General features: G+C 34.4%; 2 protein-coding genes across 3 annotated transcripts; one reads left to right on the top strand and one right to left on the bottom strand.

Moving 5' to 3' along the window:
- Positions 1–30,808: 30,808 nt before the first annotated feature.
- On the bottom strand, positions 30,809–46,240 carry LOC139856938 (agamous-like MADS-box protein FUL-L). 2 transcript variants are annotated; one of them, XM_071845646.1, is made up of 9 exons: positions 46,040–46,240; positions 45,728–45,937; positions 43,869–43,947; positions 43,652–43,716; positions 31,951–32,050; positions 31,780–31,821; positions 31,531–31,572; positions 31,159–31,289; positions 30,809–31,035 (listed from the first exon to the last, which is right to left on the bottom strand). In XM_071845646.1, exons 2-9 carry the CDS (start codon positions 45,910–45,912, stop codon positions 30,930–30,932), a joined length of 750 nt encoding a protein of 249 aa, XP_071701747.1. In that variant the 5' UTR covers positions 45,913–45,937; positions 46,040–46,240; the 3' UTR covers positions 30,809–30,929. The 2 variants fall into 2 exon arrangements, with proteins under 2 accessions (XP_071701747.1, XP_071701746.1); XM_071845645.1 differs by having other exon boundaries at positions 30,809–31,041.
- Positions 46,241–53,212: 6,972 nt separating this feature from the next.
- On the top strand, positions 53,213–53,833 carry LOC139859130 (uncharacterized). Its single transcript, XM_071847935.1, has one exon. The coding sequence runs from the start codon at positions 53,213–53,215 to the stop codon at positions 53,831–53,833; it is 621 nt and encodes a 206-aa protein (XP_071704036.1).
- Positions 53,834–69,313: the final 15,480 nt, after the last annotated feature.

Raw genomic sequence — 69,313 nt, forward strand, 5'->3', positions numbered from 1 at the left:
AATAATGAAGCTCCACCAATTGCAGATGCCGACATACCTTCGTGAAATACAACATCTGCAAAGAGAATTTTATTTGACAAATCAGGTAAACATCATGCTTAAATAAAGTTTAAAAGAATTAAACAAAGACATACAACAATATATATAACAAGAACAATTGTGTGCAGAAAATGAAGATGGTGAAACGTTGAAGAAGGGAAGGCAGGATTAAGGAGAATGTTGTCCGCAAAAAGAAGTTAAGCCAATTTCTGGCATATCTTTTGAACAATTTGAAATATTTGTTTTAAGATCCTACTATGACTTTGTTTCCGGTATCAAACACATGTATTTATTTATCTTTTAACTATAAACTCCTAGGTTTATTATCTCTTGCATTTTTACCGTAGTTAGCAATTTCTGCTAAAATGTTTAACAAATACACCAAACTAACAACAGCAACTAAAACAATTTACAAAAACGATTTACAAATTCTGTCGCGAAGCGCGGACCATAAACATAGTTTACCATATATTTTTACTTTTTACGTATTATGATTACAAGTTAATAAATCATTACAAAATGCAAATACAGAAATAAAGATTATGAACTTTTAAAAAAAGGTTGTTGAGAATAAATGTATACAAAACAAACAATTAATGAAAATATCTTATAATATGAAGTGTCCGTAGCAACGCGCGACAAACCCCTCACCTTGTTGTAAGTTAGTTAGATCACTCGATCTAGTCTATTTAATTTATGTACTTTTTGGGAGAATGTTTTTCAATAGAGTAACATATAAAGTTTAAGGTCGGAAGTTACTCTGTTAGTGTCATAAACAAGAAAAAAAGTGGATGGATAATGGTGAAAATACACTACAAAATAAAATGATGTGTATTTTTAAAAAATTTAAGAGAGGCAAATTAAATTAAAAGTTCCTATCGGCATTATACTAGACAATCAAATATTAATGTGCTTAAAACAGTTAGTACAAAATTAATATAAAAACTAAGTTACCATTAAGTCAGTGATTTGGGTGAAAGATAAAATTTTATTAGAAAATTAAATATTTATATACTTCAAACAATTAATACATAACTAATAGATGAAACATATCAATAAATTGTTAGGATAAAAAAGTAGATAATCTATAGATTCTATTAAATTGCTATTTTGATGATGTCATAAAAGGCTCATTTCTCTTCCTTAGAAAAAAGCAAAAAGAAAAAGAAAAAAATTTTAAGCTATGTAGATGATGTCATCAAAAAATAATATTTTAATTAATAAATTAATATATATTATTTTAAATAATTTAGAAGAGGAAAAATACATAAAAAGAAACGAAGTAGGTTACTTCTTTTTAAGAGAAACACTTTAGTAGCCCTTTATTGAGATATACAAATTATTGAAATTATGCCTGACCGTAACCACGTTTGCCCTTATTTTTGAAACCACCGCCCAAATTAATCTGCTTATCCTCTTCTTTTTCTTCATCAAAAAGTCTGCTTATTCTGGCTTCATCAACAGCTTCATCTACAAGTTAAGAATCTTTTAACTTTCTTTTGATTACAACTTGATTTTTGGTGTTAGAATTTTAATTCCATCTTCTACATAGACAATAATAGGATTTCCTCATGCTTTTTCCGTTTTATGAAGTTTTGGACAGATTCTAAATAGGTTTCCATATAAAATCAGGTTTGTTGTAGCTTTCGAATACTATTTTTTTTTTGTATTATTAGTTTTTGTGCTTTGTTAGTTTGTTTTGATACTTTTATATTTTTATTTGTTAGGTTTAGATTTTTATTTAGTATGTTTACTTGATGTTTGTTGCAGATTATGATGGTAGTTTTGTTGGTGAAATTCAAAGATGGAAGATGAATGAAAATCCCAATAAAGATATGTATGTTCAATTTAATCTATTCAAAACGTTATATTGTTAATTTAACAAAAAAGGTATGTATTTCTTGCACACAAGGTGCTCGATGAAATGACACGAAAAAGTTTACCACTTCAGTTCTTATTAATTTTTTGTACCTGAATATTCACTGATATGTCTGTATGAATGTTCTTTAATTATCAAAAAAGTTTCATGTCATTTTGGTAGTGTGAGTTCTGGAGCTTCTAAAGGCAAAGTATATGCATGCTTCTCAGTGAGGTAACTCTGTGTATTCGATATTTAATCACGATTTCTGGTGTTCTTATACATTTAAATTGGAGCTGTAGTTGTTTCAGTCGGTTCTTCGTGATGGATTGTTGGATTCAATTGTAGAACCGTTTAATGGATTTTCGGTCAGACATGCTCTTTTTTATCTCTATAATTAAAGTGTTCAACTTTTTTTTCTTTGATACTTTTAAGTTTATGGTTTAAATTTTAAGATATATAATTTGGTTTGGTTCTTATGTGGTGGACTTTTATTCATTGAATATAAGGAATTGAATATAGAAGATAAGCATAAAGAAGACTTGAAGGTTGATAATGTGGATCATTAGATTGAAGAACACTCCAAATGCCTCACTTTAATCTTAATTTTTCTGTGCCAAGAATCTTGATGAAAAGTTGATGTTTTAGAGATGATGATGATGAAAGGTTGATGTTTTAGAATGGGATATTAGATGGCAGTCAGAACTATAGGCCATTGTGTACCTCATTTCATTGAAGCAGATTCAACAAAATACAACGTTTTAGATGCGACAAGACAAACTGTCTACACAAACAACCAAGTAAGTTTCTATTTTATCATCATTTGTAACAAGGAAAATCAAATTATAGACTAATATATAAGCTATATTATATGCTAGGTTTATGTACCAGAGATACAATAATGTTTGTTCACTATCGATGAATGGTTTTCGATCGTGAGATCCTAGAAATACTGTCGTGTTGACCATAACTACTGTCGATGGCAATGGAGCGTTTGAATTCTGCAGTTAATGAGTTGGGGTTCGACCCCCTTGAGTTCGGGTCAAGAAATGGTCATAGTTTTTTTTTATTTTTATTTTTTTTATCATTTACTCTTTATTTGAACAGTTTCAGTTACTCCATAACAACAAAACATCTAAATACATATAAAAAGCTAGCAACTAACACCTAACATCTACAAGCTACCAACTACAAGCTACTAACTAGCTAACAGCTACCAGGTACCCCCTTCATCCCTAGACATAAAAATACACAGTTTAAGAAAAAAACACCTGTCACGTTGATATGACCGAAATGAACGATTTTATTTATGCGGCGTCGTGAGGCCGCAATGCGTTAGAATCAGCTATCGAGATAGGGAGCAATAGTTTTAAATTTATATTTAGCGAGGCCTAAATCGTACTAAGCCTTATTATGGTGAGTAAGGGAAGTATGACCTAGGGTCAAAATTTTAAGATATCAGTAGAATTGAACCTATAATTAAAGCTTAAGATAATCCTAAAGTGAAGGAGTAGTGGTTTATTACGTAAATTTGGGTTATCTAGTTTATAAGGTAAAATAAAGTAAATGCGATAAAATTTGTAATTCAGATAAGGTTAAAGCAAGTGCATACTATGATTTCGTCAGTTACTTTGTCGAGATTATGGAATGTTGGCTCATGAATAGGTAGTGATCTTGTATTCATTACACTAGTTCTAAACGCCCCTGTCATAAGACATGTCACTGGGTAATGCGTTAGGCTTGAAGATTTTGAATAGACAGCAACGTCCCTTACCCCCCGTACAGTCTGACTACAGGCATACACGTTCAGACGGCTCATCCAATTGAGCGACTCGGTTGGGTGACGTATTAACATTCCACAAAGGTCTAAACTTTCTTAAGCATAATAGAATACAGGGTATGCTGTATTCGAGAGACGTGATATGTTTCGATGCTTTCGTTAATGATTGGGTTTAAAAGATAGGTAGGCCCTTGAAAAGAGTTCAACCATAAAGAACACCATGACGAAGTCAGGTTTGACTTCCATGAACACGTTCGGTTATCCTAATGGTCCAATCCTTTATGTGTTTAAACAAACAGTTCTTTAATTAACTAAGAATCCCTCAAGCGGGGTGCAATGCTTGAGACCGCGTTATGGTGAAGTGTACTAATCAACACTGATCGGGTTCCATGGTCTTATTTAGCAGAGGTACATCTTACAACAACCATTGTGCTTCAGAGTGCACGTGCGAAGTTTATATGTTTGGTGACTACACTAGCATATTCTAGGACCGACAATGTACTATGGGTCTAGTTAGATGTTTCACTACAAAAGAGTCCCCAGTCAGAATCCAAGGCTCGGTAGACTTACTACAATCGGTGTACCTCAGTCAAACTTACGTTGTATCCGATAGACTTCTCTTACCAAGGGGTGACACATATAGTGTACTCTGAATCGGGGTTCTCGACTTCCCAATAACAGATCCGATAACTACGTTCTATTAGTTGGAAAAGCGATTGAGTTTAAAGCATAATCGGAAAGCATCTTGACAACATACACAAACAATAATATTATTTCAGAATTATAACTGATTACATCATAGCATACACTAAAGATAACTACTCGTTAATCATGGTAACAATATCACAAAGTATAATAATGAAAGACATTATATAAAGACAAAGGATAGTGTTAGGACCCCGAAGTTGTATAGTGTTAATGTGAAATAAGCTTAATTGATGGTTCCTTAGAAGAGGGCTATATAAGGAACCTAAGTAGTTGATAATGCTAAAAACGAACATATATTTCATAGCATTATTCCTCAAGAAAGACAAGCTTTTAGTTGCAATTGTTCTATTTACAAGTGATATTCGTTTAAATAATAAAAGGTGAAGACAAAAGACAGATTCGACGAATTGAAGACGCAAACGACCAAAAAGCTCAAAAGTACAAAAGACAATCAAAAAGGTTCCAATTATTGATAAGAAACGTCTCGAAATTACAAGAGTACAAGATTCAAAACGCAAAGTACAAGATATTAAATTGTACGCAAGGACGTTCAAAAATCCGGAACCGGGACCAGAGTCAACTCTTAACGCTCGACGCAACGGACTAAAAATTACAAGTTAACTATGTATATAAATATAATATAATATATAATTAATTATATTAATTATATATATATTATATATATATTATAAACCGTCGGTAAACAAAGAGCCAAACTCCTCTGAGCTGTGAAAGTAACCTCCGCGACTCGCGGAGTTTGAAGGCAAAATTCACCGCGAGTCGCGGAGCCCCAAATTTCGACTTTTCCTATAAAAGCAACCGAATTCTGATCACAATACATAATCTTTTTCTCTCTTCTCTCATATATACGTAAAATATATATATATATAATTTATATTTTAATTTTAATTTTAATTTTAATCCTAATAATAAGGGTATGTTAGCGAATGTTGTAAGGGTGTAAGTCGAAATTCTGTCCGTGTAACGCTACGCTATTTTTAATCATTGTAAGTTATGTTCAACCTTTTTACATTAATGTCTCGTAGCTAAGTTATTATTATGCTTATTTAAAACGAAGTAATCATGATGTTGGGCTAATTACTAAAATTGGGTAATTGGGCTTTGTACCATAATTGGGGTTTGGACAAAAGAACGACACTTGTGGAAATTAGACTATGGGCTATTAATGGGCTTTATATTTGTTTAACTAAATGAAAGTTTGTTAATGTTAATATAAAGATTTACAATTGGGCGTCCCTATAAATTACCATATACACTCAATCGGACACGATGGGCGGGGTATTTATATGTACGAATAATCGTTCATTTAACCGGACACGGGAATGGATTAATAGCCACTAGAATAATTAAAACAGGAGTGAAATTACATTCAAGGGTAATTGGTGTAATTGTTAACAAAGTAGTAAAACCTTGGTTTACACGCAGTCGATAACCTGGTGTATTCATTAAACAAAGTATTAAAACCTTGTTACAATTCGAATCCCCAATTAGTTGGAATATTTAACTTCGGGTATAAGGATAATTTGACGAGGACACTTGCACTTTATATTTATGACTGATGGACTGTTATGGACAAAAACCAGACGGACATATTAAATAATCCAGGACAAAGGACAATTAACCCATGGGCATAAAACTAAAATCAACACGTCAAACATCATGATTACGGAAGTTTAAATAAGCATAATTCTTTTATTTCATATTTAATTTCTTTTATTTTATATTTAATTGCACTTCTAATTATCGCATTTTTATTGTTATTTTATTGCACTTTTAATTATCGTACTCTTTAATTATCGCAAGTTTATTTTATCGCACTTTTATTATTCGCAATTTCATTATCGTTATTTACTTTACGCTTTAAATTAAGTCTTTTATTTATTTAATATTTTACATTAGGTTTTAACTGCGACTAAAGTTTTAAAATCGACAAACCGGTCATTAAACGGTAAAAACCCCCCTTTATAATAATAATATTACTTATATATATGTTTGTATTTTTATAAAAGTAAACTAATATAGCGTTGAGCTTTGTTTAAAAAAAAGATTCCCTGTGGAACGAACCGGACTTACTAAAAACTACACTACTGTACGATTAGGTACACTGCCTATAAGTGTTGTAGCAAGGTTTAAGTATATCCATTCTATAAATAAATAAATATCTTGTGTAAAATTGTATCGTATTTAATAGTTTTTCCTAGTAAAATATAAGCTATTTTATATACACCTCGCATAACATCAGTAGTCCTAATTAGATAGCCATTGTATTGTAACTGAGTTCTAGAAGCTGTGGAATGTAAATCTTGTTAATTCTCTCTAATACCGAATCTCCTTCACACTTACCGAATCTCATTCTAACTTGTCTTTTCTTCTAATCTCAACATGATCTGACCTATCATTTGGTATCAGAGCTTCCGGGGATTGATATTACATCACTAGATCGATCCAGAGATTGAAAATTACAGATTCTGAACACTCTCGGTATTTTAAATCAGATTCAGTATAATCGAATATGATAATTTGACGTTCAGATTCCTGTGATAAGTTCAGCGAAGGTGTATTAGGTTAATTAGAAAGAGTTTTAATCATCATTACAACTTTTTAACATCAATTCTGGAGAATCAAGTTGATTTTTAGAGTTCGTGGCTAAAACTCCCGGTATTCATCAATTACAGCTTGATTCTGTAGTTAAGTAAAGATTTGAGGTTTCAGTTGTGATCGTGAGGTGTTTAATCACATTTTTGATGGTTTAATTTTCATCAATTCTTAAAGTTTTGAAGATTTGATACACATTCGGTATCGTAACTGCCATACCGAATCTTCTTCAAAGCTATTAATTCTCATTCAGTGTTGCAGATTGTGGTGTGTTTGTGATTCTATCACATTCGGTTTGATCATACGTAGCTAATTGGTGTGATTTGAGAAAGGATTCGTTTGAATTCTAAGTTTTCATACTTAGATTCGGTATTGTCAACTGCTACAGTTGACATTCGGTATCCTATACATTCGGTATCTTTGATATTTTGTGTGATACTAACTTGTTTCCTTGTGCAACAAGGTTACAGAATCTAATTCAAAGGAATTGAATTGTGTTTGAATTCAAATTCATACAGAATCTGACTACCGAGTCAGATATCGAATCAGGATCTCGGTATCACTTAATTCATTGGTTTTAAGTGTTCTCAGGTTACAAATCTTGTGGTTACCGAATCTATACCGAATCTGGGTGTGTTACTTGTATTTCTGATCAGTTTCTGATACAGAATCTGGTTTACCGAATCTGCTACAGTACAGAATCTGTACCGAATCTGCTACAGTACCGAATCAGTTACCGAATCTGACATTTGTGTTAGATTGTTGTGATTTTTCATCTTAGATTTGAGTAGTACCGAATCTTTACCGAATCTACCTCATTTTCAAGATGTCTACTCAAGATACTTTGATCATTGGATTAGATTTCCGTCCTCCAATGTTGTTTGATGGCAAGTACACTCAGTGGCTTCACCGTATCACTCAGTACATAGACTACAAGGGTGAGAAAGCAAAGTACATATGGGCTTCTCTGAGAGATGGTCCAGTTATAGATTATCATCCGGATACTGGTATGCCAATTCCAGTTGTAGATTATCATGAATATGAAACTTTCAAAACAAACAATTTTCATGAATAGACCAAAAACAATTCAAGGTGATAAGTGGGGGTTGGGTTATGAAGATCCTAAGATCTTAGAAAATGCTTCCAAAAAGATTCCATGATTATATCATTCTGATTACTTTCAAGCTGGTTTACCATATCATTTTATGCATGCTTCTGATGCTGATTTTGATGATATTATTGTTAATCGCAAATCTAGGAAATACCATCAAATTAGCTTAATGTATGAGAAAATCAATGCTAAAATGGGTAAATCAAATCCTGATTTTTTGAAGGAACTTGTTGAAACTGAAAAGAATATGCAACATGAAAATTATGTGCCTAAGCATAGACTGGTTTATATCCCAACACTCATGCTAGAGAAATACATTTTAATGCTTGAGAATGAAGTGTTATCAAACCTAGTTCTAGCATTATTGCCATAGATGAGGTGTTTGATGAACTAACTTTTGATGTGAAACCAATTCTACCAGCTTTGCATGCATGTTCTGATAATGTTTTTCGTGAAGACCTAGCACATGAACTAACTGTCTTCTTTGAGACAGAATCCCTAGGTCAACCAGATTTAGATGTAAAGGTAGAACCTCAAGATGAACCAAATAATGAAAACTGATAGACTTTGACACAACAATTAATGAATTTTATGAAAATATACCTGTTGTACGAAACTTGAAATGTATATTAGGTATAGTTGAAAAGGAAAATGTTGATTTGCAACTTAAGTGTCAATCATTAGAACAAATGTTTGCTTTGTGTGATAAATTGCCTCCACTTCCTAAGAAGAAATGTACTTATGATTTTACGGAAGGTGAAGTGCTTGTTTCTGCAGAGGAATTATGTCTTGAAATTAAGAGCTTAAAACAAAAAATAATTCAACTGAAACAGGCTAACACACTTAAGCAATCATCTTCTATTGAAACCAATGTGTCTGAATGTGTTGGTGGGATTTATAAGAAGGGGAAGGGACCAAAAAAATCTACAGATGCAAAACCCATTACTATTCTTAAAAACCCATTGCGTTCTCAATTTGGTAAACGTGTTTCAAAAGTTGCACCTTCAACACAATTTGTTATCAAGAAAGTTCATTCTCAAAATGGTTCTGTGTTAACTGAAAAGATTCCTATGATTCCAATGTCAAATCAATCAAAGGAAAGTCTTTTACCAAAATCAGTCAAGTCAACACAACACAAGAGTCCAAAATCTGATTTGAGTGAGTATGATGCAAATGAACGTAAAATCAAATTGGAAATTTTTCAAAATCAATCATCTCATGTGTCAACTGAAAAGTTTGGACGTCTAACTAACAGAGGTGTTTTTCGTGTCACAGGTTATAATCCAAATTTGACTTACAAGTCTGTATGGGTTCCTAAGTCCACGACTAAGAAAGTAGCAACTAAAACCAAAGAAATCTGCTAGTCGACCTAGGAAATCATCTCATGTTTTTTGATTTTTGTCTGTGAACAAAACATCTATTTGGAATAAGTTGTGTGTTAAGACTTCTGATAACGATGTAAAACTTGATATTGCGTATGATGCTTCATGTAATGTGGTTTTAAATGATGCTTTATTGTCTAAATTGCATGATGCTTTACGTGATTATCTCATTGTTGATCCAAAGTTTATTGTTGGTACTAACTGTAAAGGACCCAAGAAACTTTGGGTACCTAAACTCTAGGACATTAACGTTTACAGGGTTTCAACGTCTATGTTTTGTATATTGATTCCAGTTGCTCTCGACACATGACGGGCGATAAATCCTTGTTTTTCAATTTCGTTGACAAATTCCCAGGAACGGTTACTTTTGGAAACGATGAGATTGCAGCAATAACGGGTTATGGAGATTTTGTGAAAAATGGCATAACGATCAAACGTGTCTCATATGTTGAGGGTTTGGGGTGCAGTTTATTTAGTGTCAGCCAATTTTGTGACGGCGATCTCAAAGTTTTGTTTGAACGTCGTCAATGCTCGGTGCAATCCACCGATGGAAACGATCTCCTTGTTGGTAAACGTCGTGCTTCACTTTATACTATTGACCTCAATGATGCACCATCACATGGAACCATGCGTTTAGTCACTCGTTCAACAAAGGAAAATTCATGGTTATTGCATCACCGGATGTCTCACCTGAATTACAAGGGTATTAATCGACTAGTCTCTAAAGACTTAGTTAATGGTATTCCAAGATTTCAATTGATAAGCATCAAGTGTGTCCATCATGTGCGATGGGTAAGCTGAAACGGACTTCTCATCTGACTAAGCAACACCCTAGTACTTCATCGTCCTTGCAATTATTGCATATGGACTTATGTGGACCCATGAGGGTTTCTAGCCTCGGTGGCCGGAAACATGTGCTTGTCATTGTTGATGACTATACCTGATTTACATGGATTTTCCTTCTCCGAACTAAGTCAAAAACCCCCGCCATTATCATTGAGTTCATTACAAAGACTCAACGCTTTTTTAACAAACATGTTAAGAGTATTCGAACTGTTAATGGGACGGAATTTAGGAATGACCTGCTTGATAGTTATTTGAAAGACCAAGGCATTGAACATCAGTTCTCTGCTGCACTAACCCCTCAACAGAATGGAGTAGTCGAACGACGTAATCGTACGTTGTGCGAAGCAGCTCGAATGATGCTTGCTTACTCCAAACTACCTCCGAAAATGTGGGGGGAAGCCATTTCTACTGCATGTTATACCCAAAATCGCTGCATCATTAATAAATGTTTTGATAAAACTCCTTATGAGTTACTATATGGTAGACGCCCGAATGTCTAATATTTTCGTGTATTTGGTTGTATATGCTATGTGCTTAATGATTTTGACAGCATCGGAAAGTTTGATCCACATGGCGATCAGGCCATATTTCTTGGTTATTCTTCGAACAAAGTTGCCTATCGTGTTTATCATAAACGGATAAAGACGATCAAGGAAAGCATTAATGTAGGGTTTGATGAATTGTCGAGAATGGCTTTTGAACAACTCAGTTCAAAACCCAATCCTAACCTGTCTATTACTTCTTCCGCGCAAAACTCAATTTTCTTGAAGAAGGGTATTCCTACGGTAACAACAGAGGAACTGGATATCTTGTTTGATAGTCTTTATGCTCCTCAACGGAATACAAATGTTCAAACCGTACGGTTACACCATCACAGTCAACTACCGTGGAGACTCAATCAAGTATTTTCGATGAAGATACAGCACCAACTGATTCACCCGTTGCTTCTTCATCCTCCCACCCACCTCCAGATACAGATAATCTTGAACTAATTCAAGATTCATCAGTTGATACAACTCCAGTTGTTTCTCCAGATACTCAATTGAATCCATTAGATGGTGTTACATCAGATCAAGTGGATCAAGGCTCAACGTCAACAACGGTTGATGTTTCAATGGATACCACTGATGTATAACCTCTTCCACATAACAACCGATGGACTAAAAGTCATTCAATTGATCTTATCATTGGTGATGCATCTGCTTCAGTCTCAACTCGAAGGGCGACTCAGAATATGTGTTTATACACTGCCTTTCTTAGTAAGATTGAACCAGCAACGGTTGCTCAAGCTTTACTAGATCCGAACTGGGTAGTAGCAATGCAAGAAGAGATTAGTCAATTTGATCGTTTGAAAGTATGGCGATTAGTTCCAAGACCAACGGGTCAACCACCAATAGGGGTTAAGTGGATTTTTAAGAACAAGAAGGATTATGATGGAATTGTGGTTCGAAACAAGGCACGTCTTGTGGCCAAGGGATATCGACAACAAGAGGGTATTGATTATGACGAAATGTTTGCTCCGGTTGCTAGGATTGAGGCTATTCGTCTTTTCCTTGCATTTGCTTCTCATATGAAGTTCATGGTATTTCAAATGGATGTCAAAACTGCTTTTCTGAACGGTCATCTTCAAGAGGAAGTTTATGTTGATCAACCAGAAGGCTTTGTCGATCCCATTCATCCTAACCACGTCTACTACTTAGAGAAAGCTTTATATGGTCTGAAGCAAGCACCGCGTGCATGGTACGAGACCTTAACAAAGTATTTGCTGGACAATGGCTTCTCTCGTGGAACGATTGATACAACGCTATTCATCCGTAAAAACCACGGTCACATTCTCTTGGTTCAAATTTACGTTGATGATATTATTTTTGGTTCCACATCCCCGGCCTTATGCAAAGAATTTGGTGACCTTATGGCCAACAAATTCGAAATGAGCATGCTTGACCAGTTAAATTTCTTCTTGGGGTTACAAGTAAAACAATTACCAAATGGGATTTTTATTAGTCAAACAAAGTATATCAATGATATGCTAAAACATTTTAAAATGACTGATTTAAAACCAATGACAACCCCAATGAGGACTTTACTGGATACTGATGCTAATGGGGAACCCTTTGACGTTACGCTTTATCGAAGCATGGTTGGTTCTTTAATGTATCTGACTGCAAGTCGACCAGACATTACACTTGCTGTAACTGTCTGTGCCCGCTTTCAGTCTAACCCTAAGAAATCTCACTCCAAAGCGGTTGTTAGGATTTTTCAGTACTTTAAAGGTGCACATAACCTTGGGATCTGGTATCCTCATGGATCCGATTTCAATCTCACTACTTATACTGATGCGGATCATGGCAGTTGCCATGTTGATAGAAAAAGCACATCTGGATCAATTCAGATATTGGGGAATAGGCTAGTTGGTTGGTCATCTAAAAAGCAGAACTGTGTGTCTTTATCAACAGCTGAGTCTGAGTACATTACTGCAGCTCACTGTTGTTTACAAGTTTTGTGGATGCAAACTCAACTTTTGGACTATGTCTTTAAGATTTCTAAGACCCCAATTTACTATGATTCACAAAGTGCTATTGTAATTATGAGCAACCCGGTCCAACATTCTAAGACTAAACACATTGATATTCGTTATCATTTCATTAAGGAACATGTAGAAAAAGGGGATGTAGAGTTATACTTTGTGCCTACCAAAGTGCAATTAGCTGACATGTTCACTAAGCATTTAGATGAACTTAGGCTAAAGTTCTTGATCAAAGAGATTGGCATGGTAGAGTATAGTGCTTGACATTCCTTAGATCTGTTGGGACTTATACTTAGGATCTTGTGTTTAGGGGGAGTAGATACATTCTGGGGGGAGCAACTACTTCTTTTGCTTTAGATAACATCTTTCAAGGGGGAGCCTTACTTTTAGAATTATGTTAATTTTCTGGGATTAAATTTCAGTGGTTACGAAAGGGGGAGGTAACTCATTGATATCATATTTCAAGGTGGAGTTAACTCATTTTCTTGAAAATATATCAAAATGGTGATTTACTTTCTTGTATATCACATTTTGAGGGGGAGAAAAAGGGAGAAAATGAAAAGAAATTTTTTTTTTCTATAGTGAATTTTATAAATTCCTTATTTTTATCTGAAATAATTCACTAAGGCTTGTAAACATCTCAGTATGCAACCCGTTTTAACAATTGGTATCACTGAAGATTTGTACTTTGTACATAAATACAAAATTTTATAAGTACAAATCTTGTTTTGATAAAATTCATAAAAATTGGAAATGATAAAATCCAAAAAGGTTTGTATTTTAATGAATAAATGCTAATTTTAGCATTATATCGAATCTGACAACCAACAGTGCAGATTCGGTAAGTTCAAAATTTTCAACAATTGTCTCAGAAATGTTTTCCATCAAAAATGTGATAATCTTGAATGATTTTTGATAAAGATTTGTCAAAGTTTGAAGTGCAATGTGTCTAAAAATGAAAATGGACTTCATTCGGTACTTAAGGCCCATTCGGTAAAGCCCGTGTCTTCAAAACATTCGGTATCTATAAATAGCAGGGTCAAAGTCAAACTTTCTTTTACTTTTACCTAATTGCATACCGAATCTGATCAAAACTACCGAGTCTGCCTAATCTACCGAATCCGTCTCTCTGTATCTTCAAATCTTTGGTATATTCTTGTTTTAATTGAATTTAAGTATCACATGTTGTAGATCTGAGATCATTGAACATTAATAAACCAGAAAATCAAGCAAATAACATGATTGTGACACTTAATTTTGAAAAATGTTGTTTATACCGAATCTAAGTCGTATTTCTTAATTCTTTGATTAAACTCATCTGATTTGGTTGATTAACATGAAATCTTGTCAAATCCATGTTAAATTAGTTGATCTATCAATTGACCGAGTCTGATTACATGTTTAATTGAGTATTTGATAGAATCTGTACATACCGAATGTGTTCTTGCTACAGTACCGAGTCTGTTCAAGTCATTAACATGTTTTTCTGATTTGTTTGAGTTGTTAATTGATTGTGACTATGTTTTTGCATGATATAAGACTGAATATGCATGTTTGAGTGATAATATGTGATTTTTAAAGATATCGAATCTGTTCTTGGCATTATACCGAGTCTGCTATTTGCTACTTTCAAAATTTGAGATTTTCAACTTGATAAATCTTGCATGCTTTATTTAAGTCTTTGGTATGAAACTCAAGCTTATTTGGTTACAGAATCTCAAGTTTTCATGACTACCGAATCTGCTTGATTTGTGCTTAAAATTGACTAAGTGTTGTTCTGATTCTTTGTGTTATATAATTGACTTTGCATGATGACTTTATATTGTAATGAATATCATATGAATGTCATGTTTGTCAATTACTTGTTCATATTTGGAATAAATGATGTTTTTAACTTAGAAAAATCATAAAAATTATAAAATTTGAAAAATACAAAGGATTTCAAAGGCAAATAAAAATAGAGATATGTGCTTTATGTTAAATATCTTGTGGTCTTCTATTTCTTATTCATACATCTAAATGGCGAACAATCACTTCATCAACTCTGAAACCAACATTCCTTGCAATTACTGGACTGTAATACTAGAGAGGCATACACTATAGCCTGCTCTAAGCTCAACTGTCAGTGTACCTGTGACAGATCTGGAGCTACTCAATAGAACCATTAGGTTTGTGGAAGCTACACAACCTACTGCTGAAAATCCAGAGGGAACTCAAGCTCGATTTGAATTTCAACTAAGGGGAGTTCAAGGGATGAGGAGTATCACTAAGGCTGATTTTAGGAGGATCTTCAGACTTCCTCTTGTACAGAATGCTCCTGCTTTCCCTGCTACTCAGCAAATGATGAACACAGTCTTCGATCTTGGTTATGTTGAAGCTACCAATGTTCCACCGGCTAAGTTCCATAAGAAATATCTGCACTCAAGGTGGTATGTGATCGTCTCAATCATCAACAGATGCTTGCTGATGACAAGGAGTGGATCTGACAGTCTGATCGTGCCAATGCTGAAGTTGTTCTACTCTTTCATAAGAGTAGAGGCTCATGAATATGCTGAACTTCTATGGGAACTGGTTCAGGCACAAGTTGATAAGCCAATGGGTTCATACATCCCTTGTGAAAGGTTTTTCTATATCTTTATCCATGATGCTATCACTGCTTGCAGAAATGCAAATATTTTTATACCAGGTGCACATGGATTACCGATGAAAAGATTTGGAGAGCTGAAGATGAATACCCCGGTGATTTTTGACAATCAATTCACTGCGCCGATTCCAAATTGGCTTGTAGGGCTAGCTGTACCCCAAGACGCTCGAATGCGCTCTTATTTTAAGGCTGTAGGAATACCTCTTCCGAATACGGTACAACAAGAACAAGTTAAACCCGCCGCGGTTCCAACCCCAGAGGTTGTAGAGGAACCTGTAGTACAACCACCCGGGCCAGCTAATCCTCCACTTAGGGTGAACCTTAAACATTATAGGGCAGCACACCAAGCTCAACCCGTGAGGATCAGGGAGCCTAGTTCAACTAGGATTGAACCAACCCTTTCAACAACACCCGAAGTGAGCAGTGACACTGATTCTTCAGCAACTGAGTCATCTCCTGAACATTCTCCTAAGAAGAACTCGATTTATACCTGATGAGAAGATTCAGACTCCGCCAACCCAACGAGTAACTAGATCTAGGACTTCGACACCCATCGTCCGCCAAACAGTTACTCCAACCGTTGGTGATACGGACTAAGACCTAGAGCCGATTAGGTCACCCTCACCCATCTCCGTATCACATCCAATAATAACAGTAAGCCCTATGCTAAATGAAGCGCAAGCTTCGGTAGGCAAGAGAGCTAAACGTAAGGATGGTAAAAAGACCACTAAGCCCATCTAATCTAAACAGGACTTAACAATAAATCTTACACAGAAAGATGCTTCGGCATCTAAGGAAGTAAAGTCTTCTTCTGCAGTAAAGCCTGCGTTGACTCAATCGATTGAGGAAACTCAATCATTGAAGTCCAGAACGGCCGAAGGGGAGCCAAAAAATCTTGAAAAGGCACCTTGCGTATCGGCTGGAAATCCTCCTGTGCCTCAACATACAACAGGGTCTCGAGGTCCGGCTTATCTTGATGAGGGAGATCTGCTGCGCCCCATGGAAATGAGTCAACATGACAATCCTTCAGGATATTTATCAGACTTTCAGCAGACTGATCCCTTGGTTCATGAAAGTGATCCATTGGTTCAAACCACTTCTCTTCTAGATTATGAATCTCAGGGTCTGGAGGAAGATTCGTTACCTGAAAGAGATGTACCACTTCATGGTATATCAATGATTTCAGGAGTCGGAGATAGCAATATCTCTGCGAGATCAAAATTGACGGGTAGTTCTACTATTTTGTCAGAGTCCCATGAGACTAAAGTCATGGAGGCCGATGCTTCGAAAGAATCTTCGCCAGCGACAACTCCGGTTGTTGCCCAACCTCCATCAGAAGGGGATATCACAAATCTAACTAGTAGTATGTACCACCCTACATATAAGTATAATACCGCACATATATCCTTACCTGCCCTCACAGCAAATCAAACACTTCCACCGACATTACCTCCAACAGTTGCTGCTGATGCTGATGTTGTTCGTGGTTACACTGTTGTTTCACCAACTGGGTCACCTTCTCAGATTTTGAATAGATATGGATTAAGATATCTCTCTGACAATGAGGTGGAGGAACTATATCTTGCTGAATTTGCTAAACGACCTGATCTTGATGAAGTTCGTGAGACTATGATGATTTATCTTGAGCAAGCAAGGATAGTATATCCTTTATCTTCATGCAAGTCACCTGGACCAATTCACATGCCTGATCATGATGATTTCGATCCCGACAATATTCATGAGGGGGAGAATAGACAAGGTGGTTATGGTCCAGTGGTTTTCAAAGATCAACGTATGAAGCTGGTACATCTAGTCAACATAAGGATCAAGATGTTGTTGATATATCTGATTCTGAAAGCGATGAAATTGAGGAAATTTAGTGTGAAAGTTTTCTAGATGAATCGAAATGTCAGAGAGAGGGTGACTCAGGGATGCTTATGATTATGGATTCAGCTAATCAAGTAGAGAATAAGTCAGCTCAAGAGGACAATCAAAACTTTGATAATATTGAAGATATTTTGAAGGGGTCGTCGAGTGTCGCCAATGAATTCAACGATCATCAATTTGTTAACTTGTCATCTCCAACTGATGAATTTGGGATACACTTTGAGAAGGAGATTTTCTCTAATGGCAAGGAAGATACTACGACTCCTCCTGATCTGAATGTTCCATTTCAAATTGCAGAGATTGTTCTTGAGCGTGATGCTAATTTCCAATTAAGTGAGGAAGAAGAGAAGATGATTCTTGGTTCACCATTCATTGAACAACAAGCGTATAGAATCTATGGTGATTTTGATCTCGTCCTTTCTGCATCAATGAGTGTTCTGGGTGCATGGAAATATCATAAGAAACCAGAATATCTCAAAGCTTATCTGAGTGTTCGTGACAAATATAAATTGAATAATGAAGAGAAATTTCAAGTTCAGCGAAATTCAGAGATCAAAAGCATAAATAAGATTTTGATGATTAACAAGGATGGAGTGAAGATGCCATTGTTTCAGGTAACAAGAATGGATGATGAAGATTATCAATTCTCTGAAGCAGATTTTGATAGATTGAAGATGGACGACATTATTTTCATTTACAACTACTTGATTAACTTGAATGAATCTGCAACAATTTATCATGCTACTGCGATGAAGGCAGTCTACAGATTTATTCTTGACTCGATGAGATGGATGTCCGTTCACGATTTTCAGATGGGGTTAGAATCTGGACACAAAAAGCTCGGAATCAAACCGCCAAATCAAGTAATCGAAGAGCTAAGATATATGTCCTTACTTGAAGTAAGTGACAGTCCTTATGGGTTTGTGTTTGTCAATTCTTACTATACAAAGATCTTCATCAGAGTCTCAGATTTCAGAAGATACTCAGACGGAACGTTGATGTATGCTTTCAAATATTTGAGATGGAGACTGATTAATAACTGCTATTCAACTGAAGATAATGAGATTGTCAAATACATTCTCACAAGATTGAAAAGTCGTTTAAAGACAAGAGTGAACATACGAAGATATGAGAATCTCAAGGGATTCAAATCCAAACTTCACTTTAGAGGAACAAAGTTCCTTTAGATGTTTTCAATAGGATTATATTGTAAAGTTCACATTTAACACTAAGGGGGAGATTGTTAGACCCCCGAAGTTGTATAGTGTTAATGTGAAATAAGCTTAATTGATGGTTCCTTAGAAGAGAGCTATATAAGGAACCTAAGTAGTCCTAATTAGATAGCCATTGCATTGTAACTGAGTTCTAGAAGCTGTGGAATGTAAATCTTGTTAATTCTCTCTAATACCGAATCTCCTTCACACTTACCGAATCTCATTCTAACTTCTCTTTTCTTCTAATCTCAACATGATCTGATCTATCAGATAGAAGTACCAGTAGATTAAACGAGTTATGAATACAAAAGTGACAACTTCAAACTCCAGATCGCTCCTAATACAATCTTCGGCGTTCTTCTTCGGGTACTAGGTTTCCCGTACGGAGTCGAAGACCTTGAAAGTATGACTAATATTGTAGAGAGAGAGAGAGAGAGAGAGAGAGAGAGAGAGAGAGAAGTGAATTGAAGTGTGTGTAAAAATGGATGATAAAAGCTCCATAAATAGGCTTGATTTTTCCCTGCATACGGCTGGAAGGCCGTATGGCCAGGTCGTATGGGTTGGCAAGCCGTTTTGTATGCCCGTTTGCTGAGGCCGTATGGCATGTCGTTTTACATACTGGCAGGCCGTATGGCAAGCCGGATGGCAAGTCGTATGGCCTGCCCTGGTCAGCTGTTTTTCACTGGATCGTAACTTGATTTCCTTGATCGTAGCTTGGTTTCTCTTTTTTTCACCTTTTTCGCTATAGAATCTTTGGTTTAGCTCATATTCTCTTGATTCTTTTTGCACCGGCTTCGTAATCACTTGATCTTCAACTTTAACTGACGAAGCGAGTATTTTGTTGATAAAGCTTGAAACTTTATTGTTTTTGGGCCTCAATACCGGGGTGAAAACTTGACTTTTTAGCCGATATCACACGTGTACCCCTTTGTTAACTTTCCAGTATTACCTTTTACTTTTTACCTAACTTTTGTCATACATGAATAAATTAGGGGTCAAAAGATTTTTATCATATTATTCTTATATATTTACTGAAATAAACAATTAATTTGAGACATCTCAAAATGAAATAGTGGACAATAGATTTGGGATGAAGGGTATACAAGTTAACAACTATAAGTTATTAGCTACAAGTTATCAGTTAGTTTTGCCAAACATATCATATTAAACTAGTAAAAAGACCTGTGAAATTACGGGTTTATTAAATAATTCAAGTTTGAACATCTATTATCGAGAATACTTACCAAAATCATTATGTAGCATAACCAAATCATTGAAGCTTATAAAAGACATATAGTAGATAATTACAACGAAAGCGTACCACAAATATTTTGCCCGTAACATATGTATCCGAAATAATCAAAGATAAACTACAAACATATTTAATAGAATAAATGAACTGCCTCAATTCTCCCACCACCCTCATATAATTTTTATCGCAATTACTATTTCCTTATCATAAAAACCTACATTATAACCTTTAATTGAGACATGTATTTCACATATATATGTAACGTATTGAATTTCGTAAAGAGAACCTATATTTAATTCCATCGATCGCCGCCACCGGTGGCTTTCGATTTACGACTTTCAAAGCTTATCCTCCTTGTATTCCTTTCTTCTTTGAAGCATCTGAACGATTTAGCCTTACTTTGATTGTATATCGTCTAGTAACAGTGGTTTGATTTGGCGCCGGTAGATTATAACGGTAATTTAAGGTTATTCCAATATACTATCACTATGAATGAATGTGATTTCTGGTTTGTTTTATTTTGTCGAAATTGATTGACTAGTAGTTAATGGTGAAAGAAATTATATTCTGGTTTTAGTGTTTTGATTTTTAGTTGCTATTGACTTTTTGAGTTGTAGATATTTGGTTTTAAGTTGCAAGTTTAGTTATTACTAGTCCGGATCAGCCCGCACGTTGCGGCGGGGGCTTTCGGCCTGCATCTTCGTATTTTACGTAGCGTTGTTTATGTACAGAGTGACAAACGGCCCATGTGCTAAGACCCGCTTAGATGTCGGTGTGTTTAGCGTTTTTTGAAAAGGTATCCGTTTCGGACGTAGTTAGTCTCATTTTGTTCGTAAAATTATTTTAAGTTTAATGATAGTAGCGGTGAAAATTAATTCGTGTTGAGTAGGAAGATAGGGCCCATTAAAGTTTTTGGTGGGTTTTTTTTTTGATTTAAATAAAAAACTGAAGTTAAATTTTTAACCCCTGCAGAAATTAAGATTCCAAGATAGTTGGGGGGGGGGGGGGGGGGGGGGGGGAACTGAAAAATCTAGTGTGAAATGGGGGGTTTTAAACGACAAAAAAGAAGATGGGTACGACACCCATTTACATGTCTTTTAGTATATGTAAAATTTTTGAGGGTTTGTGAAGCATTATTGGGACAAAGGAAGTGGTAAAATATCTAGAAAAATTAGGGTTATGAATTATACCTTTAAACACTAATTAACTTATACTAGCGCGTAAAGAACGATGCGAGGAACAACTTTTATGCCCAAGACTTCTTCTAATTTTGAGTGGTGATGGTGGTTGTGGGTTGATGATGGTTGACGGCCAAGAGGGAGGGGAGGAGAGGCAAAAGTCGACTAGCAGGAGTGATTATGAGGGTTTATGATTTAATTTTTCTATTTATAGTTAGGTTAGGGCCTCATTAAAAGTCCATTAGCACACCATTTAGCCCAAACAAGTCCAAAAAAGGGAAAGGGGGAGGGGGTTCGGCCGTGGGTCCCACTTAGGGTGTCACGGGCTCAGTTTTGCTTAATAGCTTGTACGCGCGTTGTCTGTTTCGAGTGCCGTTAACCGTACCGGGTCTTCACAACGTTAACCGGTCGTTGAAACGTAATCCACCAGATTTAACTTATTAAACAAATAATAAATTAAATAAGTTTTTCATAAAGTTAATAATTATTAAAAATAATTATTTTATCATTTTTCTGAGTTCCGTAAACTGAAAAGTTTTCAAGGCGATTATCTTAATCGTGTTGTTTTCTAGGTATTTCGTTATCCGAAACAAGTTCAACAATTAATATATACATATTAATTCAAGTAATCCACTAGGATCATGTATGCATTTAATTCAATTAAACACATAAAGTTCTATGTAATCACCGTTAAATATTTAACGGACAAGTAACGATAGTAACGGAAAAAGTAGGGTTGTTAAAAAACAATATAAGGTGCTAATGGTTTATATCCTATTTACTTTTGAAGCCAATCTAATATGGCTTCTGGTTGTGCCATAGAGCTCGTTGATGATGAGCTCTGCATTTTTATTCAAATTGAAAACTGATTAGGGTTTTTGAGATGTGAACTAGGGAATTGTTTTTGAAAATGATTTTTTTTAGAGTAATTACTAAAATGGTTTTTCAAACTAAATATTTACAGAAATAGGTAAACCGAACATTGAATCGCCGGTTTGAATGTTTTGGGGTCAAACCGGCGTTTGAAACATCGGTTTGGCGACGTGTATGATTCTCTGTCAAACCGCCAAATGAAATGCCGATTTGACTCTTTGACTGGAACAGTTTTTGCACCAACCACGTTATCATTTATTCCCTCAATCTGTGACATAAATTCTGCGAACCAAAACATGCCACGTGTACAAACTGGCAAATGAAAGGCCGGTTTGTATCATTATATAATCTGACCTCTGCTTAATCGGTTTGCATCACTCCAACAATTTCATACACTTTTTTTAAACACACACACAATTTTGCAATGGATCCGGCCCAACCTCGAGCAACCCCGCTCGATGAATCACTATTATTTTTGGAATCTCAAGGAGAGCGTACAAGGTTTTTATGGGTGATGTTCAAGATGTTGGTGTTCCTGATAGATCCAAAAAAGTTAAACCAAGACTATCGGATCGGGGTTTATGGCATCATATGGAAGGTCTGGCAGCTGCAGACGAGTTTATAGACATACAAGTTTACCGTTATATTCAACAAATGGGTTTAGGGCAGGTTTTCAAAATAGGATACCAACTATTGGATCACGCTCTTATTTCAGCGTTGGTTAAACGGTGGCAGCGAGAGACGAATACCTTTCGCTTCCCTATTGGTAAAATGATTTGTATTTAAATTCATTTATACTTATATATACATATATATATATATATATATATATATATATATATATATATATATATATACATATATATACATATATATACATACATATATATATATATACATATATATACATACATACATATATATATATATATATATATATATATATATATATATATATATATATATAATTCATATAAAATGTATAATTTCTATTTAATATATATAATTTGTAAAATATATCAGTGGTGGATCTGAGAATGTTAGTCAATGATGTCACTGAATTAATAACCAAATTTTTTTTTCTACATGATGGCTTATTTATTTCTACATTTATTAATATATTTTAAATAAAATTTTGCGCGCACCACAAACAAAGATTATTAATATTAATAGTTTTTTATTATATATTAAATTTTTAATAAATCTTAGGGACGTGAAGTTTTATTAATCTAATAAATTTCAAGTTTAAATTTATTTACTACTCCGTAAAAATTTAGAGTAATAAACTCTCGTGAAATAAAGATGCTATAATATTTAAGTATAACAAAGAGTTACATGATTTTAAATTATGAAATGTGTGTTTGTATATAATATAATAATACAAAATAAGATTTGCTAAAAATATATGACGATGGTCGATGTCTCTAAATTTATTATTTAATTACTCGTAATAATTTGTAAAAGATGAGAAGTAAAGTATACATTTATATAATACTAGGGTCAAATTATAAACAATCCGTTAAAAGGGGAGGGAGTAATAAAGCAAATGAAATATATATAATTCGTATTTAAATTATTTTGTGTATTTAAATTAATTTATACGTATATATATATACGTATATAATATGTATATATATACACATATATAATATATATATATATATATATATATATATATATATATATATATATATATATATATATATATATATATATATACGGATATATATATATGTATATAATATATATACGAATATGTATGTATATATATGAATTATATAATATATATATATATATATATATATATATATATATATATACGTATATAATATGTATATATATACACGTATATAATATATATATATATATATATATATATATATATATATATATATATATATATATATATATATACGGATATATATATATATGTATATAATATATATACGAATATGTATGTATATATATGAATTATATAATATATATATATATATATACGTATATATATACATATATATTCGTATATATTATTTATATTCGTATATATGTTTTGCGTAGGAGAAGCAACGATAATGTTGCAAGATATTCAAATTTTATGGGGTTTACCTATAAATGGAGATGTTGTGTCGGGTGTATCGCACAACAAGACGCCAGATCAATGGTCTGATTTTGCTGGTCAATATTTAGGGATTGATGTTCCTCCTAATAAAATAAAATCATGACACATCTTAATATCTACTTTATGCGCAGAGTTGAATAAGGCCGTTGGTGAGACTAATAGATCTCACCAACAATGGGCTAGAGTTTATTTGTTAGCTGCCTTGTCTTCCTTTCTATTCCCCGACGGTAAATCCACCAGTGCTCCGTTAAACTATGTGTATCACCTCATCAACTTTGAACGTTTGAGTTGGGGTAGTGCGGTGCTAGCACATGTATTTAGAAATTTGTGTTGTACAGCTGAAAAGACAGACCAATCAGGCATAAATGGTGCGATGCTTTTAGTACAACATTTGTTGTATGAAAGAATTTGTCGCACCTCCAAAATGGACCAGGGGTAATTGTGACCAATCATATCATAACACAGTTGTATAAACGAGAACGACTCTATATGAGACTTTTTAAATAAAACCTTTGTTAATAAAACAGAGGAAGCAGTAATAAATGTTTACATTATTATTAAAATGTAAAATAAATATTTATGAACTAAAATATAATATGCGATGTGGACTCCATGCAAGCATCAAATCTATCATCACAAAGTTGCAAACAGCTAGCTCAATAATCACATGAGACAAAATATGCTTAAAGTGTCAACCAAAAAGGTTGAGTGAAATTCACAGGTTTATAAATAATATCCAAAGTTTTAGACCACAAGATTTAGTTTAAAGTTGATCAATATAGATATATCAATCTAAAAGTGTTGCTGCAATTTGTAATATCGCTGATAAACAAGTTTACCCTATGACACCTTGTACTGTCAGTGTCGTGGAATCATTATTATGTAACCAAAGACCAGCGGTCAAATAGTTAGAGACGTTACTCTCAATAGGCCTACTCACAATAATTAAGTTTGCATTTAAACGTAGTAATTAACGATATTACGGTAGGGATTTAGCATGAATCAAAGCATGACAGCATAGTTAACAATTTAGTAATTGTGTCTAAGCGTAAAACAGTTATAAAGCAAGCATGTGTCTCACCCCAAAAGTTATAAAACAGTTATGAAACTGTAAAAAGTGGGGCTATGAAGTTCACCTTAGTAGCAAGTAAGTTATTCCACGCAAAGAAGAATGAACGGAGTAAGTGATCGGAGATCTTAACCTAGAGATATAATCTTTGATTAGTTAATGTCTAACAGACATAAAGTTTGTTTATTAATATAGCAACTATATTAACAGTGACGGTTTTCGAGAAAAGTTCATATTTCTCAAAAGTTTCTATTTTTGGAAACCTACTATTTATGGAAAGCTTCTACTTATAGTAAGCTTCTAGTTTAAGAATGTTCGGGTTATAATCCTCAACAAAGACGTTGTACAATCTCGCCCAAACTTCATTGCTAACATGTAAGTCACTCGAATGATCTATTGTTATCGAGCGGCCCAGGATCTCTTGACCAGAATCTAAGTCTTGGCATTCGAGATCCACAAGTATCCCATAATGGTAACAAGGATCACCCTAGACCACAAGTAGCGGTGAGGTTTGTATAAAGTGAACGTTATCTTTTAATTATAACCTTCGCGTTATAGGTGTATACACACAACGAATTATTAATGTACTTAATAATTATATATGTGATAATATAACCTAAGTATTATTTAATATTTAGTTATACCTTAGTATGTCTTATATATATTAAATATAATTACCTTTAAATAAATACCTAAATTATTTCAAAGATAATAGTGTTTTATTAGTCAAACATTATCCAAAAATGTCTAAATACTTAATTAAAAATCTAAAAATTATATACATAATTTTTATAGTCTTAGTTAATCATATAAATCAGTAAAAAATTTAAGAAAACATTTTTATTATATTTTGTATTTATTTTTGTTTTTACCCTTAATTTATTCACAAAAAAGTTTAATTCTACATAATTACTAAATAAACCCAAACAATTATTTTTATAATTTTTATAAGTTTCTATCAGTCTAATAACCTGTAGAAAAAAATATTTAAAAAATATTTTTATTATTTTATATTTATTCTTAATTTACCTTCAAATTACATAATAATAGAATTTAATTATATAATAATTACCAATTCGACCCAAGTAATTATTTTTATAATTTTTTTCAGATCTATATAAGTTTTATAAACTCAAAAAAGTTATATATTTATATATATATATATATATATATATATATATATATATATATATATATATATATATATATATATATATATATATATATATATATATATATATATATATATATATATATATATATTTTTGGTTAAAAATATTTAATACGAATTTTACATCATTTTTACGTTTAAATACTACATAATTCGTATTTAATTATAAATAATATTCAATAAATTATCAAAATTATTTTTATACATCATAATACTTATAATACTAATTATAACATAAAACATAATTTATATATATTAATTTCGAATTTATAAAGAATATACAAAAAATAAATACAATTCGATAAAAAATATAGAAAATACCTTAAGTAGTTTTCCAAGTTTGTGAGAGAGTATTTCCAAAGATTTGATACAAGTTTTTATGAAATAGAAGTGGGTATTTATAGGAAAAAAATGGTTGGTGAAAAGAAAAAATATAAATAAAATAAAGGTACCAATTTTGACAAAAAAAGAAAACATGTTAAAAATGTTTTTAATATGTTTTGTCTTTGAAAATATTTAGTCAAAATTCATGGGCTCATTATTTAATTTATAAAAAAATCTTATTTTTTTATAAGCTAAAAATATAAATAATAATTAAAATAACTTATCATTTAATTAATAATTATGTTACATATAGTTTTATATATAATACACATTAATATTAATATTAACTAAAGTTATTTTATATAATTAGTATAAACTTTAGTTAACAAAACGTGTCGATAAAAAATAAATATTTAATCAACGTCGAATTTAATCATATATTAAGTATGGATAACAACTCTAGGGGCAAATTAGTCAATTCAAGTATGGAAATGTGAGAGTTGTTATAGAATTCCTAGTCTTGCGCCATGTCTTTTGCGCGATATAGTCTTTACATCCAATGCTCCTTTGGATGGACCGTATGGTGTGAGGTATATTATTTGTAATTTATATACTTCTAGTTCTTTTGATTATTTGTAACTATATAAGTTACTTTCATTAATGTGGATGGTATGGACTAAAGAGCTTCGAACATACACCTACACATGTATTGAGTACGTGTTGCTCAGCATTGTCGGGGATACGCTCTAATGAGGTATATAACGAGGATATATAAATCTACATATAACGTTTATAAATTATATGTAGATATTAAAATAAACTAATATTTTATTATGTTGTTGAAGTTTCTTTGGCTTCCGTATGGAACGATTATCAACCGTCTACCCGCTGAGTGTAGAGCTGATGTTAACTTGTGGACATACCGTGGCGCTATTCTATTTTGGGCTACGATTGAGATGCATATTCCAGATAGGGTATGCAGACAGTTCGGATGGATTCAGGATATTCCGCCGTCGGACTTGTTGTTCACACAGCAACAACATCATGCCATACACGGCACAACCCTACGGTCAAGAGCAAACGTGGATATATGGCTAATGAACCCGAAAGTTTACTACATAGGCCAGTGGTATGAACAAGCTCAGAGGGGCTATATTCCTACGTCGAGGGTGGGCACGGGCACGACTGCTCGTTACCTTCCGTGACCACAACCCGCTAACCAATATTGTGATTGGGCAACCGAAGAGAATCTTTATGTAAGTAAAATAATAATTTTATAACATTTGTGTGAAATGAATTAGTTTTAATATTTGATTACATTTACCTATTGTGCAGGAGGAGGGTTTAGTAAGGATAAGCGCGATGGCTACATCTCAAATGTAACCAAACAGTTAACCAAACCTGCAGGCTTTTGCAGACTTTTCGCGTCATTTGTTGGGCATCACGCATCAAACTCAGCATGATCTGGGGTTCCAGTTTAATGGTACACAAAACCACCAATGGCCGGATTATGGTTTCCCTCAATATACAAATCAGGGTCAATCATCTAGTGCCACCCCGAACCACATCATATCTATAGGGGATTATGGTTATGGTAGTACCCCTCATCAAACACCAAGGAACTGTGCGTTTGATATGGGAAGTCCACCATATGGACATCAAACTCCAAGGAACTTTGCGTTTGATTTGGAATCTCAACGATCTCAATCATATGTTGGGCGAAACTCTCCCTTGGCATTCCCGGATATGGGAGTTACATCACAACTTGATCAGAATGTACATGATGCGGCAGATCTAAGAGATGTTGAGCCCGACCCACAACCACAACAACTCCGGAGGAGTGACCGGGTTTCAAATCCACCAGGATGTTGTACCGGTGGACACAAACATGGGCATAGACGTGGACGTTGATTGAGCGTATTATTAATGATTGTAATAGAATGTTTTTTTTTAATGAGAATTCGTTATTAACTTCTATTATAATGAATGCATTTTTATTATATTTTATTATAATAAATAATTTAATAATTGAAAACTCGTTTTACAAACTAAAAAATATTATAATTAAATAATAAAAACATAACATAATATGAAAAACAAAAAATAAACTCATTATTAATAAACTAATAAATAATTTCATAAAAATAATAATATATATTAAATAATACAAACATAACATAATATGAAAAAAAATAAATTACAAACCGGCATTTCGAAAGTCGATTTGATGTTAGGGCAAACGTGGCTTACATATATTATAAAATATAACCGAGGAGCCAAACCGGCAAATGAAACATCGATATGTCCCCAAAAAAGTCAAACCGGCAAATGAAAGGCCGGTTTACCTATTTTTATAATTTTTTTTGAAAAACTATTTTTGTAAAACCTATAAATATATTACCATTTAAATTTTTTTTTTTAAAACTAGGGTCAGTTGAAGTTGAATTGAAAAACTAATTTGTAATGAGTGTACATTAGATCAGTTTGGTGAAGTGAGAGTATAAAACCTTGGCTTAGATTTTGGTGGTTTATTTTGGCCGACAATATACAATTCAAATCTTGAATAAAAAGCATTTCTTTGTCAAAAAAAAAAAAAAAAAAAAAAAAAAACAAAAAATAAACATTTTTTTTAATGATACGACAACTAGAAAACACGTGAGTAGCCACCGAGTTGTTTGACTAAGTGGTCACCGAATTGACCAATGAAGCACACCATCCAAGTTCGATTTGTGACTATGCTAAACTATTCAGAAGTAGAGTGTGACTAGATGGTGCGCACAATGCGCAATTCACCTGGTATCAGATTTCGCATTCGGGAGACTAGATTACCCACGCTTACTCACATAACTCTATGTGAGAGCCAATATGCGTGTTCATATGAGTTTTTACTCGCTAATCCAAAAAATTAATGTAAACAACAAAATAGTTAAAATTTATTATTATTTGGAATGAAAGAATGATTATTTATATTTTCATCCTTGTACCCATATACAACACATTACACACGTAAGACTAGGTATTATTGTTGTAACTGTAAGACTAAAACTAACACAGCGTCACTTTTACTACGTCATCCACTTGGCAACGTATGTGACGCCCTTGACGCCCGGGCCGTCAGTAGGATATTTGACAAAAGTGTTAAATTTGTTTCAGCCAATCAGATTTCGCCACATATTTTTATATATTATTAATTAATATATTTTATACACAACTACCAATAATATTTTACCACATCACCCATTCACAAATTTAACCTTCAAATTTGATACTCCCCTTTATTTAACTTCATCTCTTGACCTTGACATATCACCAAAAAGTACATCACTTGCCTTTGACGTCACGCCACGGTTAGAAACAGTCTAATCAACAAGACCAATGGTATGCCACGTGGTTTGGTAACAGGACTTTTTTAAACCATTCTTCTGTTTGTGATAAAAGTACATGGTACATGCATGCTCGCTTATAGTACGAGGTACAGTTAAAAAGATGCTGTTTATGCATGTGGAAGGGGTAAAGCCACATAATTTTTCAATGTATGCTAGCGACTCTGAACCCTTCCCTGTACAGATTTGATCCTTAAAATTAGCCAACTTTAATTTCTGATGCGACTATATGTCCACATTTTTCGAGCAAAAATAACAAAAACTTTATAAACTAAGCCAAATTCATACAAAAGAAAGGGCCAATCTGAGAGATTACAAAGGAAATCATCAAGCCTTGCAACAAGAAAACACGAACTTTACCTACTAAACAAAGCTATCTGGAGACGAGCCCTGACCAAATAACACGTGAAACAACCAACATCTAACGCCACAACGATACTGCAACAACTAGAAAACAATACAAACCAATGCTCCAACAACTAAATAAAGCACAGCACAACATAACACAACACATCAACTAAACACAGGGACCCAAACCAATCACTTGATCCCAAACGTACGAAAGCTGATCGGAAACAAACTAGCGGCCACTCTTCTTGATCACCCCAGTTAAAGCTTTTTTTACCATGTTTAAAATTTACCTTATACTAGCTTGTGCCTAAGTCACCCCTAACTATAAGTCCACCTACTTGTTAAATTACATCATGCATAATCAACTCGTTGAAGAATAATTTTATCTATCTCATAACGATCTAATACTAGTAGTATTTAGTGGTAGAAATTCATATTGATCAGACTAACATATATTTATAGAACAGTGATTGAATATACTTTATGGCAGTGTAATATAAAATTCCATACATGAAAAATTAAGTCATTGGCAGCCTGATTACTCATTTAAGCATACCATTTTATAAACATATACTCAAATTAAGGTTGCCTTAATAATTATTCGTTAATGTGACGAAGTAGCCATGGGGGCATCATCCCAGCAGATATGGTATGAGCTCGAGCCGAATCATCCTGCCTTATAACTGATCCTCCATAAAATGGTCTATTACTAGAAAATTCAATACAAATTGAGTCCTTGGTTTAGTTTAATCAGCCGTGTAATTGCAATGAGTAAATGTAATAAATTTATAAAAATTAGGACACTAATTAGAAAGCTTATGCATACCTTCCAATTGCAAGAGGAACTAAGTGTGGCGTCTGAGTTGGCGGTGGCGGTGGTGGTGGCGGTGCCACCTGACGATGAGATAACGGAAAACCTGCATTCAGTTGCTCGTTGCTTTTCTCGTTCTCCTTCAACTGTTTTGGAGATTATACATGTGGACAAGATCAACTATTGCTTAATATAGGGTTCATCTTATCCTTTTTTTCTTGTGATTTAGTTTTATATAAGTAATAAGTAATTACAACATCAATTTATATCTTTAATCTATAGGTGCGGTGGTTACTTGGTTTATATCCAAGAAAGTTTCTTATTTTCTGTTATTATTATTATATAAAGTCTACACAGTTTGAATAGACTAAAAATTGCTATTAGTACCTTCTTAGAGAGTGCATTGTTTTGCTCTTGGAGTACTCTCTCCTGCCAAAACAAAGTAGAAAAGAATGAAGAAACTCATCATCACTTGAAAGACTTTATACTTACATTTTTGTTTTATGTGTAAAAATATAAATATAAAATTAAATAGATAACTACAACCAGACTTACTTTAATTACAGCAAATATTTAGCAAAATAGTGTTTGCCTAATCCCTTAAAAGACACTAGTAGTATAAGGTATGTGGATTACCTTTTTATGGAGTTCTGAGATGGACACATGCATGACTTGGTTCTGCATACAAAAAGCAGGATTTAACGACTTATATACAATTAACTTGATTTCTTGAACGCCATTACAGAATAATAATACACTAAACTGGAAGCAAAACAACATTAACATATATTGGGAGTGATTGAATACCTTTTTCGTTCGTACTCGTTTGAGAGCAGAGTCAAGTTGTTGCTCTATGCTTTGAAGCTCTCTAAGGTTTAAGGGCTCAAGGTCTTCACCAACATAGTGCCTACAAAAAAAGACAGATTACTAGATGCAAGACAATCAAAAGACTCTAGTCCTTGTTTATTTAGAGGGCAAAAGCATAACTTTAACAATTGAAAAGTAACTACCAATTATTTAGTTAAGAATAATATTAATTCTGAAAATATTATCTATTATCCATATATACTAAAACTCATGAGAGTTTACTCTACGCAGAGTTATTTTTGTCTTTTCAAAGGTTGATGTAACGCTCTGATTTTAGAAGCAAACTGGACCGGTGGCCTAAATTGGTCCGACGGTACAACAACAAGTTCTGGTGTTAATAGCTAAGGGTGGACCGGCGGTCCACATTTGCCTGACGGTCCAAACCCAGTTCAAGTGATAACATGTTGCACCTGGACCGGCGGTCCACATAGGTCCGACGGTCCAGCATGAGATTCAAGAATTTTGGCAGGTCAAGAGTGGACCGGCTGTCCACAGCGGGTTTTGATGCTAATTTGTAATTTTGTAAAATTGAAGAGGGCAATTTGGTCTTTTCACTTATGGACAGTTTTAAGCCCCAAAGATCAGATCTTATCCTCATTCTCACCAACCAAACCCTCTAGAGAGAGAGAGAGGAGAGTTCTAGTGAGAGAAATCTTGAATGGGTGAAGATGGTGGTGATTTCTACCCAAACTGGAGTGGATCTTGGTTTTTCTTGGTGTGTCTAGCTTCTTGGCTTTCTTTTGGTGTTAAGGTAAACCCTAGAACCGAATTTTGTTGTTTAATTTCCATCTAAGTTAGGGTTTGAGCTAGTGTTGGGTTATAAACCCCATTTCTCATAAAATTGGGGGGATTTTGATGTGTGATTTGGGTAATGCAACCCTAATATTGTGGGTTTAGAGTTAGATGATCGATTTAGAAGTATTTGTCATGGTTTGGGTGTTAATCACTAGGTTGTAAGTGTGTTAGTAATTTTGATATTCATAAGAATATGTGGTTGGTCAAAATAGGTGTTGACTTTGATTTGTTGTCAAAACTAAGGTTTGAGTTAAGTTTTGGTGAGTCAAGTGTGTAAATACTTGATTTATGTGTTAATTAGCATTTTAGAGACATAACCACTAGCCATTAGTGATTATGGGTGAATTTGACATAAGTCAAGTGTGGTCAAATGCATTATGGGTCAATATTGCGTATATTGAAAGATTTGGTGATGTAGTGTACTTAAACACTTGAATTAGTGTTAAGTAGTGAGTTTGGAACATAATTACTAGCCATTAGTGATTATGGGTCGTGTTGACTTGTATTAATGTCGTTAAGTGCAAATGGGTCGCTTTTGCACTTAAGGGTTATTTGGGTTGGTTGGAAGTCCAACGAGTATGCTCGTTGGCATGAGTTGAATTATCACTCATAGTGATAATGGGTTGCATTTGACTTGGCTTAGCGGTGTGTAAGTATGACCACTAGCTAGTTAGTGGTCCAGTGTCGTGACCTAGGTTTGGTCTATTTGGTGACAAGTATAACTTGGGTTAAATTGTACTTGTTAGAGTGGGCTTGGATTACCACCTGGAGTGGTAATTGGTTGTGTCCATTAAGTGTTAAATGGACGGGTTTTAACGAGCAAGGTGTGATCCCTCGGCTAAGGGATGTTTGTGTCGGGTTTTCTTTTAGAGAATGGTTATTTATGTGTATATTGTACCTATGTGTGATATAGATGGTTACTTGATCGGATATGAGGACAGAGATCATGTTATACATGACTTGTGCGGGCATTCCAAGGTGAGTGGAATAATTATACGTGTATGTATATGATTTATTTGCTTGTGTGGGGTGAACACGGTGTGAGTTTAAAGTCAAGGCGTATGACACCACATCGTGTTTGCGGCGTGAAATGTGGGTTTAAAGTCGAGGCGTACGACACCATGTTTTACGTGACGGGTGGGTTTAAAGTTGAGGCGTATGACACTACCCAGGGGTTAGTGATGCAAGGCGTATGTACACTAACGGTCGTTGTGAGTACCAATGGTCATTGTGAGTATCATTCTCTCGTTTGTGTTACGGTGTGAGCCCAGTGTAGGCAGCACCATAACATGAGTAAGGTGTGAGTCCAGTGTAGGCTGCACCATAGTGTGTTTATGGTTAACCATAGAGATGTGATTGCAGTATTAGCATATTATATTGTGATGATAGTTTGCTAATGGTGATGCTAGCTTGTTGTGCATTGTGGGTATTTAGCATTATACATTGTGATTTTATGCTAATTGGATTGCTAGCTTGTATGCAGTGTTTGTGTAAGTGAATGCAAGTAAGTAGATTATATATGTATATGTATAATTATTGCATTCACTAAGCGTAAGCTTACCCTCTCGTTGTTTACCTTTATATAGGTACCATTTGGCTTGAAGCTATCTAGTTGCTAGATTAGACGCTTAGGAGTGCTTGAGCTTATGACGGGGTGGTTTTGACTTTTCGTACTAGGATTGGGGATTTAGTAAATTTTCGGGATTATGCTCTTGGTATCGGGTTGGATTATTGTGTCTTAACCCGATTGGTTGCGTGTTAGGGTCGTAATTACCCCTTTTGTTATGTAACGGGCCTTTAAGGTTCCAATGAATGTTTTCAACTTGGTCATGTGTTAAACATGTGTTTTATTGAATAATGGACGTGTTAAAACAAGTTGCATGAGAAGGGATTTGATGGGGTTATTTGGTTTGGGTCGTAAGTGTTGAAAGTGTAACGAACGTTCAAATGTGTTATTTTTTTAAAAAAAATATTGTCGTTTTTGGTAAATCGGATTCGGGGTGTTACAGTTGACAAGGGTAATTCATTATTTACACATTATTTTCAAATTCGGTAATACTAAAAACACACAGCATACACTTTTACCTCATGACACCCTCGTAAAAATTGCTAATCGGGGATTAATCGATTACCATGTAGGTACTAATCGGCCAACCGTGGTTGACATTTAAACAGTATGTTTCAAAATTATATGTGTAAATATAAAAAGATACGACAAAAATAAATTTTAATATAATTGTCAGAAGAATATTAGACAATTAAGTTTTTTTTTTTTTTGAAAGGCAAAATAATTTTATTAATATATAAATATATGTACATTATACATCCCCGAAAAGTAACAAACATCCAACGATTATAACTACTAGACAAATGGAATTAAAAACCGACTATAAGTAAAACCCCCAGGAGAGGGGACTCAGCGAATCGAGTAGGGACACGAAGTAGTACACAGTGCTGATCGAGCAGCGACAAAGCATAAACTCCAAGGCCCGTTTAACCCCTGAAGATCTTGCCTTATAGAAGGTTAGCCACGAGAAGCATAGGGGATGCTGTGGGGTATTAGCCAATGCCCACTCTTGATGTAACAACGCAATACGAGCTCGGGTTAATGAGCCATTGTGACCATTGAATTTGAGCTTTCTTTATTCGACCCGAAATCCATTTAAAGGATGAAAGTTGGATATCCGCTAGAATTGAAGGTATGTCCCAGATTTGGTTTTGAAAGATTTTTAGGTTGCGATATCTCCAAATAGAATAACCGCAGACCCACTTGGTGGCTTCCCATATTTTTGAACCTATCGATGAGAGACTGGAGCTGCAGCTACTTGAAAATAAATCCGCGACGTTTAGTTCTGCCGGGGGAGAAAAATTCCACCATTTGTAAAAATCCAACCATATAGCTTTAACCTGGGGGCATGTGGCAAGAATATGTTCGGTTGTCTCGGACGAGTCTTGGCAGATATTGCAAAGAACCGAACCGAGGTCTAAACCACGTTTGTCAAGTTCGAGTTTAACTGGAAGTCGATGAAGTTTTGCTCGCCAAACGAAAAGTTCAACTTTTAATGGGACAGATCTGTTGCGTTTTGTAGGTGGTTTTACAGTTGAAGGTTGGAGACGAAGCATGTCTAAGTTTGCCGAAACTTGTTTGGTGAAAGAGTTATCCGAATCTGTTAGGGTGCAAAGCCACGAGTCTTCGGTAACGTTATTAGTATTCTGAGGTGGAGTAAAGTTCTCGATCAAACTTGATAGCTCCTCCATATCGCTAGCGCTTCTGCCCCTTGGAGAATGGAGCCAACTGCCATTGAATGAAAAGGATGACCCAGCTAAGTCCACCCGATCGAAGACGGTGCAACTTTTATCAGTATCAAGTGCAAATAATCGGGGGTATTTTTCTTTCAGAATGAAGCTCCCAAGCCAACGGTCGTGCCAAAAAGCTGTGCGTTTTCCATCTTTTAGAAACCTGCAAAAAATATGCGAAAAATCCCATCCAGCTTTCTCGAAATCCTTAGTGATATTGATGATGTTAAACCAAGTGGCACCGAGTTTCTTAAACCTGCAAAAGTCGTTAGTGACAAGCCCACCGTCCCTACCGTAAATACTAGAAATCACTTTAGTCCAAAGTGAGCAAGGTTCCGATTTGAACCGCCACCACCATTTTCCTAGCAAGGCTAGGTTTTTGGAGGAAAGCGATCCAATGTCTAAACCTCCCGAGTTGTAAGGTAGTAAAGTGTCATCCCATTTAACCCAACATATTTTCTTACCCGACCCGGACCCGCCCCAGAAAAAATTACAACGAAGCGATTCAAGTTGTTTTAAGATAGAGGACGGGGCTTTGAAGAGTGAAAAGTAATAAAGTGGAAGACTAGAGAGAACGGATTTTACCAATGTGAGCCGACCTCCGAAAGATAAAGTTTTTGATTTCCACTCCGCGAGTCGCTTTTTGAATTTGTCCACCACCGGAAGCCAATGAGTGGGTTTGTTCATCTTAACTCCTATGGGTAAACCTAAGTAGGTAAAAGGAAAATCACCCGCTTTACATCCGATTCTTAGAGCTATACTTTCCAAGTCCCCATTCGAAACACCAACACCGAATAGATTGCTTTTATGGAAGTTAAGTTTTAGACCCGAGAGATCTTCAAAGCACTTGAGAATTTTCATGGTGTTCAATATGTTGTGACGGGACCACTCACCAAAAAAGATGGTATCGTCGGCGTATTGTAAGTGCGAAATTATGACTTTTTCTTTACCGACTTCTATCCCTTTGAAATGCCCCGACAACATGGCACGCTTTACAAGGAGGTTTAAACCTTCCGCCGCAATTATGAATAAAAAGGGGGAGAGTGGGTCACCTTGCCTAACACCTCGTTCCGGGGTGAATTCACGGGTTGGGGATCCGTTAACGAGAATGGATATTGAGGCGGAGCTAAGGCATGCGAAGATCCATTTTTTCCATCTATTACCGAACCCGATATTCTCCATGGTTTCCATCAAGAAGTCCCATTTTAGGCAATCAAAAGCCTTTTCGAAATCTACCTTGAAAATGAAACCTTTTCTTTTTTGTCGTTTGAGTTCATCGATAGTTTCGTTTGCGATGAGAACCCCATCGAGAATAAATCTTCCTTTCAAGAATCCACTTTGTTCGAAACCTACGAGTTTATGGATAACCTTTTCGAGTCTCTTTGAAAGAACTTTTGCCACAATTTTATAGTAAGACCCGATAAGGCTAATGGGGCGAAAGTCACTGGGGGTTAGCGGGTTATGTTTTTTGGGGATGAGTGTGGTAAAGGAAGCATTACACCCCTTGGAGAATTCCATATTTGACCAAAACCAGTTGAAAGCGTTAACTACATCATTCTTCACTAACCACCAATATTTTTTGTAGAATTTCAAATTGAAACCGTCCGGACCGGGTGCTTTAGAGCTACTACAACAACGAATTGCCTCCCAAATCTCGGATTCACTAAAGGGGTTTTCGAGCATCTCATTATCATTGTCGTTTAAGATCTTTGATTGAAGGTTGAAAGAGCATGAAGAATCATTATTAGCTTTGAAGATGTTCGAGTAATGGTTGAAGATTTCATCTTTAATTGCGTTTGGTTCCTCCGACCAACAACCATTAATTGAAATGCCGAAAATATTATTTTTCGTGTTTCTCCTTTTGACGTAATTGTGGAAGAACTTTGAGTTTTCGTCTCCCTCAAGGGACCATTTGATGCGGGCTTTTTGTTTAAGCATTTTACATTTGATTTTCTCTTTTTCAATCCATGCTTTACGTTCGTTCAACCACGTATCCCTCTCGGTTTGAGATAAAATTCTGATCTGAGCATTCTTTTCCCACTCGCTAACCGAATCTGCTAGTTCTTGGATCTCGATATCGAGTTTACCAAAGTTTGTTTTGCTCCAATCGTTGAGTGCTTTTTTCACGTTTTTTAGCTTATTTCAAAGTATGCAATCACCACGGTTACCACCGACATGTAAATTCCATGCATTTGAAATGACTTCCACCGAACCCTTATCATCGAGCCAAGCGTTGAATACTCTAATTGGCTTTGGGCCAAAGTCGATGATTCGGTCTCGAAGAATTATTGGGCAATGGTAGGAGGTGAATCTATCCAAGGTGTTTGCGAAAAGAGTTGGCCAGATATTATGAAACTTGCTGGAGACAAGGAAACGATCTAACTTACTGAATTTTAAACCGTCTCCGCTGATTCTCGTGAACTTTTGGCCGCCAAGAGGTATTTCAATTAAACAGCACTTATTGATGAAATCGTTGAACATATCCGACCAGGGTTTGTTGAAGTCGCAATTTAATCTTTCGTCTAAACCTCTAACCTCGTTAAAATCCCCGCAAAGTAACCAAGGCATGTCTTTAAAGTTGAGAAGATTTTCTAAACTTTCCCACATTAGTTTCTTCTTGGCGGTGTTATGTGGTCCGTAGACATTGACAAAAGCTATTTCTTCATCGATACCTTTCCAATGTCCTTTGATAGTTAAAAAGAATTCGCCTTCGATCGCTTGATTGACATTAAAAACATCAGTGTTCCAGACTAACAACATCCCACCCGAGAAACCTACTGCATGTTTTTGTATGTACTTGAAGTTTTCAGAACCCCAAAAATTCTCTATTACTTTGTCTTCGATCTCACCACACTTGGTTTCCTGGAGTGCTAGCACCTGTGGTTTTTCTTGTCTACAGAGTTTTTGAATCCAATCCTTTCGATCATCCTGTCCAATACCACGAATGTTAAGAGATAAGATATTCATTATGAAAACAATGACTTACCGAGGGTTGGAGGTAGATCAACAATGTTGATCCGCTTTCCAACGAATGCCGATCTCTTTTCCGAGCTCTTTATGGTTGAGGCTGCCGATGGATCCCGAAGAGTTACCTTTCCTGGAACGAGAGAGACCATTGGAAGAAGCTTCATTGATGTGTTTCGATGATGTGTTTTTATCTTTCAATTTCTTTCGATTGTTGGTAGGGAGTTTCTTGATAGAGTTGAAAGCATCTGAGAGCTTTTGGAGATCAAGGTCAATAATTGGTGATTGGTTTGATGCAGCGTTGGTTGCCAAAACAGTGTCAGTGTTTAAGTTATGCTCGGGGTTGGGATTAGGGATTGTTGGGTTAACTGAGTTTGGATCGGGGATAGGTTCGGCAGTTGAAATGGGATTGTGAATATCATTACTGGGATTAGCTGCGGGTTGATCCGGGATATTAATAATGGGTTGGGTAGACTTTGGTGTAATAATGGGCTCAGGAATTGGGCTAGAGGGTTGATGAGGTGAATTGAGTTTAGGGGGAGTAATGGGCCTGGAGGTATTGATTGGGCTCGTCACCGTGTTAAAAATAGTTGAAGGGTCAGGGGTATTTTGGTTACCGTTATTCTCGACATTAATGAAGGTATCGGGAACATGAGGGGATTTATTGCTCTGTGAAAAAATCTTGTTAGTTTCGAGGCGTTTTGATTCGGAAGACAAACCGTTTGTTCCACCTTTATTGTGCTTTGTTTCGACCGGTGCCGGAGTATGACTGTTGCGATCAGAAAAAGAACCATGACCTTCAATGTTGACGTTATCGGAATCTGGATTTAGGGGCGGAAAGGAATCGTTCACCGATTTTATCCCATCATCGTTACTAGACGTGTAACCATCACTTTCACTAGAGTTGGAAGTATCATCCGACGTGTATGAATCCGAATCCGAGACAATTTCCACAATGTCGTTAGTATCTTCGATAACATGGACATAGACGAGTTGAGTGCCTACTAAAAGTCTGACATACCCACTAACAATCATTGGATCCCAAATTTTGATGAGGACTTTACCTTTAACAAGATTCTTAGCTTATAAAAGGTTGCAGTTTTGTGTGTCGAGGGGTTCTCCCCACCATAAAGCAATTGATTTGAAAGTGTTTTCATTCCAGCATATCGTTGGGACGCCTGTGATCGTGACCCAGGTGAGTCGACCCGGGGGGCTATCCTGGATATTCCAAGGTTTAAGGGAATCCAACCAATCACGAATGGGATGATTTTCATTCTCCAAAATATTGGTAACCACTGCTTTGTTGTTTAAGATTAGTAACACAGAGACTCCACCTAAATACTTAATGTTACAGTCGTGTAAACCCGCTGCAATGCAGACTTCTTCAATGCATTCAAGTGTTTCAATCTTCTTGACCACACCACCGATGGCGTTTTCAAGATATTTGACGTTGGTTTCGCAATCCTTTGCTTGAGTTACTCTTTTTGTTTTTGATTTTATTTCCTGCCCTTGTTGATGGATAGTTGGGTTGTCGATAATTACTTCTTTGAAGAGCCTCTCATCCACGTAAGAGTTGTTCATGAAGATCTTTTTGAAGGGTCTAGGTTTAGTCGGCAGTGGGTTTTGAGTTTGCTGCTTTGAGTTTCTCTCTTTGGCAATAAAAACTTTGAAGTGATTTCCATCGATAATAATGGTGTTTAGTTTTCTTGCCATGAATTCTTTGTCATTGACATCTTCGAATCGAACAAACCCAAATCGTTGGCCACTTTTAAGCTTTTTGAAGGGAACAAAAACTTCCTTAACGATACCGAATGGTCTGAAGATATTCCAAAGTCCAGCGATGTTTAGGTGTTCTGGAAAATTGTGAAACATAAAAGAGGTGAGGTTCGATGGTAGGTTTGAGTTGTGTTGATGTGATTTTGGGGTATTAATCTTAATCGGCGATTGATAGGTTTGATGGCCAGATCCATATTTTTTGATCAGATCCTTCGCCTGGGAGATGGAGGTATTAGGTATGATGTTGGGATCGTGCAAGAAGAGATGGTTAGAGTTGCTCTTGTGTTTTGAGATGGATGTAGATCGTCTTTTTCGGGTGACCTCGACCCATACACCTTCTTCAGCTGCAGTAGTTGTTGGAGGGTTATTGTGATTGTTGACGGCGGGTATTGGTGGCGGTGGTGGGAGATGGCTGTCGTTGTTGGAGGTGAAGGGTGGAGGTGGCGGTTTGTGGTGGTGACCGTCGGTGTTCTTTGGTGGCGGTGGGGGATTGGGGGTGAAAGGGGAGGTAGGGATTGGGAGCATTGTTGACGGAGTTAATATATTAATTACCATAAACTCATTAAGAATCAATGATGAACTAGTTAAATAGCATATAGAAATTACGGGGAAATATACCTCGTAAGAAGAAAGCCCAATACAATATACAATACAATTATTCTGATTATCTTAGTATCAGACGCCAAGGATACCACGACCCAAAACCATTACCACCCTAATTCTAGCAGCTGCTGGCACTCTAAGGCCTAAACCCTAGTCATTGTTGACATAAATCGCAGCATGCCGCCACTCTACAAGTCTAAACTCTAGCCATTGTTGACACAGATCGCAACTACTACCATGGTTAATCTCACAGCCTTCACCACCACTAGATAAAACATCGCATAATTCCCACAAATTTGGATTTACACTTTTTCTAACCAACTATGGTTATTGGAAGGTTATGATCCATCCGTTTAAACAAATTTACCGACTTTACTAACCTTAGCCTAAAACCTAAACAAAGCAAACCTTACAACGAATATTCGTTTCACACTCTCTATCCTCTCTCCAAACCTACCGCTTTTACTATTGTTAACAAAGATCCTAAATGCACAATGCCATGGCTGAAGATTATTCAACATTGGTACGGAATGACACTTCAATATGTTACTTTATCTCGTCCCGATATCACCTTCGGGGTAAAAAAAAAGTTTGTCAATATATGCATTCACCTACCAATACTCAGTGGTCTGCTACGAAACGTATTCTTCTCTACCTACAGGGGGCACGACTGATTATGGACTTCGTTTTCAACGCAACTCCGAGATCACTCTTCACGCCTACACTAACTCAGCTCACAATTCTCTAACCAACTTTTCTGATGCAGATTGGCCTGGTTGCATAGACGACCGTCGATCCACAAGAAGATATGCTATATATATTTGAGATCAAATATAGTCTCATGGTCGGCACATAACCAAAAGACTGTCTCTCGGTCATTAACCGAAGCCGAGTACAAAGCCTTATCTGACACAGTTGTCGAGCTAATGTGGCTACAAGATTTACTACTTGAACTTCAAGTTACAATTAAGAAAGCTCCCACTATGTGGTGTGACAATCTTGGTGCCACATACTTGTCTGCGAATATCATTTTTCATGCACGTTCAAAGCATGTTGAAGTAGACTTCCACTTTGTTCGGAAACGAGTTGCACAACAGAAACTTTCATTTCAGTTCATCACCACCGAGGTTCAGATTGCGGATTTCTTCACCAAAACGCTGTCATCATCAAGAATTATTTTGCTACGATCCAAGCTACAGGTCTTTCCCCGGCCTCAGCTTGCGAGGGAATATTAGACAATTAAGTTACATCTAGTATATGTATTTATAGAATAGGGATTGGAGTGTAATTATATATATACTCGATACATACAAACCCCTTAGCCTTATTCATTAATACAATATACGACACAATTATTCTATCATCGTTCAATTACTACAAAATTCTAAATTATATTTATATTAATATGTTTATCAGCTTTGACCAATTTTGACCAACTATATGCGATTTTGACTCATTGACTGTCACTGAGCTATTAATTAGAGGGATTTTGAAAAATCTAATCGGTCTGGCTTCTATCAAATGATAAATCGAGATTTTTGAATATCCGGATAATAGAAGAACCATAATCCAACTACACGCAATTTGAATGCTAACTGACGTGACTTAATTTATTTAAGATCTCATGTTCATGTTGCAATGAAATTTTAGTTTGAAGATCTCATCATATCCATTACCTACTTTTGCTAAACCATGGCACAACGACGTTTTTAGCCATTATTGGTGGGTACTAGATCATGACAGTCATTCAAACGCCATAAGATGTTTGAGGTGATCAAATGAGATGATGAGAACAGTAAAAAAAAAAAAAAAAAGTTTCCTAGATAGAATAATTCAAACTCGGAGCTAGAGTCCGCAATGAGTTAGGAATATAGCATAAGTTAAAGATCACGGAGTCCCTCATAATCTACAGCTAGAGATACAGAATCAATTGTTTAAGTGGATTATCATATGATCATGTCATCGTCATAGTTTACATTTAATTGGTGTTTGATTTCTTGTGTATGCTCTAAAAACTCACAACTCTTTTAAGCCCTATATATTAATTATAGTTCATAGAAATATTATAATTAGTTAGTTATTTCGACCACTACTCATTATCTATGGCTCCCAACATACTCAATTTCAATTCATGATTAACATTATTATTCATAACATGTTTAATTTGTTCCATAGCAATTGAGTCCAAACTTCAAAGTATACTTACCTTATGTTCTTTTCTAGGACTTCAATCTTTGTCCTGAGCTTAGACGACTCAAGTGTCCAATTTCCCTGCAGAGAATTAAAACCAAATGATCAATGATCGATAACAAGATCACTTCTTGCAAAGCTATGTATCTTTTTTGGATTGAAACAACAAATATCGGTTTAAAAGGAAAAGTTAAATTAATACATTCGTATAAAAAAAATTATATAAGCCATACATGTGTTTCTGCTTCAGGAGCAGTAAGCAACTTTTCTGCATACGAGTATCGTTCATATCTTTCAAGAATTGCATCCATACTGTTACAAATTAAATAAACAATTGTCATAGTTATTGTCTAGAGAATGATATACATTGAAAAGAAATTCGATTTTATCCAGAAATAGTATACTGTACTGTAGTTACTATCTTTGTCACAGTTTAATTGAATTTAGTTGTAAAATTGAATGTTTAAGATATGTGAAAATGAGTTTTCTTATCCAAATCCTTTTTATTACTTATCAGTAGTTACTTATCTTGTTACTAACGAATTTGACTGTCATTGTGTGAACAAAACTAGCTATCACTTTGAGGTTGAGGGTTCGAGTCATGTTTAGGACATTTCGTGGTGTATATATTCGTGTTAGTATTAGGTAGGTGGGTGAGTTTGACTTAAAAAAAAAAAAAAAAAAACCAACTAGCTATCACTTTTGTACATTGTATATATATAACGACTATATAAGGTTAAGTGTTAACAATGGGATAATATATTTTTTTCATAGTAATGTACGAATCGCTAAAATACCATCCCGCAAAATGATGATATTCTTAAAATAATATGTACAAAAACATTATTACTTCTTTAAGAGAAGGTTGTTTATTTTGGTTTTGGACTTTTGGTTGTGTGAAGTTTTCTTGCTAAATGCCAAATGGGTTTTCGGCATTTGAGCTTAAAAAACCACCAAGATTGCTAGATTTGGTTTAAATATTTCTGAGAATTGAAGTGTATTTTGTATATGTAACTTATACGTACTCCTTATTAAACTAATGTTAAGCAATTAGAAAATTCTCAATAAAAGTAATTAATCTAGGTGTACTAATTAATTGCCCTAGCTATATACAGTATTTACCTTTAATTTCATGCACGTATTCTTGTGGGAAATTGTGTTTGAACAGCCAAGAACTTAAGGATTTCGCAAGTACTAGGTTCTTTGAAGCATGAGTACTGACCAGTCCAGTAATTTTGTACCCACATTAACCATTTTCGATTTTACACACAAAATTAAACCATAAAAACTGAAAACTCTACTTTAAACTAAATTATTAAAATTATTAATTTTTTATTACGTAAATCATTAGATAAAAGATTAATTAAATAATATAACAACATGTTCAACCTTTTAGAAATCAGATTTGGGTATGTTTTTTATCTCACTGAGTACGTGGCAAAGAGCTAACCCATATATGATCCATATGTTGAGTCTTCAATCCCCCCCTCCCCCCCCCCCCCCCCCCCCCCCCCCCCCAAAAAAAAAAAAAAAGTAAAAAAAAAAATAAAGGAGATCAGCAGCCGAGCAGGTAACAAGAACAGAACAATTTTGGCATGATTAACATGTTTATTTGTTTTGGAAAATATTGACAACATAAGGTTATGTCTAATATTTTACCATAAAACATCACCCACCTCTGTAACTAATTATAGTACTTCTCTTGTGATATATGCTTTTTATGTCAATATTGATTGATGCGCACATCATAACTACAAACAAATCAATCAAGTACATTTATATACATACATTTACCATAAGATTTAAACTACATTAATACTTTTGTGCAAATTAAGATTAGTACAGTTACTATTTTATGAACTGATTATCTTATTTACATATAGCATGCAAAATAAATCTTAAGGGTGAAAAAAAACAATGAAATTGAAGATGAGTTTAACAAACTGAAAAACTGAAATTGATGTACTAAATTTTAAGTTATATATTTATATGTTAAGAAAATTGATTGAGATTGAGTTTAACAAACTGAAAAACAAGAAAAGAAAAAAAAAAAAAAAAAAAAAAGAAAAAAAAAAGAAGGTAGCAGATCTACCTGGAATGAGTGGAGTACTCAAAAAGTTTTCCTTTAGTAGAGAAAACAATAAGAGCAACATCAGCATCACACAAGACAGAGATCTCATGAGCTTTCTTCAATAAGCCTGTTCTTCTTTTAGAAAATGTTACTTGTCTGCTAATCTTGTTTTCAATTCTCTTCAACTGCACCCTACCTCTTCCCATTTGTTTTTATTCCAATTCCAAAACCCTAAAAACCATCAAGTACAACAATTGTTAATATAAAAATTGAATCTTTTTGAAAACCCAGAAATAATCAATGATCAAAATTTAGTTTCTTGATTCAAGTTACCTTCTTTTAGGTTTACCAAAGAAAAATTAAATCTTTTTGATCGATCTTGATCTGATTATAAGTACCTTTTTCTTGGGATTTTACAGAATACCTAAAAAGATGGAAACTTTGATAAATATGGGTTTATGTTTACAAAATTTAAAGAGGAAACAGAGGAATATTTAGTTTCTATTTTGGTGTATACCCATGACTTGATGAAGAAAACTGTTATGTGTGTTTGGATTGAAAAGTTTAGTTTAAGTTTAAGAGACAGAAAGAGGAAATATGAGTGGTTGAAATACTATCTTGGTAAAAGGTATACATAATCTTAAAACCATGCTGGTTTTGGATGATGTGTTGTCGAACTGTGATTGGTTCGTTACTTGTATGCCATTGTTGTCAGCATTTATGGCGCATGTATCTAGGTTTGCACTATTTCAAATTGGATCCACTGATCTGTAAATTAACCTTGTGAATTTGATAAGTGAGAGCCTAGAAAATTACTAGTACTAGCTTAAGAGTTTTTTTTTGTTTTTTGTTTTTTTTTACAATAAACATAAAGTACAATAATTATAAAAGGAAATTCAAATTTCATAAAACAATAAAACAAACAGGCAAACTACAAACCTAAACCGAACGGTTCTACCAACATGAACACGGTAAAACTTAAATGACTAGGTAAATAAAAATCAAGCCTAAAACGCTAAACATGATAACTTAAGTAACAATGGCACTAAAGAAAAAAAAATTAAATAAAGAACATGACTTTCTTTATTTGCTATGAGCAGTGTTGTAAATCTCTTTATTTCTCCTTGAGATCTCGTTTTTATAAGAAAACCGAGACGAGATGTCCATCTCCCGAGATTTCCCAGTCAACAGGGTCAAACTTGGTCAATAGGCAAAATTTTCTAACTCCTTATTGCCCCAAACTACCTTGTAGCTCCCTGCTTCGTCAGTGTGATAACTTTCCGAATCATTTGATTAGATGCATCTTCCCACTAACCAGCCTAACGACTTCTATTTCAGGTTTGAGGAGCTTTAGCATGAGAACTTAAGTCTCAACAGAACCCTCGATTGTGGGGGTCTCTCGGGTGTCTTGTGTTAGAGTATGGATTTTTCATTAAAAATGGTAGTTTGTAACGATATTGACTACTCATATTTTTCACACAAAATAATCCTACAGTGACAAATTTTCAAAGCAAACATTTTGTGTTCAATTTTTTTTTTTTTTCGAAAAACAACATTTTGTGTTCAATTAATTGTGAAGATCAAGTTGAACCTAGTTAGATTGATTCAAATTTCAATAGAGCTAACAACTTAATCGCTACTCCCCCCATCTCAATACAGATGTTTATTATTAATTTTTCAAAGTTATTTTTGTCAACTTTAACAGTATATATTTTTATTTATGTTATATAATATTTTATCATAAAAATTATATGAATAAAAATACATTTAAAACTCAATTCATTCATATAAATTCCATTAAATATTATATAAAACAAATAAAATATCTACAAAGTTGACAAATAAAAATTTTAAAAAGTTAATAATTGATATTTTATTATGGGACGGATGAAATATAAATAAAGGACTAGGCATGATAAACGAAAGGAATAATAGATCATATACTTGAATTTGTCATTCCAATAACAATAACAGTAATCATTGTAGTAAATATTGAAAAATTGTGAATCATTGTTATTCAACCACTCCTAAATCCGCACTTATTATGTGATAAACATTGATATCAATATTTCGCACTTTGGTGAAGGACCTAAATTTTATATAAGTTTTTTATTTTTATTTTTTTTCTTACTTGATAGCTAAATTTCTAACTTATTATTAGAACTCTAATAGAATTCATTATTTAACAATTCAACAATATAATAGCAACATAAATAAATATTGAGACAATGTAGTATGAAGTGCAATTCATTGAAGATGCTTGATTTTTTTTGGAAATTTTATTAAACAAAACAAGACTAGCAAGTGGCTAGTCGATTACAAGAAAAAGAAATTACATGGGATTAAAAAGTCAGGTATTTCAATCTGGCGCAATGTTACTTCTAGATTTGAGTCAAGAAAAAGCGACTAATCTAATGCTATCGAATAAATCACTTTTCTTCACTTATTGCGAGTCGTGAACAATATCATTGCGTAATCACCAAATCACCATAAGGTGGCATCCGGAATACAGTAAAAGGGATCCAAATGAGTGTGAGATCGGAAAGCACCATCTATCCACCATAAAAGCTCATCCACAGAGTCAATAGTGCGTGAATTACTTCAACATCTGACTATTGATAATTAATTGTGAAAAATTTATTATATACTATTCTGATCTTTTTGTTGGAAAGGTAATCAAGACCTAGATAAGGCACATCTCAAATCATCATTATTTCCAGGAGTGAGAAAAAAACGAATTAATTGACCTATAATCGTATTATAAAAACAATGATATAAACCTCCAATCACAGGAGTTCAATACTTCATTAACCTGATAAACTAAAATTTGTACAATCGCAATAATACAAAGAACCGAAATTGCTCTCTCAAACTATTACAAATTTAAGAAGATTATGATTCTAACTCAGAAATATACAACAGAGATTAAATAATCAAGATGATGAAAAATGTAACGGAATCAGAAAACCCTAAATCGAGTGTGTGAAATGCAGAGAATGACCGTATGAAAACTGAATCATAGCAAACCCCAATCAAATTGATTATATACTTGGGTTGAGATCATTAAAGGCTTATTAAGCAAATGGTTTATTAATCACTCCGAAGTTCAAAATATCTCTAGCCCACCAGCAACAAGCCTATAAGTCCAAAAGAATCTGCAATGCCCTTCAACTGCAGCTCTTAACATTTGCTGTAATATCTTGTAAAATTAATACTAGAAATATCATAATATTTAAAACATATGTTTGAAAGTGTAATTATTTATCAGTAAAGAGTTACATTTTATCCTAAGTTTAAATATAATTAATTTTACCCTAAGATAGATTAACAATAAAGTTAACATAAATTATAAATCAATTAGTTTGTCACATGGTTAATTAATTTGTAAGTCTTGTACTTTCTATCAATTTAATTTAAAGTCTAGAACTTTTAACATTGAATTCTTTTTTATTATAAGTTTAATGCTTTAATCCACTAAATACACAATAGAACTTCTATAACCATGACCCTTCATCACAACGTCGAAGAGCATGTTAACACGTATAAAACAAGATCAACACACAAAGCACGATCAACGCAACCTAAACACCTTAACGAACCAAACAGACAACAAAACATAAGCAACAAACTAGACAATGCAAACTTCTAAACAAAAGACAACCAAACCATACAAAAAAATTGAACATCTTTTTTAAGCAGGCAGAAACTGAAAAAGACACCAAAACCAACAACCAGACCATCATATTCCTTCATTGAAAAATTTATTTAGCTCGACCCTTTTAACTTTAGGCGTTTCATGTTTTTGGTTTCATAAGCCAGTTTGAAGTTGATATGCGTTGCTTTAACCCTTTCACCTTCGAAGTCCTTCATTATCGACTCAAAGAAACCAAAATATTTGCTCGTGGAAGTACTGTCTAATGCCATCCTCTAATGTTGTTGACCAACATGATTAGATAGCAAAGGAAATCATCAAAATTCCAACCAGTTTCAACCTCGACATCCTCCACGACTTCCAAACCTTCTTCGCTCGCAATCTTCTTCTTCGACTTCTTCTTGGAATTCTTTTCCGCCCCCATTGAAAGTTGAATAAAAAGGTCTTGAGTTAACAACCTCATGTTGTTTGAGTTTATTAATATTCGCTCACGAAGCCCGACACGAAACTTCACTTGATTTACCAATACACAGGCCGGAACTCAGAATTCTTCGAACCCGAACCAAGCAAACACCCAACCGAAGAGGGAAACACCACAAGAACCTTACGAATCTCGGAAATTATTTTAATAGAATGTGACCCATATGACCTATCCAAAGTCTCAATCAAGTCGTTTTTCAAGTAAGTGGACCCAATCGAAACATTATTATTATGAATTTGCGCAACACCAAGATCTTCACCACCAGGCACATCCTCATCCCTCTTCACACCGTCAACATCCACCACATCGGGATGAGAATCTTCACCAACCATCAAATGAAAAGTTATCTATATTAATTAATTAATTTACAAATGTATTTTTGAAAAGTAACATAAGAACTAAAAGAATTCCATTTAACCATCTTGTTGCCTTAGTCGAAAGATTCCATTTGAATTGGAATATGGTCATTTACTATGATTTGCCAACCATCCATGACCGAATGGTTAAAGCACCCAACTCATAATTGGTGAATTCGTAGGTTCAATTCCAACTCAATGCAGGCCAATGAGACCCTCCAATTACGGTGATTTATTGGAATTAGCTATGTATTAATGACCTCTCATCAACCATAAATAACGAATTGATGTTGTATTCATAAGAATTAGTAGTGTTATTGATGGTAGATTAACATAACTTTTTTTTAGAAATAACAACTCTTGTGTGAAGAATCATATATATGTTCACACTTAAACGTAAAAGTGAAGAAGAATTATATGTGAATGTTGATACTTTTAGTGTGAAAAGTTATAGAAAAATATCCAAATTTTGTGTGGTAGATGTTCACGTTTTTTATGTTTGAAGAATCATGTGTAGAATCATGCTAAGACCGATGAAAGATCGAGGCTATACGCAAAAGAAAATGTTCCTCCCAATTTCAGTATTCCCCCAAATTCCTCTCTCAAAACCCTAATTCTTAGCATCATTTCGCCAATTTTTATCTCCGATAACCGATTCTTCGTGAGTCTCATCTCCATCGCCACAATTACTTACTTATCAAATAATTTAGCAAAATCCTACACAAATCCTAGAACATTGTTCGAGCTATCGTCGTTCTAAAATTGGTGTTCAAGCTAGAAGATTCTGATGAACCGTTCGTATATCCTTCAAACGCTGCTGAAGCTAATGGTAATAATTAATGATGTCGATAATAATAATACTTTTGATGATGAAATTGATGCGTGGTCATGGATCTCGTGTAATCAATCTGAACTGGAGGTGTACATGTATATGTAACTATCAATTTCTCAGATTAATAGTTTAACATGATAAAGGCTTTTGTAGAGAAAAGTTAAAATTAAATATGCAATTGGCGATTTGAGCTTTCTCTCTCTCTCTCTCTCTCTCTCTCTCTCTCTCTCTCAATGATGATTAGAGTTGTATTTATAGGCAAACCCTAATTCTAGAACCGTCCCAGATCACGTTAATCTCATCCATAACTGACTCCCCCGAATCACGGATATAATTATGGAAAAGATATTTACTTGACAGCTAAGCAACCGCCGTACCGGGAACAAAGGAATCAGATACAATCCGCATACCGCATACGCACACTATTAAGCGCCCGCATGCATATGAGGTGCGCATGCGGGTTGCGGTATCATTAATATATATATATATATATATATATATATATATATATATATATATATATATATATATATATATATATATATATATATATATATATATGGCGATTTGAGTGGAAAAGTTAGTTACATTTTTCTTCATCGTTCAGATCCACCATTTTTACACTCAATCAATACTAATTCCTGAATCAAAGTTGTCCATTAGTGAGAGGTGAACATCTCTGTAGGATCAATTTGCTGTTTACTGTACTGATTTCACGAATTGATCATGACCACAAAACCTACGAAATCTTCTCGTAAGGGGAAAATTCCTGGAAAATTTAAGGATACAATTCATGATCTCAATTGCAAGTCTAAGGATAATCAACAGAAGAATGAATTGAAGAAACCTGGAGACTCGATTGAATCAAATGAGGTTTGTGAGAAAGAGCTTGCTGATGTCATTGAAGGTGTAAGTTCCAGTTCTGAACAACATGCAAGTGAATCCAGTAGTGTAAGTAAATCATTGTTGTGAATGCTTCTGATAATAATGCAAGTAATAATGAATCTGCAAAAATTGAAAAAACTACTTATGCTAGTGTTGTCAATAAGGGAGAAGTTGATAAGAAATTAGCCTATATACCTCCTGATGTTGATGATAATGGAAATGAATTTGTGGTTTTTGAGAATGAGTATGTAGAAGAAAGCTGTAAACAATGGAACTTAACTGCATGTGGTTACACTGTTGGATGTAATATATATGTCTTGTAATGCTTTAAGCTACAATTTAAGGAAAATGTGGAGTAAGTTTGGCCTAATTGACATCATCATGGACTGTAAGAACATTTGCTACTTCAAGTTTGATGATGAACAGGGGATGAACAAAGTAATTGAATGCAGTCTTTGAATGGTAAATGGGAAACCATTACTTGTCCAAAAATGGGATCCAGATGTTATTATAGAAAAAACTGATCCTGTTAAGGTTCCTGTGTGGATTAAGCTCAAAGAGGTGCCTTTAGAAGCATGGAATGTTAAGGGACTAAGTGCTATTACAAGTAGGGTTGGAAAACCTATCTCAATGGACACACTTACTGCAAACACGCGTCATAAAGGTAGTGGAAGGGCTGGATTTGCAAGAATTATGGTTGAGGCTGAGGCTACTAAGGGTTTTGCTGAGCAGGTTGAGATTAAGTACAAAGATAAAGATAAGAATGTTAAAGGTATCAAAAAAGTGATGGTTGAATATGAATGGAAACATGTTATTTGTGATCACTGTAAAGTATTTGGACATAATACACTTGAGTGCAAAGTCAGGCCTAGGACAGAGGAAGAATTAAAAAAGTTACAAAAGAAGGATGTTAACACTGATAAAGATGGTTATATGGAAGTAACAAAGAAAAGTAATTTGCAGAATGTGAACAAAAGTCATCTTATTAAAGCAAAAGCAGTGTATAGACCTAAGATACAAGCATACTCTAATAGGTATGCTGCTCTTAATTAAGCAAATGAAGGAATGCAGGATGATTTTCTTAAGGTTGATCAATTTTTAAAGAACAAGAAACAGCCCAATCTCAATGAATCTAAGGATTGGACTAGTGAAATGTTCTTATATTTCAAAAGGAAATGGGAACAGATGCAGATCACTGATTTTGATGATCATATTGAAGATGTGGTCAGTAATGGCATTGAGAATGTATTGACAAATGAATTGCAGGGAATGGATGGTGGTACCTTAGTTTAATTCAATGATGAAGAAAGAACTTAAGATTGCATCATGGAATATTAGAGGAATGAATACTTTGGATAAACAGTCTGAAGTAAATGATTTAATAAAGGATGAAGATTTGAGTATGTGTATTTTGTTAGAAACTCATCTAAAACATAAGAATATTCAAAAAGTTTGTGAAAATGTTTTTAATAATTGGAAGTGGCATTCCAATGTAAAAAATAGTCCCAATAGTTGCAGAATTATAGTGGGTTGGAATGATAGCAAAGTCAATGTGATGATCATAAAATGTACTAGCCATCTCATATTCTATATGGTGGAAGTGATTAGCACCAAAGAAAAATTTTATTGCAGCTTTGTGTATGCCCACAATAAAGGAAAAGATAGAATTACTTTATGGGAAGAACTAGCATTTCAAAGTAGAATTGCTAATAAAACAGCATGGTTCATTATGGGGAATTTCAATGTCACTAGATACTTGCATGAATATTCTTCTGGTAGCTCACTTTTTACTGATGATATGAATGAATTCAATGATTGTATTAATAAGCTTCACTTGGAGGACATCAATAGCACTGGCTTTCATTTCACTTGGACTAAATCATTGAAAAATCCAAGGTGTGGAAACTATGAAAAAATTTGACAGAATCATGATCAATGATGGAATAATGAATAAATTTCCTCAAGCTCGTGGCATTTTCTTACCTTATCATAAGTCTGATCACAGCCCTGTTGTACTTATCATTCCTAATAGTATAGTTTGTAAGCCTAAATTATAACACCCTGATTTTTTTTTTAAACACAGCGAAAGTACATGAATTACTAAAATTACCCTGGTTAACGTTTACAGACCATAGTTAAGAAATCAACTTAGTTAACATTAATTACAACTTTACAAAATGACAGTGTTATGTGAAAACAGTACAAGAAAGAGAAAACATCAGAGTTCAGCTTATAGTCAAACATGTCTTCTATCCCGTCTTCAACACCCGTCCTAAGCAGCAGTACCTAAACCTGCAAGGGATGGATATGTGCGGGATTAGCACAATTGCTAAGTGAATGGATACTATCTAGCAGACCAAGCATAAGCAACTGAACAAGCAAGGGTCTCAGATACGCTAACGTCCTGAACTAGCATAAAAAAACAACTGACAATATGAGGATCAGTGGCTTGTACGAGCACACGACTTAGCTGATCAGGCTACATTCTACCGATAGTCCGCTTTACTGAATCCACTGCATACCCATCCAAACGCAACACATGCGTCCTTCTATGCTATACTGAATAATCAGTAACATCATAACCCGACCAGGATACCACGTTCGACCTCACACAAACCCTACCTTGCCGCCTCGGTGGGTTCCCAACCTTGCCGCCTCGGTTGGTGTCCAACTAACAATGTGCACATAAAATCACAGATAATCAATCATGCAATTGTTCTAACCGGCATGACAATATCTAACTACACATGGTATTCATACAGGATATAAATATAAAAGTAAAGAGTCTGAAAAAGTAGCGTGTCAGCTACATAATACTCTATCCGCAGATAGAATCACTCACCGAATACCAGCAACTAGCTAAGATAATCTATTACTGAGCTGTTTCCTTATCCTTATCACTTGACCATAAGGCAAATCAAGTTAGTTTCTATCTGTTAGCACAAAACAGCACAATACAGTAAATCAGTATTAAAAGCGCCGCTAAAAAAGCCTACTCAACACTTAATAATGGCTAGACATTCTACCTAAGACCATCGGCCGACTGACCAAGACACTCGACAGACCGTTGTCCCACCAACGAGCAAGGGTCTCTTCCACCGACCGAACGTCTAATGTAATATCATAATCCGAAGCACTTCCACCATCGGTCGATGGTCGAAGACCATCGGCTGGTTATCAGTCACATCGGTCGATGGTCAACGACCATCGGCCGAAGGTAGTTCATCAGCTGCAGCAGCAGCAGCAGCAAAGTGATGGGTTTTAACCCAAAATCACCAAGTCTCGATTTTGGACACGTTTTTGACCTCAAAACTGAACACATCTTGTACACTAAACCATTTGGGACATAAACCCACAACATTCAAACACAAACAACAACAAATTGTACCAATTTTGACATCAAGGCCCACTTTCATAAAACTTAACTAAAACATCCATTTTGACACTGATTTGATCACGAAATCAAACAAACTTTACCTTGTTAGAATCACAACAACACAAGGAACGATTTGACACTAAAATTAAGCTTCAATTCGAGATCAAATGATTTAAGGTTGTTTGAAGAAGGTGAAGTTAGGTGAGAGTGAGTGAGAGGAAGGTTCAAGAAACAAAAGAGGGGAAACAACTGTACTTTCACTTAATTGGGGTTAAAACCTACACCCCACAACACACAGGTATTTACCAGTTATCTGATAACTTTCGTACTTAATTTGACATCCCTAACGGAGTCTAAAAAATAAACGAACATGTTCTGTGACCCTTGTCACAAACTGATCTTAACCAAATAATAAAATAATACTAAACATTTAATTAAATAAAGGCATAAATAATCACACAATTATGCCTAAGGGCAAAAAGGTCATCTTACATCTAGGCCCGATCGGAGGATGTTACAAATCCACCCCCTTAAAGAGATTTCGTCCTCGGAATCTGGTCCTCGTCAAACAGACGTGGATAACGAGCCTTCATCAGCTCTTCGGTCTCCCACGTAAGGTTCGATCCTAAACTATGCTTTCACTCAACAAGCACCATATGGATCTCCTTCTTTCTCAGCTTTGTTATCTTTCTATCAACAATCCTAACTGGTTCTTCAACTAACTTTTGATTCAAGTCAACCCTCAAATCGCTTAACGGAACCAATTATGTCTCATCATCAACCTTACACTTTCTAAGATAACATACGTTGAAAGTGTTGTGAATCCCTGCCAACTCTGCCGGAATTTCTAACATAATCGTCTGAGCATTAACCCTCTGGATAATCTTGAATGGCCCAATGTACCTCGGAGCTAACTTACCTCGCTTACCAAACTTGATAACTCCCTTCCACGGTGAAACTTTCAAGTAAACACGATCACCCACCTCAAAATTTACCCGACGTCTACGTGGATCGGTATACATTTTCTGTCTGTCACGTGCTGCTTTCAACTTTTCACGCGCAATTGCTACCTTGTCTGCTGTTATCTAAACTAATTCTGGACCTGTAAATTGTTTCTCACCGGCTTCTAACCAACAAGTCGGTGTTCTACATTTGCGACCGTACAACATCTCATAAGGCGGCATGCCAATACTCGAATGATAAGTATTGTTGTAGGCGAACTCGATCAAAGGTAGATGTATATCCCAAGGACCACCGCACTCTAACACACAGGACCTAAGAATATCTTCTAGTGTCTGTATTGTACGTTCACTCTGACGGTCGGTCTATGGATGATACGTTGTACTCAGATTTACTTGATATCGGCTAAAAAGTCACGTTTTCACCCCGGTATTAAGGCCCAAAAATAACAAAGATTCACCCCGGTCTGTGGATGCTAAGTAAGGCCATGGAACCTGGTTAGTGTTGACCAGTACACTGCACCATAACACGGTCTCAAGCATTGCACCCCGCTTGAGGGATTCTTAGTTAATTAAGGAACTGTTTGTTTAGACACATAAAGGATTGGACCGTTAGGATAACCGAACGTGTTCATGGAAGTTAGCTTGACTTGGCCATGGTGTTCTTTATGGTTGAACTCTTTTTAAGGGCCTAACTACCTTTTATCAATCATTAATGAAAGCATTGCAATACATCACGTCTCTCGGATATGGTAAACCATGTATTCTATTATGCTTAAGAAAGTTTAGACCATTTCGGAATGTTAATACGTCACCCAACCGAGTCGCTCAATTGGATGAGCCATCTGAACGTGTATGCCTGTAGTCAGACTGTACGGGCGTCGGGGGTAAGGGACGTTGCTGTCTATTCAGAATTTTCAAGCCTAATGCAGTACCCAGTGACATGTCTTATGACAGGGGCGTTTAGGACCAGTGTAATGAATACAGGGCCTCTGCCTATTCATGAGCCAGCATTCCATAATCTCGGCAGAATAACTGATGAAGTCATAGTATGCACTCACTTTAACCTTATCTGAATTACGAATTTTATCGCATTTACTTTATCTGTCTTATAAATTAGAAAACCCAAAATAAATATTCACTACTCCCTAACTATCTTAGGCTTAAATATAGGTTCGATTCTACTGATATCTCAAAAATACGACCCTAGGTCATACTTCCCTTACTTATAAGGAGTAGTAAGATTTAGGCCCCACTAAATATAAATTTAAAACAGTACCTTCCTCCCACGAGTGACTGACCCTGAAGAGCCGCAACCTGACGACACTGCGCGAATAAAATCGTCCGTTTCGGCCATATCATTATTCTTATTCCCAAACTCTTCTGTAAACTATTCTAGAAGTTAGACACAAATCTAGAATCCCTGTCAGATACGATAGACAACGGAACCCCATGTCAACTAACTATCACTTTTAAGTACAACTCTTCTAAAATACTCAACGACGCTGTCTCTTTTATTGCTAAAAAGTGTGCACTTTTCGTCAGTCGATCAACAATTACTCATATCATATCATTACCTCTCTGAGATCTAGGTAATTTTATCACAAAATCTATCGTAATATGATCCCATTTCCTCACTGGAATTTTCAACTGCTGTAACGAACCATAGGGTTTTTGATGTTCGGCTTTAACCTAAGCGCAAACGTGACATCTTTCTACCAATTGAGCAAACATCTTTCTTCATCATTGGCCACCAATACATCGGTTTCAAATCGTTATACATCTTTGTACTACCCGTATGGACAGTCAACCTCGATTTGTGCGCTTCATTTAAGATCAATTTCCTTAAATTTCCAAGAATAGGCACCCAAATTCGTTTCTTAAACGTCTTAAGTCCACAGGAATCGTCAGTCAATTTGTCTTTTATTTTGGTCATCAGTTCAGTCTTTAAGTTCTCCTCCAATAAAGCTTGGCCTTGAACTTGTCTTATATGTTCAATAAGTTCTGAAACTATTTCAGTTCTCATTAATTTCACGGTCTCTTCGGTCTTTTTACGACTTAAAGCATTGGCAAAAACATTCGCTTTTCCCAGATGATACTTTGTTTCACAATCGTAGTCTTTTATAAGCTCTATCCACCGTCTATGTCGCATATTCAGTTCTTTCTGCGTGAAAATATACTGGAGGCTCTTATGGTCTGTACATATCACACACTTTGTACCGTATAAGTAGTGTCTCCACAATTTCAATGCAAATACCACAGCCGCCATCTCTAAATCATGAACCGGATAGTTACGTTCGTGTGTCTTTAACTGACGAGAAGCATACACGATAACTATATCTCTCTGCATCAGTACACACCCCAACCCGGCAATTGACGCATCACAATAAACCATGAAGTCATCTGATCCCTCTGGTAATGCTAACACTGGAGCCTGACATAACAACTGTCTCAGAGTCTGAAAGGCCTGTTCCTGTTGATCACCCGATCGGAAACTTACATCTTTTCTAGTCAATTTGGTCAACGAACCCGCTTTTTTAGAAAAATCTTTTATAAGCCAGCGATAATAACCCGCAAGACCCAAGAAACTCTTAACTTCTGTCGGTATCTTCAACGAATTCTAACCCATTGCCGCTTCTATTTTTTATGGATCCAATTTAATACCTGCCTCACAGATAACATGACCTAAAAACTGCACCTCTCAGAGCTAGAACTCACACTCCGAGAACTTAGCATATAACTGTTCTTTCTTTAACATCTCTAACACTAGTCGAAGATGTGTCAGATGATACACCTCTGTATTTGAATACACCAATATATCATTGACAAACACAATAACAAACTGATCTAAATACGGTTTACAAACCCTGTTCATCAGATCCATGAAGACTGCCGGATCATTTGTTAACACAAATGGCATAACTAAGAACTCGTAATGCCCATATCTCGTTCTAAACGCTGTCTTCGGTATATCTGATTCTGCAACCCGAACCTGATGATACCCGGATCTAAGATCTATTTTCGAAAAGTACGATACACCCTGAAACTGATTAAACAGATCATCAATTCTAAGCAACAAATACTTATTCTTGACCGTTCTCTTATTCAATTCTAGATAATCTATACACATTCTCATAGTACCGTCTTTCTTCTTTACAAACAACACTGGCGCACCCCACGGCGAAGAAATCGGTCTTATAAACCCTTTATCTAACAACTCTTGTATCTGAGACATCATCTCTCTGATTTCAGAAGGAGCTAACCTATAAGGAACCTTAGCTACTGGAGTTGTTCCCGGAACCAACTCAATCTTATACTCTACTTCTCTTACTGGCGGCAACCCCGATAACTTGTTAGAAAATACCTCAGGATATTCTGAAACCCCCGGAATATCGGTAATAGATCTCTTTTATATCTTAGCATCAATAACATAAGCCATAAAAGACTCACACCCCTTAGAAAGTGACTTCTTCGCCTTCATCATAGAAATCAATGGAAAATTGAACCCACTTCGTTCCTCTCGGGCTACAATACGGGTTCCAGCAGTCAAACGAAAGGTTACCATCTTCTTGTCACACTTTATGTGGGCCTTATATAGGCTCATCCAGTTCATCCCTAACACTACGTCAAAACTAGGGATATGCAACACTAAACAGGACATAGCAAGCGGTCTACCATCAATTTTTATACTAGCTCCAGACACATATGTTGTGACTGGAACTGTCTTACCATCAGCTACCTCTACTCTAACAAGCTCAGGCAGTACAGTAGCAGGTAACCCTAACTTAGTACAGAAATCTATAGACATAAACGTCCTATTTGCACCCAAATCAAACAATACTCTAGCGGGTATTGAGTTGATCAATAACATACCAGTTATGATGTCATCATTATTAATTGCGGCCTCGACTGTCATCTGAAAGGCCCTTGCTTTTGCAGTCGGCGGGTTCTTTCTCTTCTGTCCACTAGAGGTTGTGGAACCCCCGACAGATGCCGAACGCGCCCCTGACCCTGCCCCGGAACTTGCACCCTTCGACGCCTGACAACTAGCTGAACGGTGACCCGATTGGTGACAACTCCAGCACACAATCTCTCTGAAGGAACACCCTTGATACTCATGACCTACCATATCACATCTGAAACACCTTCTCGTTGCCTCTGAACACTGCCCACTATGAGAAGACTTACAACCTTTACAGCATTCTCTCTTTCCCGAACCAGACCCTGTGTTTGTTTGATTAACTTTACCCTTTTGTCTAAACCCAAACGGTTTCTTAGACCTCGAGCTTGACTGACTGGTAGCTTGACTACCCTGCGGTACCACATTTCCTATATTCATACCTCTCGCTGCTCTAACATCACTTTCTACCATCTTTGCCATCACAAAAGCATGAGATAACATCAGCGCGGACCTCACAAATATCCTATATTCCGGCAAGATCATATTCACAATATGCTAGATTCTTGATTGTTCATCAGGCACTCATTGTTGCACAACCTTAACTTGTCCATGTAATTCTCAATCACTTCATCAATTGACATTTGAAGTGTCATCTGCATCTCCAAAAACTCCATTTTGATTTTGTTCATGTCAAACACGTTGCAGTACTGCTTACATACCTTACCGTAAAACTGCTCCCAAATGATAATTCGAACTTGCTCTGGAGGAACATTTGCTATTACCGAATCTTACTCCACCATAGCCCCGTCTTTCAACAATCTATTGACATAAGTCACTTTCAGTTCTGGTTCACACTGACAGGCCTCAAATGCCTTTTCAACCTCCCGTACTGAAAGGACTCGTTCATATACATTATAAACGATTCTCAATAGCTGATTACATCGCGAGGTATTTGACCTCTATTTGATACATTTTACAAACATTGCATTCGTTTTTTAAAAGACAAACTTCCTTTACATTGAAAGTTGACAGGCATGCATGCTATCTCATAATATATCCAAACTATAAACGACCTAATAATATTCTTGATGAACTCAACGACTCGAATGCAACGTCTTTTGAAATATGCCATTAATGACTCCAAGTAATATCCCTAAAATGAGCAAACGCACAGCTGAAGATTTCTTTCATACCTGAGAATAAACATGCTTTAAAGTGTCAACCAAAAGGTTGGTGAGTTCATTAGTTTAACATAAATAATCATATCTATCATTTTAATAGACCACAAGAATTTCAGTTTCAGTTCTCATAAATATACGTCCCATGCATAGAGACAAAAATCATTCATATGAATTGAACACCGGGTAACCGACATTAACAAGATGCATGTAAGAATATCCCCTATCATTCCGGGAAATCCTTCGGACATGATAAAACAACATCGAAGTACTAAAGCATCCGGTACTTTGGATGGGGTTCGTTAGGCCCAATAGATCTATCTTTAGGGTTCGCGTCAATTAGTAGACTGGTTTACTAATTCTTAGGTTACCAAGTAAAAAGGGGCATATTCGGCTTCGATCATTCAAGCATATAATGTAGTTTCGATTACTTGTGTCTATTTCGTAAAACATTTATAAAAATTGCGCATGTATTCTCAGCCCAAAAATATAAAGGGTAAAAAGGCAAATGAAACTCACATATTGTATTTTGTAGTAAAAATACATATGACGACATTGAACAATTGTAGGGTTGGCCTTGGATTCACGAACCTATATCATTTAGATATTCATTAATACACATAATCGCAATCGAAAAAGTTTATATATAAATAATTTACTAATTATATCATTTTTTTTATATTAATAATATATATATGTCTCATATATTCCTTTTGTATATAAAACTGGAAATTTTGTTATGTTATATGTTTTAAATATATTTATATAAGTATATATATCATTTGTTTGTAAAAAATAGTATTGATAGTAATACTAAAATTATATTAATATTGATATACACGATAATAATTATAATACTTAATATTAATAAATAAGATATTATTGTTACTAATTATATTAATGATAATAATAATGATATTTATAATAATAACTATAAAAATATAAAAAAATTTCGGTTAATGATACTTAGAATAATGATTTTAGTAATTATATATTAGTAGTACTCGTTATTTTATAAATAATCATACTTATAATGATAATAATAATAAACATATTCATGATAATAATATTAAAGTTTTAAATTGAATAGTAATATCATAATTAATACTTATGAAAATAATAATAATAATTGATATAATACTTATAATTACGATAATAATAATAATAACAATTATAATACTTTGTAAAAATAACAATAACTAATGATAGTAATAATAACAATAACAACAATAATAATAATATTAATCATCATTTTCATATAATAACAATAATACTAGTAACAATAATAGTAACTAAGATCATAACAATAATAATGATAATAATTTTAGTTTTAGTAATAATAATAATAATAATAATAATAATAATAATAATAATAATAATAATAATAATAATAATAATAATAATAATAATAATAATAATAATAAATAATAAAAGGCTACCTTAAAAAAATTGGTTCCAAAAAGATAACAGCCCACGTCCGGGCTCGAACCCGAGACCTCCCGTTCACCCATCAAACACCCAAACCGTTCATCTAACTCAGCTTTTCTGTTATAACCCACGACTTAAAAATATTTAACCTGGTTTCCTGTTCTTCTTTCTTTCTTGTTCTTCTTCGTTTCAAAGATCGACCAACAGTTTCAGTTTATCAACTAGTGATTTATATACTTTAAAATACTAATAATTAATCAATATCAATGTTTAAATCAATTGATAACGAACGAAAAAAAAAGTAAATAAAGGCTGATGTTCGTCGCAGCTATACAGGAATTTTTTTTTTCTTCATGTTTTCATTTTTAAGAATGAAATGGATAATGTTTATAACACAAAGTATATTTCAAATCGATCCTAAAAACTATAGGAATCATCAATTTAACTCAAATCATCACAGAAAATGTGAATTCGATTGATGAACATTTGTTGACTTTTAAAATCTTAAACTTTGACCTCACAATTAAACCTGGATTTCATGAATTAAGATTTGAAAAATTGCAGATAGTTTGAGTAAAGGATTACTAACACTTCTGCATTTTTAAATTTTTAAAATTCATACAAAATCGAATTATGGTGAAAAGTGGTCGCGTTCAGGGAAATAAGAAGAAAAAAACAGGTTGTTTCTTCATTTTCTGTTAATTCACAAAATAAAAATAATTATAGTTGATAATTGATAATGAGGATGGAAGAATCGAATGTTTTAACATGGGATGATTGATCTGGTTGTTGTAGAATTTCTGGTTCGACAAAGTGTCACAGATAAACAGAAAGACAGAAGAAAAAGTGAAATAGCAGATAGATTACAAAAAAAAATATACTTATAAGGATAGAAGACAAGTGATACGCGTAATTTTTGTCCTTATATTATATATTATTACTTAATTTTATTAATTAATAAATTTATTAATAATAATAAAGATGTTAATATTATTAATAATAATAAATTTAAAGTACCAATAATAATAAAAATTATATTAATAATAATAATACTAATATTAATAACGAATAATGATAATTATAATAATAATTATAAAAATGATATTAATCATAATATTATTAATGATAATAATCATAATTATTTTAAATGTTGAAGGTAATAATAATAATAATAATAATACAAGTAGTAATTAAGATATAACAAGTTACATGTGTCCAATTTTCAAATCTATATATTTTATTTTAGAAATATTATTATTAATAGTACATAGATTAATATTAATATCAACATTAATAATGAGACTAATAATACTAATAACAACATAGCAAATTACATGTATCAAATTTTATGTTATAACTTTAATGATGCTAATAATAATTATAATTACAGTTAATGTATTAATTATATTTTAACTTATAATTTAATATATTACAATTATTAATTATATCCCATTTATATATATATATATATATATATATATATATATATATATATATATATATATATATATATATATATATATATATATACTTCAACTACTACGCAATTAATTATGTTTTACATATCTAGTACATAAATGTATTAATTATATATATTGAACAAATTATCCCAGAGTATAACATTATACATTAAATACTTTGTTAACATTGACAAATTATATTCGGAATCATTTATACTCAATATACTCTATATATTTAAATAACAAGTTTTAGTTGTTTTAAGTTATCTTTAATCACAAAATAGTTCATTAATATATCTAATTTATTATATATAGTTATTTACATATATAATCATTTATATATATATGTATATATATATGTATATATATATATATATGTATATATATATATATGTATATATATATATATATATATATATATATATATATATATATATATATATATACACATTTATATTTACAATTCAAAGGTTCGTGAATCGTCGGTAATAGTCAAGGTCAAATGATTTCATAAAACAGTTCAAAAATTTCGAGACTCTGATTAATAGACTTTGCTTATCGTGTCAGATTCACATAAAGATTAAGTTTAAATTTGGTCGGAAATTCCCGGGTCGTCACAGTACCTACCCGTTAAAGAAATTTCGTCCCGAAATTTGAGTGAGGTGGTCATGGCTAAAAATATAAATGTTTTCATGACAAATATGAGTTGATGAATAGAGTTTTATCATCATCGGGTAATACAGATAAAACAATTCGATTATTCGAAGCGTAAGAGTGAAGTTATCACAAAAGAGTGAATTTAATTAAGTAGGAGTTCGACTTAACTTTTGACGTAGTCACAGTTGATTTCTGGAAATCAAGGGATTTAAAGAAAATCTTCGAAATCTATAAGATCTGATTCTTTGGCGAAAAAGTAAATTAAGATCTCTATAATTAAATACGGTGATCTGCCTTGATTACTCTGTCTGATATTTCCATTATAAATTAAACTTTTTCCGTTCCATTATTTTCACCATTCCTATACATTTTTTCTTAGTTCATACATCCAAAAGATTGTGAAAATGCTTAATCCCGTTCTAATCCTTGAATTTTTTTTTTTAATTATCGTTTCTGTCATCCTTCTTTTCAATCTTCCACCTGAAAAGTCTGTTTACTTTTACTATTACCTTGAGGTGATACTATTCTTAATTCTACCATGTCTTTATATTGCTATTCGTATTAATATCCACGGTTTGTAACTTTCGTGTTGTTATTGGGCTTTATATTTTCTCTTATATTTCGGAGTCCCTGCTTCCGTCTTCTATAATCATTGTCATTCACAGTTAATGCTCTCTCTTAATTGCTGCGATTTATACCCCCCTTCTATTTCGGAGGTTCATGCTTTTGTTTTCTTTTCGCAAGTAATGGTCCAAAATTCGTAAGTATGGAGTTTCGAATGAACTTAATGTTCACAACAAGAAAGAACGTAATAGCACGATTTAATTTGTCAAATTACCAGAATCACTGAGAATAGAACTATCAAGAATATATTTTCTTGATATGTTCAGAAGTTAATCAGAATGAAAGAGTTATGTAACATGACACATGATGACGTTATAATCTGTGAATCATCATGTTCCATTTAGAAACTCAGCATGACTTACTGTAATATAATCACGTTGATCAAGTATCATTATATTATAATAATTCATGCATCAATTTCTTTACATTTCTCCAGAATTTATTCATAAATTAAACTTAGATTTTACAGAAGTTTCCAATATAATGAAACACAGGAAGCACGAAGAGGTATATAATTTCGGACGAGAATATTTATGAAAATATCCTCAGAAATATCGAAGATATTTATGATGATATTTTGGAATTTTCAAGTTCGAAGGTTGATGAAGAAAAATTTTCTGCAAGATTTTAACATGACTTCGGAGCAAGATATTCTCTAAATATTTCAACGGATCCATAATTACCTGGATTCTTTGAATATAGGGTATGGTCCTTGTATTTGTCTTTGGTCTCCTTCATGGTTAGCTCAATCCGTTTTCCAATTCCAACTTTTCTGAGCTTTACCAACATACTATTCTTTATCATCTCACTTTCGATGATTAAGGTCGTTTACGGTTGTCTACGGTTTCTGCTGCTTCATTCAGCTTTTTCAACATTCAGAGTATTGATTTGTAGACTGAGTGCTTTTCAGAATTTCAGAATGAAAGATCATAATTTTAAGAGATAAATGTTATACATATAACTGTTGATGTAGATATGCTGTGAGTTTTCAAAGTACTGATTGCTGATTCCCGGTAATTGGTATGGCAGTTCTCGTTATAAGATGCGGATGAGTATATGATAGGGTTTCTATGAATAAATATAATGATTTATCAGAGAGATTTAAGCCAAGAAGCAACGAGGTTGCTGGTACATCTGCTGGTAATATGGTGGAATATAAAAGGTTCCTTGGTAATAATAAAAGAGCACGCATATATATTAAGGTTATAATAAGGGTAATTCGAATGAAAGTCAAAGTTGATTTGCTGGAGCTGTAACAAAATTGCCTATTTAAAAAAGGACTGCAATGTTATTTTCGGTAATAACAATGCCAAAGGAGCTAGCACATATACGTGGTAAATGTTTACTCGAGTTCCGAGTGTTTTCAGGTGCATAACTATATGCACAAATCTTTTCTCTTGTAGATGAAGTGCAGTTGGTTCATCCTCTCGATTGAGGTATTTTCAAGAATCATGAAAGGTTTGAACACAGATTGTAATCATCAAGATACAAATGAAATCAAGTGGCAAACTTGAAGAAATGTTTAGTTTCATATGTTATAATCAATATTTTAATTCATTTTAATTGTCCAATGTTATTAGTCCACAGTCGATAGTCCACAGTTAACAGTCCAATAATTCATATATAGTTTAATATATAATATTCGAATTAATTAATACGTATCGTGACCCGTGTACATGTCTCAGACTCGATCACAATTCAAAGTATATATATTATTATAGAATCAACCTCAACCCTGTATAGAGAACTCGATCATTACTGCATATAGAGTGTCTATGGTTATTCCAAATAATATATATAGATGCGTCGATATGATATGTCAAAACCTTGTATACGTGTCCCGATATTTAAAGTGCGTAAAATAAATAACAGAAATTAAATGACGATAAATAAAATTGCGATAATTAAAGTGCGATAAATAAACTGCGATAAATAAAATGTAATAAGGAATTAACAGTTAGCTAGGAACAATTAGCTAGGATTTTGTTAGCGTGGTTTCTTAACAGAATTTCTTATAGTTAATTTGTTTGTTTCTAACAAAATTTTATTTTGTCCAATGTTTTTCTTCATTATGCCACTTGTTGGATTCTGATAAATCAAAATCCAAATATGAAATTGAATGAAAATGGTTATTCTGTGGTGAACGGATTCGTATATCGGTAGATGTAAGTAGGATAGTAAATGACTGTTGAATCAGATTCGAAGAATGTACAATGTAACTTATTAATGTGAAATCTAAATATTCCTCGGGTATTACCTACCCGTTAAAATATTTTCACCATTAACAGTTTGTACAAAAGAATTTTTAATTACATTCCTTTTGAAAACATATATGCATATATATATTTTCTTCAGATGTAGTCAGGGATTTAATGAGTCAATATGATATTAGACTCATTTGATTTACCGTTAGAATAAGAATATATAATCTTTAAAACATTATAGATTACATAATCGCCATTTCGAACGAAGATAAATGATGTAGAACGATATGTAGAATGCTAATTATACTCGAGGTACAGGATGAGATGTTGAGGCATGGATTGTTGATGGTACTGGTGCTGTTATTGATGGTACTGTTGGTACACGTGATGTTGTTGAAGCTGGTAAATTTTGCACCATATTCTCCAAATTGATTACTCGAGCGCGAAGCTCGTTGACTTCTTCCATTATTCTCGGATGATTGACGATCGGAACGAGTGGATGAATAAGGTTTAAAATTTTAAATAGAATATAATCGTGGCGAGGTATTCGGGAAATGAGACTGAAAATGGTGTTTTGGATAGGCTCGCCGGTAAGTGCTTCAGGTTCTTCACCAAGAGGTGAATTCGGTTGGTGAAAAGGATCGCCTTCTTCTCGTCTCCATTGATTAAGTAGGCTACGATCTCATCAGATGAATTGGGGATGGATGATTGGTTGATTCATTCTGGTGACACTGCTTTCGGAGATTAGGTGAAACTCCATATCAGAATAGCTGTCGGAATCCGAGGAATTCGAACTGGTTGAGGGATTCATCTCATACGATCAGATGAAGGATTTTTGATAAGAAATAGATTATAAGATGTAGATTAGTACCCTGCAATACATAATTTACATATGCATATATAATACTAAAATCCCATAAGTTGCGGAGGAATCTACGGAACTGTCAGGCAAAGTCTACAGTAACAGATACGCTAAGATATGAATTATCAGTTACGCTAAGATATGAATTTTTGTCTATACACTATTCATGCAGTCAATGCAGTAAAATGTGTCTAGACTAAGAATGATAAGCAGGTAATTTCCTAAGGATGATAAGCAGATGATTTTCGACACGAAATGATAAGCAAAACTTTTGACATGCAGACACGGTCGAAGTCCAGACTCACTAATGCATCCTAATGACTATCAGTTAGACACACTAATGCAAGACCTGGTTCGCTAAGACCACCGCTCTGATACCAACTGAAAGGACCCGTTCATATACATTATAAACGATTCTCAATAGTTGATTACATCGCGAGGTATTTGACCTCTATATGATACATTTTACAAACATTGCATTCGTTTTTTAAAAGACAAACTTCCTTTACATTGAAAGTTGACAGGCATGCATGCTATCTCATAATATATCCAAACTATAAATGACCTAATAATATTCTTGATGAACTCAACGACTCGAATGCAACGTCTTTTGAAATATGCCATTAATGACTCCAAGTAATATCCCTAAAATGAGCAAACGCACAGCGGAAGATTTCTTTCATACCTGAGAATAAACATGCTTTAATCTGTCAACCAAAAAGTTGGTGAGTTTATTAGTTTAACATAAATAA

The sequence above is a fragment of the Rutidosis leptorrhynchoides genome, chromosome 7, assembly GCF_046630445.1.
Source record: "Rutidosis leptorrhynchoides isolate AG116_Rl617_1_P2 chromosome 7, CSIRO_AGI_Rlap_v1, whole genome shotgun sequence".
Taxonomy (NCBI): domain Eukaryota; kingdom Viridiplantae; phylum Streptophyta; class Magnoliopsida; order Asterales; family Asteraceae; genus Rutidosis; species Rutidosis leptorrhynchoides.

Coding starts and splice junctions, on each gene's coding strand:
- LOC139856938 (XM_071845645.1), bottom strand. CDS start 45,912: ATGGGAAGAGGTAGGGTGCAGTTGAAGAGAATTGAAAACAAGATTAGC. Junction 43,717..43,868: donor CTCCTGAAGCAGAAACACAT/GTATGGCTTATA, acceptor AATTCTCTGCAG/GGAAATTGGACACTTGAGTC. Junction 31,822..31,950: donor AACGAGTACGAACGAAAAAG/GTATTCAATCAC, acceptor TTTTGTATGCAG/AACCAAGTCATGCATGTGTC.
- LOC139859130 (XM_071847935.1), top strand. CDS start 53,213: ATGAAGAAAGAACTTAAGATTGCATCATGGAATATTAGAGGAATGAAT.